The 72089-nt window shown below is 36.6% G+C and overlaps 3 protein-coding genes across 3 annotated transcripts in view; 1 reads left to right on the top strand and 2 right to left on the bottom strand.

The window, feature by feature from the left end:
• Positions 1-25655: 25655 nt before the first annotated feature.
• LOC146159113 (zinc finger CCHC domain-containing protein 24-like) lies at positions 25656-35020 on the bottom strand. Its single transcript, XM_083384278.1, has 5 exons — positions 34585-35020; positions 31318-31433; positions 30131-30266; positions 29202-29366; positions 25656-26739 (listed from the first exon to the last, which is right to left on the bottom strand). Exons 1-5 carry the CDS (start codon positions 34798-34800, stop codon positions 26626-26628), a joined length of 747 nt encoding a protein of 248 aa, XP_083240404.1. The 5' UTR covers positions 34801-35020; the 3' UTR covers positions 25656-26625.
• Positions 35021-42452: 7432 nt separating this feature from the next.
• Positions 42453-50808, top strand: LOC146159114 (galactose-3-O-sulfotransferase 3-like). Its single transcript, XM_083384866.1, has 4 exons — positions 42453-42520; positions 45566-45713; positions 47360-47482; positions 50575-50808. The coding sequence occupies exons 1-4, from the start codon at positions 42453-42455 to the stop codon at positions 50806-50808; spliced, it is 573 nt and encodes a 190-aa protein (XP_083240992.1).
• Positions 50809-63366: 12558 nt separating this feature from the next.
• Positions 63367-72089, bottom strand: part of LOC146159115 (uncharacterized) — a 22795-nt gene continuing 14072 nt past the window's right edge. Inside the window, exon 6 of the mRNA XM_083384867.1 lies at positions 63367-65416. Coding sequence (XP_083240993.1) covers positions 65263-65416 — 154 coding nt within the window. The 3' untranslated portion in view covers positions 63367-65262. The remainder of the gene's footprint in view (positions 65417-72089) is intronic.

Here is a 72089-nt window from a genome sequence, read left to right on the forward strand (position 1 = left end):
AAGTCTTTGACCCATCACCTTCAAGAAAGGTAACGACCTTAAGTATAAAGTGTTGCGTTGCTGCACTGAATATGTGAATAATAGAAATCACCTTGACCCTTGCAAGATAAATGTCGACCTTAATTCCTGATCAGTAACAGCAAAATAATCTAGCAAAGCTAGCAATTCAGGTCAGACACATTAACCAGATCTTAAAAAGATATATATATATTTCGCCAACTAAGGCATCGTCAGTATATCTGAATAAACGCAACAGTATAACAATGAGTCAGAAAACATTAAAGTTTAAATAAAAACGGTGTTTGTGCCGTTATTTTGCGTTGCCGCGTTTCTCTCGACCCGTTCTTATTGCTTCTGTACAGGGGTTGTACAACTTGGATGCCATTACTATTTAACAGCTTTTATATTTTAGTTATTTTACTTTGTTTTATTTAAACTTTAATGTTTTCTGACTCATTCTTATACTGTTGCGTTTGTTTTTATTCAGATATACTGACGATGCCTTAGTTGGCGAAATATATATATATCTTTTTAAGATCTGGTTAATGTGTCTGACCTGAATTGCTAGCTTGGCTAGATTATTTTGCTGTGTTGCGTTGCTGTCAGCATATCTCGTTGTTTTCTAATTTCTAGTTCAATTTGCACAACGGATGGCAATTTTTTGAGGTAACACAGACTATCTTCAAGGTTAATTTATTTACAGGTTAAACCGCCTGATCTGATTGAGTCCGAAAACGAAAACACGGAAAACCCCAGCCGAAAGCAAACTGTAAGTTATTTGTTTTTATTTGCTTTCAAACACCATTATATAAACATTTTGTCTTAGGTTGTGAGAAATGTTTCAAATACGTTGTATGTGTATTGTGATGCACAATTTAGCTTATTATAAATTGGGTTCAGTGTTTGTATGTACATTGTACAAGAATTGCGCAACAACTTCTCTGATTTGAATGTTTTATTTGTTTTCATAAAGATTGAGATCCCCATGTGTGGGACATATACATAATATGTGATCTACTAAAGTTGTTATTAAGCTTTTTAGTGTCATTACCACTAAGAAATTAGTACTATTTTGTTTATTATTTGGTACTATTTTGTCATTTATAAACTGAATCACACCTTTTAGAATAATTGCAATCACATCTTTTCGAATAATTCGGTTCCTATCGTTGTAACTCAGTGTTCATTATTTATAAGTATTCAATTCTGTCGTCGATCATATCATTGTTCATATGGCTTTGATCAAAGTCACTTTTTAGTTCACATTTTTATTTTTTGTTCATTCCTTTTTTGTGTGTTTCAACAGTTTCCCTTGAAGCACGGAAAAGTGATTAAAGTGGCTTCTTCACTACCTGTGATGGTAAATTTTAAACAAATATTTTTCCATAAATTTAGAAATGGCGCACCACGACGCTATATGTATAACCTATTTAAGTTTCAGTGAAAGTGACACTTAGGTAACAATAACCATCAGCCAAAGTAATGGGTATCTTGAAACACCCCTTTGGTTGTAGTGTATATAAGATCCAATCGTTTCATTGATAATCTCAGTTAACAATTGTATTTTTTCTTGTGGAAGAGACATGCCGTACTGCTTTAGTTATTCGATTAAATTTCTCATATTGGTTAGGTATAGGTAAAATCAAAGAACGTATTTTTTTCTTCAACAAGCTTTTAACAAACAATATGCAATTTACTGTACGCCAGTCAATGCAAATGCCTGCGTTAAGTTTATACAAAAGGTTAACACATCCATAAGGTCCTTTCGGGTATTGTAAAGCTTAAACAGTGCGCTTAGCAGCCAAAACAAACATAAATTACAACTATATAAGAATCGTTTATGCCTCTCGACAAGCACGTATGCCATTTTAAGTCCAAAATCAAAGATGGCGCAGGTAAATATAACCCCTTGTTATCGTTTTTGTTTTCAGACAAAGTCTCCGAAAAAATTAAACGCGTCTAGTCAGTCTGCAAAAGGTAGATACACAGAAGGCAACGAGTGGCAATCTGGAGATCCCAAAGAAACGCACGCTTCTGTTGGCAGAAGTAGCTCGTCGTACGATGCAGCTGAGATTAAGTTGGTCGAATCGGTAGACAACCTGATTCTGGAGAAAGAAGCTGAGTTGTCACGGTCCGCTGAGTATGCGTCTAACGTCACATGTGACGTGGTAGAAGCGGGACCTTCCGTCGAAGGCAGAAAGGAGCAATCTCCCATCGGCAAAGAGTGCCTTTCGGTTGTCGAAATTTTAGTTGAACAGGCTGCGACCCAATTGAGTTCGGAATCTATTTCGCAAGTGAAAACCCCTTCTGGCCACGATGGCGTTTTGAATGTTGGAGCTGACGAGGTCCAACCACGAGATAAACCGCTTCGCGAGGATGCTTCGCTTTTGGTCGGAGATCCACAACCGGTCGAGTCCGATGTGGCTGAACTGAACTCGGAACCTGATGGCGAGACCCTTTTCAGCATTGATGGGTTCTCGCAAGTCGGAGTTGAAAGGGTCATGCCAAACGACGGTCCAGTTCATGAAGCGTCGCAACTGGATTCGAACCTGTTCGTACCTAACACAAACGAAGTGAACTCGGATTCCGCTTTTAACGGGGAGACCTTATACGACATTGATGGCTTCAACGAAGTCGGAGCCGATTTGGTTGAACCTCAAAGTGAACCGGTTCATGAAGTTTCGCAGTTGGTTAAGGATCCGGAGTTAGCTGAAACGAATGCAGCCGAATCGAATTTGGAGTCCGGCTTAGAAGTGAAAGCCACGCACGGCATTGATGGCACTTCGAGTGTTGGAGTCGATGTGGTCGGAATCCGAGCCCACCCGGTTCGAGAAAGTTCGCAGACGGACTTGAAGCTAACTGCACCGAAGCGCGCCCAACTGAAGTCGAGATTAATCTCGCATGGGGAGAATCTACTCAGCCTTGATGACGATTCTAATGCCGGAGTCGAAGGGGTTCATCTGCCAGTGGATACGACTCAAGGCAAATTGCAGTCGGTTGACGAAGCCAAGTCTTCCGAAACCAGTTCAACTGAACCGATATCCGAACACAACTCAAACGTCACAGCTCCTGTTAGTAACTACGTCACAGCTCCTGCTAGTAACGACTTCACAGTTCCTGCAAGTAGCGACGTCACAGATCCTGCAGGTAACGACGTCACAGCTCCTGCTAGTAAGGACGTCACTGCTCCTGCAAGTAACGACGCCACAGTTCCTGCTAGTAACTACGTCACAGCTCCTGCTAGTAACGACTTCACAGTTCCTGCAAGTAGCGACGTCACAGATCCTGCAGGTAACGACGTCACAGCTCCTGCTAGTAACGACGTCACTGCTCCTGCAAGTAACGACGCCACAGTTCCTGCTAGTAACTACGTCACAGCTTCTGCTAGTAACGACTTCACAGTTCCTGCAAGTAGCGACGTCACAGATCCCGCAGGTAACGACGTCACACCTCCTGCTATTAACGACGTCACTGCTCCTGCAAGTAACGACGCCACAGTTCCTGCTAGTAACGACGTCACAGTTCCTGCAAGTAACGACGTCACAGCTCCTGCTAGTAACGACGCCACAGCTCCTGCTAGTAACGACGTCACAGCTCCTGCAAGTAACGACGTCACAGCTCCTGCAAGTAACGACGTCACAGATCCTGTAAGTAACGACGTCACAGCTCCTGCAAGTAACGACGTCACAGCTCCTGCAAGTAACGACGCCACAGTTCCTGCAAGTAACGACGTCACAGCTTCTACAAGTAACGACGTCACAGCTCCTGCAATTAACGGCGTCTCAGCTCCTGCAAGTAACGACGCCACAGTTCCTGCTAGTAACGACGTCACCGATCCTGCTAGCAACGACGTCTCAGCTCCTGCTAGTAACGACGTCACAGTTCCTGCAAGCAACGACGTCACAGATCCTGCAAGTAACGACGTCACAGTCCCTGCAAGTAACGACGTCACAACTCCTGCTAGTAACGACGTCACAGCTCATGCAAGTAACGACGTCACAGCTCCTGCTACTAACGACGTCACAGCTCCTGCAAGTAACGACGCCACAGCTTCTGCTAGTAACGACGTCACGGCTCCTGCAAGTAACGACGCCACAGCTTCTGCTAGTAACGACGTCACAACTCCTGCCAGTAACGACGTCACAGCTCCTGCAAGTAACGACGCCACAGCTCCTGCTAGTAACGACTTCACAGCTCCTGCTGATAACGGCGTCACAGCTCCTGCAAGTAACGACGCCACAGCTCCTGATAGAAACGACTTCACAGCTCCTGCAAGTAACGACTTCACAGCTCCTGCTAGTAACGACGCTACAGCTCCTGCTAGTAACGACGTCACAGCTCCTGCAAGTAACGACGTCACAGTTCCTGAAAGTAACGACGTCACGGCTCCTGCAAGTAACGACGTCACAGCCCCTGCTGATAACGACGTCACAGTTCCTCCTAGTAACGACGCTACCTGTTGCCTCACGGCGAATACCGCTCACTCATCAGAGGCAAATTCAGCAGCTATCGGCCTTTCGCAAGAGATGACAAACCCACACCCAGCGGCTGGTTCTAACAGCGACCAATCGCTCCAAGAATCAGAGCTGCCAATCCACAATTCAGCCGAATTCGACGAATTTTCGTGCGGCGAAGCGACAGCCGATAACGCAGAATCTATGGGGTTATCGGTAAGCTGCTGCACTTTTTAAACTTTCAAACGATTTGGTGAAATGCTTACTTAAGGGCCAGTTTATATCTATATGTCAGCTATTAGTTCGGTTCAAGTAGTGTTTTTTAGCAGCTATATGCCAGGGTTGTTGTTTTATTTTAAGAAGCTGTGTAAGCAATTTTCCAGCGAAGTGCTTACTTTTGGCTGAACATATATGTTAACTTTTGTTGCAGTAAAATTTTCCCGACTCTTATAAGTAATGTCTGTCACACAAACCAACTTTAGTTTTCAGGGCTTTTAAACCTCGTGCAGCTTTTTTATGTTAAATAACTATAAATTTGTTCGCAGGACCAAACCGATTTTTTCGACAAACGGAAGAATATCGATGCTGCTTTTAAAAGATTAAACGTAAGTGCATGAATATTAGCGTAACAGTAAATATATGTTGCACGCAAAGCCGCAGCGACCATTAGCACAATAATCTTGCTGTTAAGAAAATCGACAATAAGTTGATTTGATTCAATTTAAATAACGTAAAATATATGTTAAGAAATCTGATTACGGCGTTTTTTTTCAGATGTCCAACTTGTTCAAACAGGTAAGCGAGCAGTTGTTTATTTGCTAATTTGTTTACCATTACTTAACTGCACAACTCAAGACTTTAGGGAACGGCATTACGTTACGTAAAAACATATGCATAACACGTTATCCAGGGTAATTAAAAACAAAGGCAGTGAATTCTTCTCATGATAGAACAGTCGATGTCCTCAACTTAGTATAGCTTTTCTTAAACGAGTCGAACTACAATATTTTCTCGTGATGCGGCATTAAAAATGTTTTGATTTGATTTTACCCGCTTTTGGGGGTATGTCTAATTTTATACCAAGTAAGTCAGGACACAGGGTGGCAATGGTATTTAAGGTCCTTGTAAACTACAACGTGAGGTATTAACTAACACGACAACGCACGTTAAAGTATATGTAGGTATTTTATTGAGTTCCTGTAATAGACCACAAATTTGCAAGCATTAACAACTTGCATCCATATTATTGGCCTGTGTGTTTGTATAACCTCGATTTTTACTTTACAGTGGTATTATTAAAAGCATCACATAGAAGACTTTCGCAAAACTTATATTTTTCCATTAAACATTTCAGGTCACGTTCGATGGTAACCTGCTTGCGGCCATGGGCAGCGAAACTGAAGTGCCGGTAAGTAGATTTATCAATTTGACCTTTAATAACCTTCGACCTGTAGTAACCCTTCAACTTCGATATAGTTAACCTTTGTCTGCCAGCACCAGTAACCATATATTTTTGTGTAGACCCTTCTGAACAGCAACATCACAATTGGAGCTCGACAGCTGCTACTTGACAGACTTGGGGTGAGTTGTTAGTTTTCCTCCTTATGCATAACGTGTTGTGTATTATTGGACAGTGTGAGGTTTAGCGTTAGCCTTTACAACTTTAAGTGTTGCAGTTTGATTGTACAGTGCAATACATAGGATCGAAGTTAGAAACTGCCGCATGTGATTAACGGCAAACATGGTTTTAATTCTAGCTTGTATGTTTGCTGTGGCGATAATTTAAAGTAATAAACCAGTTGAACGAACCATAAGAACACTTAGCTCGCGCCATTTTTGCAGAAGTTTTGTTGCAATTTATGAAAGTATATACTCTTACCTGTTTCGGTTCGGTGTCATTCACCCTGACGAAGGCGACTTGCACAGGTTGCCGAAACGGTAAAGAAATACAATTACCAGAAGAGCTGTTTTTCGATTACTATTAGTATGCCTGATAGCAACAGTTTATATACTCTTACCTGATTTCTAAAATAGGTTATGTTTGCAAAACCTCGTTTAAAAGTATTTTTACTATTGGTTAAAAAAAACTAACAAAAAATTATGTTGTTTGCAGATAGAAGATTGCTACGAGGCAGAGGTTTGACTTTTAACTTTAAAGTTGTTTAAAGAAAAAAATGCATGATTGTTCAAATAATTATAACTAATACATAATTGTTCAAATAATTATAACTGATACATGATTGTTCAAATGCTAATATGCGTTATACTTTGTAAAATGTACATATTATGTTTTAACCCTTGTAAGGTTCATTTGATACGATTAGTTTTCTAAAAGTAACTGTTTTGCAGGTTAAAAAGACGCTAAAGAAAAAGGTAAGTTGGCAACACTTTATTCACACTTATTGTAAAAAAACAGCTTAGCAATAAACCAACCATTTATTTTTAGGGACCACCGAAAGGTAACCTAAGGATCAAGTTCTGTGAGAAAATAACGAAGTGCCTCTTTCAACATGAGTCGTCAATAGAGGTAAGAAGGTTGTGTACAAACATTTAAATAAAAATAATATAAAATGTATATATAAAAAAAAATGTAAAAAGTGTTCAACACAAAACACAAACAGTTCTGAAACGAACGTTCGCCGTTTTTTTCTAAAGAATCTAATAAAGTTCTATGTTTAGTAAATTTCTTTTTAGTTTTTCAATACGGCCTTTAAGGCATTTTATAGGAATATCCGAAATATTTGACAGAAGAGTTTTTCTATATTATGCTTGTTCGTATAAAAGCGAAAAACCTAAACTTGTTTTTAGGACATTCATATTAACGAAATCGTGGAGGAATGTGATTGCTACTTGGAGGACAAAGTCCCAGCGGTAAGCGAAAATAAATTAAACCTAAAATTCTGTTTTATATGTGCTTTTAGGATGCTGCTTTTCGAGATACTTTTGGTTGTTTTAGTTCTTGTGATGTTTTTAGCAGGCTTTTACCTATACGAAAAACGATATTTAAGACTGTGAATTGTTACTTGTAAGGAGTAGATTGGAAAAGCTATTTTTTGCTGTTTTGTAAGGTAAAATCAGGGAGTTTTTGTTGTGTTATGTGGAAACAAGACTACAGAAACACGTGTTTTTAATTTGCTCCACTATATGTTGTTCTATTTCAATTTCCCATGCGTTTTCCACGAAATATGTTTCCCTCAAGGTTGAAAGCGTCTTAAGTTACACCGATTTTATTTTTTGCAGAAATATCAAAATTCCGAACTCGAACGATGCAAACTGTTGGATATGGTAAGATTTGCACTATTTCGTTATTATTGTTCTGTAAGCCCCTTCTGTAAGCAAAATAACAAAGCTGCATTTAACAATTTCTATAAATGAATTATAGTTAACAAATTGATAAGCAAATTCCGACTCCATAAATAGAACCCACATTGTTTACATATTTTACCTTGATCAATTGCGTGTCTTAATTTTGCCTCATGTTTGTCTACGAGTAGTTTTCAACCTTTTATGTATTGCACCCCCCAGAAATAAGAAATAGATTGCTAAGTGGTTTGTTCTAACCTAACTTATTTGAACAAACCTGGCACAACACAAACAACTCATCACATGTGGGTTGAATTAATTCATATATTTTACTCTTGCATAAAGAGTTTTGTCAATCGGCTTACCGATAGAGCAAAAATCAAATTTGTAGAGTTCTTATACCTTTCGGCACCCTTAAGCATTGTAAATGGCACCCCGGCTTTGTACCTGTACTCTAGTATTCCTATAGGTTGTTTTCAGCAGCATATGCAACGCTTATTACCAAACTGGGGTCATGCACTGAGTTTACAGGTCTTGAGAAGGACGCACGAACTTCACACAAAGTCCTACTTTTATACAAATTGTACTTATATTGACTTTCGATTGGCGTATACCTCTACTAATGCAAAACGCATTTCTTCAACTGAGTTGCACACTTTTACACAAAGTTTAATGGAAACCAATATTGCTTTTATTTAGACAAGCGTGTGTTAAATTTGCACTTCACTCAGAGACACGACTTTAGGAAATCGTTATTCACTAATTTTTCTACCCAAACCGTTCGCGCGTTTGCGCTTCGAAAGCCTAAGCTGTGCCGGCCACGTTAAGGACGCAGTTCTATTTTTTTCCTTCGCTCGTTTGTGCTTCTCCTTATACGTGACAAATAGAACTTCTACTTAGTCAACAAGTTCCGATTTACAGAACGACCAAGAGGATGAAAATGAAACAGAGTTTGGCGACGATGACGAGGCAGAAGCCAGAAGGCTCTGGTTGGAAGATTATGACGGGGAAGTCGAAGAGTTTGAAAATAATCGCGGGTACCAAGAGTACAATGAAAACCACGACTACGATGAAACTCATGAGTACGATGAAACTCGCGAGTACGATGAAAATCACGAGTACGATGAAACTCACGAGTACGATGAAAATCACGAGTACGATGAAAATGACGATTACGATGAAAATGACGATTACGAAGACCCAGACGACATTGAGTACCGCGAAGCGATGCAGGCCGCCCTAATTGAAGAAAGGCGCAACAACCTTTTACGGGAAGGATATGACCTCAACAATAATTACGTCAACAATAATTACGTCACCAAGTGTGCGTCACCATCCCAGGGCTGCGAGCCGCATGATAAATCGCCACTCCACGGCGAGACGGTGCTGCAAACCGACACTGAACCAGAAGAGAAATCTTTACCTGAACTTGATCTTTCGTCACAAAATGATGACGTCAAGAAGACAAATGATGACGTCTATGACAATCAACCGAAACCTACCCCGCCCTATGACTTAGTCTCGGCAGACGAAATCAAGGCCGAAAGCGATATTTCTGAAGATGATGACGTCGACAGTGACGTCATGAGCGCTCAGGCTAAACCGGAAGTGAGCAGCGGCCCGTTGGAGATCTCACCGGAAGTGAGAGAGTCGCTGAAACTGGACTTGGAAGGCATTGTGTCGGACGGCGCGTCAGACGAGGATAGAAGTGCGGCCGGGTGCACGCGCGGGTACTTTTCCGCTTTCGCGAGCTCCAGCCACGAGGTTAATTGGCCCGAGGACGCGGGAAAGTCGACTCAGCAGGGACAAGACGGTGCCGAAAAAGTAAGTTAAAATTTCTGTAAAATGTTTTTTAATGTTTTTATTGTTTCACGTTGATAGAAATTTACCAAATACAAACTGTTTCTCGGCTAAAAATATATAAAGTTATCCCAAATATTATTTGCTTCAGCTAGAATTAGTTGTTTTTTGAAAATTAAAGTAAAACTGCGTTGTACAACAAACATTGGCACATACTTAGTGAGTATCAGATTGGCACCAATTTTATACTAGTATCGGGCGAGTTACGATACTATTACCTGACATTATTTATCGGATTTGATCCAACATATCGGTATACTCAGAACTTAATTGCAGTGAAATGATCACGTGGACCTGAACATCGCAAACCGAAAACCAGATAACCAGCAAAAGACAAGTGTCTTTTAGTCAACCGAAAACACAACCCGAATCACGAAAGCCAAAATATGCGTTTTCTTTTTTCAGGCAGCCGAAGAGCTTCGCCCTAAACAAGGCACCAAGCCTAGCAGCAAGTTACGTAAGCTGCACACCGACCTGGCCTGTCGCTTCTACCCGACCAAGCTGATCAGCAGCAGGTCGCAGCCAAGCGTCCGAACTCAGTCGCACGTAACCGGTGACGTAACAGACGTGACGTCATTGCGGAACAGCGCTTCCTGCAGCTACGTGCGCGGCGCGTCGGACCGGTCGGAAGTGGACGCGACGGTTGGCCGCGTGCCAAATCGGGTGAGATTTTTTCCTATATTCTAACTTTGATTTGAAACTTGAACAACAAAAACTTCTGTATAGTTGTTGATTTCTACGAATTAGAGCAGAGAGATTGTAAACAAATTTATAACTATACTTGTGATTAGCTGATGTGCTATAACTTGATTTTTAATTTTATTTCGATTTTTACAACATTTTTGCTAAGCGGAATAATTTTTTTAGTTATATGGCCGTTGGATTGTGAATATTTTTCTATGCTCTTAAAGTTTTAAGATTTTTTTTTAGTCTGATAAGCTTTTTTTGTTGTACTGTTGTAAATCCGCTGCCTATTTATTTGTTCTAAAAAATATTATAATAAGACGTTTTTTCCAGGCCAATGTTGCCGCTTTTGGAGAGAGAAACGCGGCATCCCCCACTCCTCTCACCACGACAAATAAGGTAAAAAAAATCGCCGTAAACATAAAGTCGGTGGTGCGATGTTTGATTTCGAGTTGTTCATCTAACTATATCAGCATCAATACATTCGACAAAATTACACCAAGAGCCATCAGCAAATCAATGCAATAGGTTTTGTGTTTATCCACAATATATAACTAATCTTGTAGCGTCGCTTCTGTGAGCATTTCGATGCAATTCTAAATGACAACAGCTTATATAACTACGACGGTTTTAGCGTGTTTAAGTAAAAATACTTTAAGGTAGGGTAAGGAGCCGAAAAGAAGGATTAAAAAAATTGAACGGGCAAATTTAATAGCGGCCACGATATTCGGGCATTTGCTTTGATTAAAGTTTATTTTTCTTTCTTTTGCAGGTTACAATTATGCTGAATCACCTTTGCAGAAAGAGACGCCGCCATTCAAGCAAGGTAAATCTAGATAGTATAACATATAGTCGTCTGTTTTGCGAATTTCCATAATCCCGTAACCATCTGCGGTTGATTTAAAGTAGACGGGTGACATACAAAGGCCGACAGTGAATTTAAATAAATAACAGCCTATTACCTGGAAATTAAAGCTTTATATAAAACTAAACTGTAACTTTATTTGCAAAGGGGTGCAGCTTAACTGACCTGTTAATAAATCATTGTTTTTAGGCTTTTTTAAATCAACGTTTCTTTTAGCCTAAAATGTGAATAACTAAAATAGGATTTCATAGCTCCACAAATTTTCTTCTATATTTCACATTTTATTTTCTTCTAATTTTAGCATTTTCTTCTTCTAATTTTTAGTAAAGATTGTTGAATAGGATAAACTGGATGAAAGTTAGAAACTATTTGTTGTGAGTTTATGTCAGTAAATCCTTTCTTTTTTAAGGTCGCTCCACTGCTATCTGTACCACGGGCAACACTCATTCAAGTTGTTCCCAATTGCGACGTAAGTCGAGTTTGAATATTACGCACAGTAATGAATAGTTTTGTTACATAGGTAATTGCAAAGTTGACTCGTTGTTTTAACAGATAATCCTTTTAGGTTAATAAATTTGCGAGACTCCATTTAAGTTTTTCAAAATATTTCTGCCTACAGCAGTTGTTAAACTTTGTTAAATCAGTTACATAACCCTTTCAATTCCAAATGACCGACCGCTTATTGTGAAATAATATGACCGACAGCTACTACAATAGAAAAAGAACTTTATTAAACAATAAAAAAATTAAACAATAACATCTATTTTAATCTGGGTTTTGTATTTTACGGAGTATTATTTTTTTAGGAGACTGTCTAAAACTACTCCACATACCTCATTTTTTTAAGGGCTACTGGTAAACATTGCTCAAAATTCCTTTACGAAAGCTGTCTTCCTGCTACAGCTCAGGCTCTTTTTGCTAATGTTAAAAATTTTAAGTCGGTTATGTAATTTATATTTAAAGCTTAAAAGAAGCCCTGGATAATGAAATAATTTTACATATCTAATTTGAAAGCATGTCAGTCGCAACAAAGATTCTGAATCAATATTATTAGGTTGAAAAACACTCTATAGGTAAACTTTAAAGTCTATCGCCACAGCCCGAATTAGTTTTAATTTTACCGCTTTCTCTGCAGACTCAGCAAGCAATGGACAATGACCAGGAAAATGGCAACCTCCCAGTTCAGCGAGGTTTGTTCAATTGGGTCCGAGCAACTGGACGAAGTTTGAAAAACTTCGTTTGCCGCTTGCGGCCCCAAAGGCGATAAAGTGAGTTAGAGTAGTATTTGCGAATTGGATTAATCAATTGTGTCTATATGGCACATTTATTACAAACGTTGCGAAAAGACCAACGTATGGATTTAGAGTCATTCACCCTGACGAAGGCGACTTGCATAGGTTAATGTCGAAACGTTGGTTATGAATTATAATTACAGAAGCTGTTTTTGATTAATATTACTATGCCTAGAAGCAACAGTTTATGTATAGACTTAAAGTTTACCAAAAGAGCTATTTGGATTTTCATTGATATGCCTGTTAGCAATTAGTATGTATGAAGTAGACTTCAAGTAATGAGTTTTTTTTCTTCGGCCTTCAAGCCAAGCAGTAGATAGCCTAGTTCACTGGTTCTCAACCTTTTTTCTTTCGTGGCCCACTTACGTTGCAAAACAATTCTGTGGCCCAATAGAATTTTTATGAAAGAAAAAACTATAAAAAAGTTTTAGAACAAAACACAGCAGAACATATTTCAAAGCAGAATATTTATCCAACCGTGCTGTAGTGAGATATTTGCGGCTGAACAATAAATTTACATTTCTTGTTAATTCCACCCCAAGCCATTATTCCTGTAAAATTAAATATATTGACACGAATGAAACTGAATCTGAGGTTTTTTCAATTGGTCTGTGGCCCACCTCAAAGGTCCTTATGGCCCACCAGTGAGCCATAGCCCGGAACCGCTGGCATAGGTGCTGATCTACTGGATGGCTTAATACGACATCGCCATTTTGCTAGCTAGCGCCACTTAATTGATTAACAAAGCAAATTTTACTAAAGAGTGAACAGAAGTGCAAACTTTAAAGCAGAAGCTAATGTAAAAGAACCATATAAAAAAACCTATAAAAGAATTACCCCAGTTTTGCATTTTGTTTATGATTTATGTCCTTATCAATAAATGTTTGCCACGGCGTTACCATTCACTGAGCGCAGGCCAATAGAACAGTTGGGCATCTACTGCTCGGCTTAATTGCCGAATGAGAAAGACTTTTACATGGTGTTAGTTTGGCAAAAGTTGCTAAATATTGACAGATAAAAGAGTGGGTATAACTGTGTATAGGGCAACTCTAAAAAAATGCTTAGTCAAGTCATTAATTTTAAGTACATTATATTTTTCTAAATGAGCAAACCAAATGTCTAAGTCGGCGTGGTCCAACTTCTTTTCATCGCGGGCCAAAAACAATTTTTGTTTTATCTTGCGGGCCAATGTTTTAAATAGCGATTCTTAGGCTTATTGCTGGCAAATTATGCATAGCATATGGCAGTGGTTTTTAACCTTTTGTTATACCTGTGCAGACCTTTAGGTTGGCTGCAAAAAAGGCGACAATGGGCAGTTTAACTTTGTAAACCAACCGTTTTTAACATTTGTTTTTTCAGAATCGCCAAGAGAGCGAACAACCGAAGAATATATTTTACGAGACGAGGTTGTTCGCTAAATATTTATCGCCCATTTTTTCGTGCAATAAAGTGTCTCGTTTATCGCAATTGGCTGTGTTGTGTCTTGTGGGAATATAGGACTTTACAAATACAGGGAGTTTAACATTTCAGTAAACAAATACATTTGGTTCACCCTATTGTGGAATATAGATTAGTTAGCGTCTTGTTTATATTAATCGTTGTAAATGGCCGTATTTGTTTAAGTCTAAATGGAGGAATCAGGTGGCACTGTATAAAGACAAATTGTAGCCTATTAAATTCCCGATAAGCTTTCGCACAACCGTGCTTTTATGTATAAATTTATACTTTGACCTGATGAAGCACGGTTGTGCGAAAACTCGTCGAGAATTTTATACAATTTGTATTTATGCAGTGCCACCTGATCCCTTTGTTTATATTACAAAGTGATCCGTAAAAAATATAATGTTATTAACGCTTTCTTAGTGTGAAGGAATCAAATGTAAACCTTTTCTGCTTTTAATAGTTGTTTAGAAGGCATAAAACCTGTAGTTTTATGTTTCTATTGAAATACTAAAAAAATTAGTTGTTCCGCGTTTGCAACGAATACGAACATAGCCTATTAAGTTACTTTAAATGTGGTCATATCAGCGTCAACGTATAGATTTGAGTTTCCTTCAAGTACATTAGTAAAATTTGGTGCAGTTTTCTGTTATTATCCACTGAACTATTGTCAAGCATTTAATGCAATGATCTTTATCAGTTTTGAGGAAGGCGAAATAAAAAAGTTTTATCGAAATAGCCTATCGCTTTGTAGACGCAAGCCCTGGTTTGGCATCACAATGTTGCTAAACTAAACTAAGCTACAGTTTAAAGCATGATTTATAGGTAAGCTTCATTTTAAAATCGGCCTTTTTTTACAGATTGAACCCATGTACTAGCCCAGGGGTGTCCAACTCAAACATGCCGGCGTGCCAATTTTTATCTTATAACTTCTTCCCGTGCCAAAATTTCGTAACCGAACCAATTCTTTTTAGTCATAAAAGCGCTTTTTTGCCAAAAATAGAAACGTTTATTTAAACTTGAAAAAAAAATGTGTAGTATAAATGCACATCACTGCATCAAAGTGTCTCTCGGTGAGCTTTTGTTTCTTTACACCAAGCTATATAATTATGTGAATGCTAGCCTCCACAGTCCACACAGTTACTATATTATAAGTAGGGCCATTTTTATTTTAACTTATGGAAAACCACAAACAGATACACCAATAAAGTATGCTACTGTTTATGTATATTTTGCTTCAAATTTATCAAACACCTAAAGGTCCAATGCCAATAACTATCAAGGTAAAAAATCCCTCGCAATCACAAAGAGGTTCACTAAACTCAGACATCACATGGTCCGGGAAAATCCGGCCAATCTATTTATGTGCGTAATATCAGCTTTAACAAACTAACAAATATAGATTAAAAAATTTCTTGTATAAGGAATCTCCCACAGACTATAGTATAAAAGAAACATTTTTTACAAGATGAATAGGCTAATATAAAGATCTCTTCCATTCTGAAGAATACTTATAGACGCTTTAATAACAAACATGAATCATATCTCATTCAAAAACATTCAATACAACATAACTCCTGGTTTATACACATTTTAAATTAAAAAAAAACAAGCCTAATATTAAACCAAATATATGTTTGGTTGGCATTTATAAATCGTAAATATTATCACCCTATTTTCGTGCCATTAATTAATTAACTATAAACTTGAAAAAAAATTTTGACGAATTAAATTTATCAGATAAACATTTTTATTGCCAAAAATTGCTCCTTTACTAAGACACTAAATGTTAAAGTCTTTCAAAGAAATAACAACATATTCAACAATAATTCTTCAATTATAGCAGAGGCTCCGGTTTTATAGTTTTCAAACTATAAACAACCGGCACACTTTCTACAAAACAATAATACTATAACTTAAAAATTACCACTAATACAGGCAAGACAATAAGTCCCATTGTTATATAATCACTTTAATGGATAGTGTGCATTCAGCCTCTATTTCTTGCCTGCAGGCCTATTGGTAACACAAAAAAGACTAAAGTTTTTCGTTTCACTTAAACGCTTCATCAAGATACACTACTATGCCGCGGTACACAGCGGAATACTGCTTTAAGCCTGTTACTTTTAAAGCGTCTTGCAATTTTGATTGATTGGCGGCAAAGAACCTCTTGGGAAAAAATGTGCTTCTTTTCTTAAGAAAACTTGCATTCGAGTCAGCAAGCGTGCAGCTCGGCCAGCTTTGGTTGGAAGTCAAAAAAAAAAAATGAAAATTGACTTTTTGTTGCAAAGATTTTTTAATATTTAGAAAAAAAAGCGTAGCCTGGTTATAGCTGTTTGGTTGGTTTGGAAATCAAGATGACAAAGTGTCGTCTTGAACTTTGCTTTAGTTGCAGTAATTATAGTTCAGGTTATTAGTTATTTATTTAGACTTTTAGCGAAAATTTTGACTGATTGATTGAGTTTACAGCTGTCACTATCGAACGATATCATTATTGTGGTATTAGCAAAAATACCTTTTAAGTTTTACTTTTATGGATTGTTCTGCGTATGGGGCGCGATCAGTTGTGTGTAACATGGAAAATGTTTGTGGCATGTTATAACTTTGTCGCCCCTGTGTAATTTCTGTGGAATATTTCGTCAGCATGTCTGAACGGTTTTTATTTATTGAAGATTGATGGACGGACCTGGAACAGGGAAGGCCTCTGACGACGACAATCGATCAAGAGCCAGTTGGAATCCGGAGGTAAGTTAGCAACAATAATTGCATGCGACTTTTGTGCTGCTTGTACTGCTGGGCTGTGCTATTTATCGCCTTTTCAAGCCTTCAACCAAATAAATGTTTTATTTTAAGCAAATATTGTCGATTAACTGATAAATCGCTTTTGTTGTGGTATAATTATCAATATTGTAGGCCTTTGTGAACCATAGGGGCAACAGTTTGTTTTTACAATAGCTACATATAGTGTGCGCCAGTGGTCGGCAAACTATTTGTAGCTTTTTTGTAGTTCGATTGTTAGTTTCGAATTTTTTTCCTCGAGCGAACTTGCGCGCAAGTAAGTAACAAGCTAAAATTCAGTGTGATTGCGCGAAGCGCGACATATAATGCGTGTGTGTGGTAAATTGGCAAGACTTCAGTTTCAAGAGGACACGTGAAAGCATACGGCAAAAACTGAAATATTGTTCAAAATAATGGCATGGAACAGAAAAAAATTAAAGTCACACGACACAACATGGCGTAGTGTGCCTTTGGGTTGAATAGATTTCATTAAAACGAAAAAAGATAGCGCGAAATAAAATTGTATAAGTTCGGTAAACTTGGCCTATAGTTAAGGGTCATCGCTTGATGACCTTGTGATGCAAAAATGGGCCAAAATGAAAACTTAACCAAGTACACCTTTTGTGGTCCACTGATTAACTAACGCCAAACCTGTAATGGTGTCGCTTGTAAACTGTTAACCCAATTTCTTTCGATTAATTCTTTTCGGTTATGTTTTTAGAAGCCTTAAATTGGGTTGATTTACTTGTTATTGCTGTACAGCATTTTTAAATGTTTCAAAAGAAGTATATTATTTCAATAAGTGTAATCGTTTTTTAGAGGCAAGATAGAAGTCATCGCCATAGATGAGAGAAAGGAAAACTAAACGGACTTCAACCAAAACGGTAAGATTTAGATTATATTTTGAAAATGTTGTCACGATAAAACTCCTTAGCCATAAGGTGCTTTTTGTGCAACTAAATACCTCTTGCAGTTAAGTGCGTTATCTCGAAGAAGAGTAAGCGCAGGTTTCCAGTTATTCAAATCCAATAACTTAGCAAGAGTTAAAAGTTAAAAAATGCTCTTTCGAACTAATGTGCACCTCCCTAGAACATGTAACAGGTGTTGTAATAGACAAAAATAAAATCACTTCCAGAACTACATAGCACCTATAAGTGGACTGAATTTGTCATTATTTTACTTGCAGACGTGGGAATATCAGCGGGTGAACACGCAAGACAAGTCGTCACAAGCTGTGCCTGACATATTCCATAGTGAAAACCAACGATTTGGTGAGTATTGGGAGATTGGGTTAATATATTTTGGCGATGCTGTTTTTAGTCGTTAATAATTCATTTTAAATTAAGATTCATAATTTTAATATTTCATAGTTGACGTTCTGAAATAGTTAATGCGACGCAACTAATTGTTACGTATTTGTGATATTGTTGCATAAATGTTACGTATTGATAGTGCAATCATTTCCCGATCTAAGAAACTGTACCCTCACGTGAAATAGCTTGGCGACCCACGGGTTGGAGCACTGATTTAGGGCTTTTGATGGCAATGTGGTACAGATAATTGAATTCCTAATCTTGGTTGAAAAAACTCAAAACAAGTGGCACTGTTAACAAATTGTATTTTCAAGCTTGCGAGCTTTCGTGCTTCATCAGCTTCAGAGTAGAAAAAATTGAAAACAAGCGAAGCAAAGGGACAGGCACACGAGTAAACACAGAGTATGATTGCGCCTTTACTTCGCTGGTTTTTACAGTTTTTTTTTTTTTGCTTGCTCTGACCTGATGAAGCGCAGTTGTGCGAAAGCTCGCAAGCTTAAAAATGCAATTTGCTAACAGTGAAATTTCCAATGTTACCGACATAGGGCAGTAATTTTTCTGTTGGTTTTCCAACTATAGCAACATTTATTGTCAATGTGTAGACCCCCCGGGTTCAAAAGACCGATTTACTTAAATCTGGTTATGTTAAATCAGGCGAAAAAGATAAACTAAAATAAAATTGCGAAGATATTAGATTACAAGTTGATTTATTATGGCAAAGATCGAATACAACTGCTGGAGACAGCCACGGTGCTATTACACATATGTTAACTCCGCATAAGACCTAGAAACTGTTCGCCTACTATCTGAAAGTTTTTACATATACTTAACTGGTACGCCTACCACCGGTTGATTAGGCCTACTGCCAATTTAGGGAAACGCGATCTCGTTATAGTGAAATTGGTAATCCCGCATTTGATTGAGGGAACTTTTTTCAAGATTGTTAATCCCTGTTACAGAATGCTCTATTTCATTTACCTTAATGTCAATACGATATGGCCATAATTTCCAAGACAGCATAACGATGTTTATGATCATTGTGCACAAGATCTACTTTATCTTTGGGTTGTGACTAAAAAAGCCTCTATGGTTGCAGTTTCATTTTTAAAATGGCAACGTTTAAAAGAAAATTTAGAATAACTGAAAATCCCATTCAAAACAAATAATCCACCCACCCCTATACCTTTTGGGTCACTCTTGCAAAATTAATTTATACCCCGGGGTTCAAGAAATACTGGTGTTTAGTGTGTTCTTCCAAAAATCCTTGGTATATTTTTTTTTTTTCATTTTAAATGAAAATATCGAAGGGTCGTCACTTCATTTATCGGCTTGAAGTGTAACGAAGGGTAAAATTTGAGAAACGGGTTTGCTTTAAGTTTTAATATTGAGCACAAGGACCTTTTGTTATTAATTTGTCTTGTTGCTATAGTCTGTACAACGGTATAAAATTATTGCTAATCAAATCGTATGTTTGAGGTAACATCGCGTTTCTTTCCTCTGTAACAGTTATTTGTGCTTTCCTGTAGACCTCCGCCATCCTTTCTATCAAGCTGTTCCCTCAACGCCAATCACGACGTACCGGACTTCGCTACAATTTCCATCATCATCTAAACCCAAGTGACGTAAAATATGTCTGTATTGGCTGTAGCACGCGTCAACTTCGATTGTCGGATTTCCTAATTGTTTTCCTGTTGCATAATACCTGCTGGCAGCAGAACGCTCGCGTAAAACGTGCAAAACGCATTTGCTTGCTTAACCGTTAATAAACGATTTCGTTAGTTTGGCGTATTCGGCTCGTCAATTCGGCGGACTAAGACAGGAGCACTTTAAGGTAGACGGTAAATTTCGTTTGCAAAATATTACGGACGTTATGCGTATAAAATTTTCGCGCGAATCGCACTGCAAAGCTTACGCGCTTCAACCGAAAAAATGCCCATTTATCCTTCATTAACCGCACAATCGAAGTTGACTATTATTGTATACACGTAATTAATTTAATAGGGCAATTAATTGGGGATCCATATTAATTTAAGCATCTTTTAAAAAATCGTGTAATTTTTTTGGGTACAATTTTTATATTTTTGGGGGGGGGAGGGGATTTAGGCTTTCAATGTTACACAAATCGTGCTACAGCCATTTTATTTTAATCTTAATTACTGTTTTTGGTTCAGGATATGGCTAAAAAAATTGCAGTACCAATATTGGAAGTCCGCAGTGTGTTAATATTTACACTGTATTGTTGATTAATTATTTAAATTTGTAAGTTATGTGTGGTTATGCCTAACCTGGACCAAAAATAATACGAACTCAATGTCAAAGACGAAGATCAAGTTTGTTTATTTTTCGCCCAACGTCGTCGCGCATTCGCTTCCGAACATTCGCCTTTGCGTGACTAAAATTAAACTTGCGCCGTGAGTAAGCAATATAGGGAAGAAGTCAAGACATCAAAGACACCAAACAACCACCGAAGCAAAGAAGAAGAATTTTTCAAGAAGCTTCTTGGATTTATTGTGAGTTGTCACTGCTTTGAGTAAAATAATACGTTTAAAAATATCTTAAGATTTCTTTTTTTCCAGAACGACTACATACTCTCTACAAGCTACTCAACGGATAGATTGGCGCCCCAAAGCCTCGAATCTTAATCTTCTGGTAGATCGGGTACATAATGTATATTACTGCAGTTTGAATTATTGGGTGGTTTTCATTCGAACTAATTTTAAGTCTAATTTAGACCTTTATAAATGCAGATGAAAGCGTTGGGAGGAATGGACACCGCTTCCACGCAGCAAGATAAACTTCCTTAATGGATTTAACTCCAGGTGATTATGATCTATACCTTATATTTTCTTGATCAACGCAGTGCTAACAAACGTTGCGATACAGTCTTGTGCTTTGAACCACCTTTCCCGCTGTATTTAGTATACGGTAAGTTAACGTTGCTTCTTGGATGGAAAATTTAAAAATTGGTTCTTGAAAGGCACGTCTTTGAATCGGTCAGAGTAAGCTTAGGGTCAGGTGTGTAAAGGACAGGTTTTGACAGACGGTGCGGTAGACAGCATTGCTAACATTTAATTTTATTGCAGGCATAACCCATGTGTTCTTCTATTCAGGTTTCATTTTTTTTACAGAATTTAGGATTGTAGGGCTTGTATAGGTGCACGTGCAACATTCACGATATATAGTTGTATTGGTGTTTGGAATGCTGATTCTTCAATCGCAATCGAAATGGAACGATGATGTATGGTAGCCAAGCGTAAGTAAAGTTATTAAAATTTTAAATTAAGTAAATATACTAAGACATGTACTTTTGTTTACAGACACATCGGTACTGGAAGCTGTATGCTCGATGCCAACCTGACCTACTGTGGAATGCTGAGGACGCAAATAAAATAAAACCAAATGCACAGTGTTCGTTTTTTTGCGTGAATAATAATATATTGCTAACAAAGGTTGATTAAATTTCATCACTGTGAAAAGTAGGCTACATGTTGGGTCAACGTAAAGAAAAAATAGCACGAAGGGGAGCATAATGTGAAAAATGCTATTTATATATGTGGAACGTCCACAAATTGCTCTCGACAACAACAAAATTCGAATTTTTTTTTAAATACTGCGGTGGTTATAGAAACGGAAAACTGACCACACCACCAGACTGTTATACAAGAAATCTTTTGCATCTTTTACCCCCGGTAACTCCAGTAAGGTATATAACAGTCATGTTGTAACATACGTAGTTCAAGTATTTTGAAACACAATGCATTTTTTTACTTTATATCTTAAAAAAAGGCTAAAACAAAAGTCCTTGTAATAAGGTTTTAACTGCTAAATTCTTTTTCGCTAAATCTCCAGTTTTAAACAGATGTTGCTTTAGGTCTTCTCATGCAATAGTCTTAGAAGTTAGATAATAAGTTTCGACAAAGTTGTTCCTTTAGAGTTTTTCTACAAGTTGGTAGAAAAATTTTTTTGCTGACGTCATCACCAAATCTATGACGTCACGTTAAAATGTGCACACTCTAACCAAAACGTTATTTCATTTACAATGTTGACGTTATTAGTCTATAGCTGTAACGTTACAAAACCGATTGTCGCCGTGATGTCACAAACCTATTTTTATCTATTTTCTAGATAAAGTTGAACATTTAAACTAAAAGGTATTTTTTAAACATTAAAATAAACAAAAAAAAATCAAAAATTGAAACAACCAAAGGCAACGTCAAAATTTAAATAACCAAAGCCACGACAAGCCCGTAACGCACAAACGGCCTCTGAGTAGCCTTTGGAACCTACTCATGCGCAAAAAAAACAAAAAAATTGAAAGAAAGTAAAACATATATTTTATATACAAAACAATTTTTTCAAATGCAAATTTTTTTAGGTCAAAAAAGCATAAATACATCTTCTGTCAAAACAAGCCCAACGGGAAAAAATTACACTAATAAACTTTTTATGGCATTAAGAATGGCTGGGGCCACTTATGGGCCCGCCGCAGTTAAAGGGTTAAACATTTGTGCCAAACCTTATTACACAAACGCTGACATATGACACCAGGCATTTGGTCTTTCGATTAGAAAGACTTTATCGCATGTGTGATTAACGTTCGGGAAAAATAATAAACCAGAAAGAATATGAAGTTTATAATTTTTCTCACAAGTGGCAAACGCTGAACAGATAATCATTTCTACCAAGCCGGTACATTAGAAAAAGATGCATCTATCGTCCATGTTGAAGTTTTGTTACGTTAAAACTAAACAAAGATGTAAGAGGTGCTAAACTTTACAGTTTACGTAATATTTTGTTTGAAGCACACCATTTCCAACCGGTACGCAATATAAGCCACTATCAATTCTAGATATAAGTTTTACATAAATGGTACATTTTATATTTAATATCAAGTTTCTAGATCCTCTAGTTTAGAATACGCTAAACCAGTGCTTCTTAAAACTTTTTTAGTTTTGTTCACCCCTAGCATCGATCTCCAGATTTCATTTACCCTTGTCTAATGATCTAATAAAACTATCTCGTCTATATATAACAGCAGGGCTACCATATTTTCAGCACCCAAAAAGAGGACATTTTTTGCCGGAAAATGAAACGAAAGTAGAACTGTTACTTTTGAGTTAAATGATGTTTTATGCTGATTTTCGGGATGTTTGGTTGTTTTGGGATTCTCTGGTTAATTTTCGATAGGAAATTTGGTGTTACTGGCCGACTCGATCGCAAATATTAATCTATTTGTAGTGAATTTTGCTGTTGGTGGCCACGAAGAGAGTTTTAAGCGACGAATGAAAAGCCTACGTTTTAAAGTGAATGATCAAACATCTTTGCTTTATTAATGGGCGTTTTTACATGTGAGGTTTGGTTCCAATTTTTCTGGCACAATGTTTGCAATAACAACCAAAAACAGGGGTCGGGCGATTATTTTTAACCGCGGGCCGCATGAGAAACTTAAAATGTTGGGTTGGGCAAAAATAAGGATCTCAAATATAAAAAAAATAGGATCTCGGCCCAAAATAGGATCTCAAATACACGTAATATGACGTCATACTCTGACGCTATGAAACAAATAAGCTAACGAACAATGAGCAATTTAAGTCAAAATTAAAGAAAGCCACAAGTTGTCGCGCGAAGCGCAAAAAAAGTAGGACTATATTGGTTTTAAACTGTAAAGGTTAATTTTGAGTTAGAGGGAGGCATGACACATTTGACACAGATAGAAAATATACATTGGCGTTTATCAAGTTGTGGGGCGCGTTGACCCAACGTTTAATATTAAAAAAGCCTACGTAAAAATTTCGCACAAAAGCTTAAAATGTTTTGTTTTTTTGCATTTTAAGGCTTTAAGTTACCGATGTGTTACTTGCGGTACAACGACCATATTGCAAAGACGATATAAATCGGGAGAAACACAAAACATATGGCATGAACTAAATTAGGTCGAAAAAATGTGAATCGGTATAATGTTTCACAGTTTCGAAAACGGTCGGTATTTCGTTCATACTTTAAAGACATAATACTTTCGACAGAACCGTGAATAATATATAAATATTAGACTAAGTTTGTTAAACTTTCGTTGGAGATAGTGCCAGTGCATTCGACGCTATTTGTCTGTAAATATGCCGAAAAATCGCGTAGAACAAACGAGAAAGACAGAAGAGATTCGCGCAAATCGCGAAAACAGTTTCCGTTTTAGCATTTAAAACAGGCTTAAAATAGAGGTGACTGGATTTGTTCCTAGAAAAAGTATTTACGATACAACCAAAAATGTATAAATTTCGCCCTTTTATAAATTTCGAAAACAAGCCACTTTTCTTGAGAAAAGAGGACAAATCCTACTAAAAGACTACTTATGGTAGGCCTATATAACAGCACAAAATGATTTAGGTTGTTTCGATTTTTGTTAAGGTCAACTCACCTCGAGCTAAGTTTTACTATTTGAGTTCAGAAATATAAAGCTACAAAAGCACAAGACACAGTCACCAAATTTTTGTACTTAAACACTCAGTGCAATACAATAAGCAAAAAAACACCAGTTCAGTAGTAGATCTACTGCAGAGCTATCATACATTTCTGACGCCCTCCTGATTGGTTCACCCCTGCAAAAATTTTGTTAACCATGGGGTGATCTGAAGAATTCACCATAGAAACACTGCGCTAAACCAATGTTGCCAAACGTGGGCGGTAACGCCGAATTAGTGTTACACATAGGGTCTTTGTTGGTAATTTCTTGAATCGGGGGGTTCCAGTTAACATCCTGTTACAATTGGTTATATGCTGTGACCTTCGATGAAGCTTCAAAGACTTTTGTAATGTACTACTGTAGTTACCGAGAGATAATTTAGTTTACGCTCGTTCATGATTTTGTAACATTGTTTAAACGCTTTAAAGCAGGCGTTCAAAACCTTCTTTACACCGTGGCCCCTTGAATATTTCACGAAATAAATGGCCCCCCTATTTTTTTCAAAAATTAGGAAACATCATTTTAATGAAAAAAAAAACGGTTTATACAGTATCCGGTAGATAAAATTGGCAAAATGAGGTAAATACAACATACAATAAACATGATAGTACATTAATTAGCTGTCAAATATTCGGTTAATATGATGGCTGAGCCTTTTTTTGCTCTGACAATGTCTTAATTGCTGGTTTAAGATAACTTTCGTACTTATTTCTTTTTTGGCAAAAAATATTATTTTTCCAATTATTACATGCCCCCCCTTGAAAAAGGCTCCTGGCTTAAAAGTAAAGTGTCGCCTTGAACAAGGCCAACATTTAAAAATAAAGGTGCATTGAATGCAAAATATATTTTGTCGTGCGTCTCGGTTTGCTCGTTACGTCAACGAGATACATTTTTTAAATGTCCGGTATTATTACGCGACATCCGGTAAATTTACCATTCCGCTTATTTTTCAACCCGTACTGACCTATAGAAGTAATTAAAAATAATTCAGATAGTTTTCGGCAATATTTCTTAAACTTTCATATTTATAAATATGTGTAAGTTGTTTTCTATAGTTTTAACATTTCAACTTCATGTTTAGTAGAAAAACATTCTTGAATGAGCAAGTTGTTGTATCGTAATGACGACTTTGTTCACATCGCCAACAATAAAGGCAATAAACACAAAAAAACGTTTATTATATGCGATAGATATGAATACTGGCAAGAAATACACGTAGAAACAAAACAAAAAACAAAAATTCTTGCAGAGGCGCGAAGTAATATAATCTTGGTCGAATCTGTTTAAATTTCTCTCAAATAAACCAATAATATATACATATAGTTCTCACTTGGGTGAAAAGGGTTCTCAAAGTAGGACACTGATATAGGCCTATCTCAATGAAGACTAAAAGTTTTTAAAGGCATTAACTGTTAGCGGGGGCAAGCTAAGCATACCACAGGCATATATACAAGAGTAACGACAAAAGCAGATGAAATGCATTTGCTCACAGGCACGCACGCGTGACTAAAAATACGAACGGTGTTTTAAGTAAATTTGCAGGTAATGGTAAAAATCTAAAAAAGAACAGCACGTGAATAAAATCCACTTGAAGAAATGCGGGGTAGGCGATGAAAACAAAACTAATTTACAATGGATACATAATGGAGGCAGACAAACTTTAAGTGAAGGCTAGTAGCGTTTTAATGAAATCAAACGAGGTACTATGACAAAGCAGCGCGAACTATGTGTTACGTATCGCATTTGTGTATTCAGAAACTTTGACGCAACGGTGAAAACAAAACAGTATGAATAAAAATAAGTTCTTCTGGTATATGTTTGTTAAACCAACATTTCGGCTTACTATTCGGAAAGCCTTCATCATGGAATGACACACAAGCCAACAGGAAGCAAAATGAAATGACAAAAGAAAACAACGTTCTATATCGCTGTGTATTTTAGAACGTTGGCTCGCACGTTTTGTCTCCTTTGTTCTTTGTGTCATTTTGCGTCCTGTTAGCCATGTGTGTCATTCCCTGATAAAGGCTTTCTGAATAGTAAGCCGCAACGTCGGTTTAACAAATATATACCAGAAGACCTTACTTTTATTATACTATGCCTGGTAGCAACAGCATAGTTAATAAAACAGTATGAACTAGAGCGATTCCGTTTAATGTCGAGCAGGTAGCGTATCACAAGCTTATACAATTCGCCTGCAGTAGTAGCCGAGCGATTTACACTTTTCGCACAAATGCTGTGGATGCTCCTTGCTTTGATCTGACACATCCAGTCCGTCTGGCTTCTCCAGAGGTCTCTACAAAATAAAAACATTGGTTTAAAGCAGTTTTTCGCGATAATTTTGGCTTGCGGCAACCTACAGAGATTATTAATAGTTTCCGGCACCCTTGCTCGTATTTTGTTGAGTGCCACTTTTATCGAACACAAAAAATTGAAGCTTACCAATGGACCAAAAAATGGAATCCTAAACAATTCGAAATATCTCTCGGTACCATTGATTAAAAATGGCACAGTGCCGCGTAACCCCGGTCGATAACCATTGGTTTAAAGTGTCAGAACTTGCACTTTTCTACACTTTTATATTTTATCTTTCGTTGTTAGCCTGTTTCATTGTACGGCATATGGATTTAGATCTAAATTAGTACTTTTTACAAATATTTATGTGTAGTTAGGGAAAGCATACTAGGCTATGTGTGGTAAGGGGGCAACCTTTTTAAAGAAAGTCGACTAGTCGTCCTTCAAATTCTTTTTTGACGAAATTGTAAATGCTAATAACGCGGAGGTAAAATTAGAATAATTGTCTTACTGGATGGTGGACATTTTTACCTGAACGCATTGAAATTTGACATGACGACACAAAGTTACGTAATACCTTGACGTCTAATAATGGTAACCTTCAAATCATATAGTTATCGTTCGATGTAGTGCACAAATATGCAGCTAAAATCTTAGTTTTAGTATATTTTAAGAAGATATCGGGATATAGCCTGGTGAAAATGGGTCCCTGGCCTGGTAAAACAAATCCGGTACGGCGTAGCTGCAAAATGTCTTCTATCTATACCAGGGGTGTCCAACACAACCATGCCGGCGTGCCAATTTTTATCTTATAACTTCTTCCCGTGCCAAAGTTTCGTAACCGAACCAATTCTTTTTAATCATAAAAAGCGCTTTTTACCAGAAATAAGAACGTTTATTTAAACTTGGAAAAAAAACGGTGAGCTGACTTTTGTTTCTTCACACCAAGCTATATATAATATTATGTGAATGCTAGCCTCCACACAGTATAAATGTTACTGTATCAAAATTAATTGTTGGTTGTCGTGATTGCCGCGATTGTTTTATATTGTGAAGAAACAATGGCAATTGGCTGAATAACAAACTGAGCTTTTTTGACAATTGGCTGAATAACAATTTTAGTATTTTGGGGGGGAAGGCTTGCGTGCCATTTTTTATTAGGTCGCGTGCCACATTTAGCACGCGTGCCGCTTGTTGGACACCCCTGATCTATACCGAATAGCCATTTCGGGCTTACCACTGAATTCAACATCGTGCCCGGTCTAAGTCGGCTCTACTAAGATCTTTTGCGAAACGAAAATAGTTTTACCTTCAGCCCAGGTTTCAAGTTATTCCATGTATTAAATTGCTTTGGCATTTATCTCTATACTTGACTAATTCATCGTCAACTCCCAGGAGGTAGATGCATATTTTCGGCAAAAAAACAGCTAAGCCGACCATGTCAAATTATATTCCCAACAGAGTTCACATGCTATAAAAGTCAGTTTTATTGCAAAATAAAGTGAAACAGCGTGTTTTTTTAATGTAACAGGTTGTTATATATGGTTAGCTTTTTTCCTGTCAAACTATGACTATGTTTAACCAGTATGTTTTATGTAAGATAGACAGCAATTTTTCAACGTGATATTTATAATGCTTAAGAGTGACGCTTGATCTGTTTAATGATACAAATGTTTTTACGAAGAAGTGCAATAAACCGAGAGCATTTCCCTACATTGTATATAGTTAGAGTATATAGTTAGAGAAACATTTAGCGAAATTATTTAGAGTGTCGCACAATTCATCATATCTGTAACATTTTTTATGTGATTTACATATATAATATTGTACTTTCAAGTGGGTTATAACGTACTTTATACAATGCTTGCAGTTATATTGAATTAAAAATTTTACTATGTTGTAATTGGTTGTTTTTAAAAACTCTTTTGGTTGTGCTATGAATGAAATTATAAACTGTATGTTCAAACATGCCAACTTATAATATTTAAACTGTAGCGATTACAGTTTTTAATGCGTTTATATTAACACAAACTATAAGATTTAGTAAATTCTTGCAACTTTGTTTTTTATTGTTCAATATAAACTATAGTGTTCTTTTGAAAGTGATGGAAGTAGCCTTTAATAAAATGTTATTTTATTCGGTGATTTATAAGTTTTATTAAAACCATATAAATCATTAAATTTATGATTTGAATCCTCATTAAAATATACAAAATGTTTTATTATTGTCGAATTATGTAAAACCTAATTAACGTTCTATTCTTTTGTATTAAATTTTTTTTTATCATATCCGTACAGACGGTAGTGTCACGTAAGGCAAGATATTGTCAACCGCTACCTTAAGACCTTCAATTGATCAACCACGTTTATTTGTGAAGCAAGAAAAAAAAGACAATATATCAACAGTACATCAGAAAACACTTCACATATAACATAGATATGTAAGATAAACACTTGACAAACCTGCTTATGAGGATACACGTTGATCCTGCATTTGTTGCAATCCTGTCCCATGTTCGCCCAGCTGTTGCTGCTCATCCACTTGCGCTTGCACTTGGAGCATTTGTAGACGCCGAAGCAGCGCTTCTTTCCCTGGTAAGGCGTCGTCCCTTCGCCTTTGGGTCTCGCCTAAAGAAAGAAAGACAGCATTGGTTTACTTTTTGCTCAAAATTTTGCTCAAAATTTTTGCTTTCGTAAAGCATTCCTATAACATTTACCAGGGTTGTAAACGAAATGGCTTAAACGAAATGTCCAAGTCAAGTCAGTTTTAGAAATGATTTAAGACCCAATCATGTCATTTATTTCGAAATAAATCAAGTCCCAGTCAAGTTATTTTCAACAAGTATCAAGTCAAGTCGCAGACCAAGACATTAGTCATTTAAGTCAAAGTCTCATCTTTGCTAGATAGAATACTAAAGTTACATTCTGATCCACATTTTTTACCAAACAAACCCACAAAAACAAAATAAAAATCAGATCAACATTTGTTATTGCCTAACATGACCAACTTTACTGAAGTGTATTTAATTAAAGCTCTTTAACATATGTCAAGTCATTTGTGAGAATGAATTACCACGAGGGCCTATAATTATGCATATTACGGTTAAACTGGCATTTGGCAGTGTTGTAATGACTTCAGTGCACTTAAGTTGACTTAAGTTACTGTTTTTAAATGACTCCACTTAAGTCGATTTGGCCATTGAGTCAAATGACAAGGTGTTTTGTTTAACATGTTATTAATAAAATTGCGCTCGCTATGTCAAGTTTTTTTGTTTTGTTATTCGTTAGTGAAGTTTCTGTGGAACAAGTGAACAACAAACCTAACCAGTTTAAGAAGCCTTCAAATGAATTTTTAAAACACTATACAGAAAATTCAATATAATCAAACATACGTGCGGGCAATCTTTGATGTAGTGACCTTTCATAAAGCAGAGATGGCATAGGTAGTTGGAAGGGGGTGGTCTGCTGGGGAAAGTCCCTTGAAGCTCCAGTGATAATCCAGCGAAGCTGTCCACCAGGTCACCCACGCTGCCGAAAGGAGACGCCGACGGGCTAATGAAGTGTCATTTTGATGACGTCACACCACAAACGGGGTTGGATGCAGAGGCGGGGCCGAAGGTGGACAAACCATGCGGGAAGGCAAAAACACGAGGCGAAATGCAACGGTTAGTTGTTAACCCAAGCTAAATTGAGTTGTTATATTTATGGTAAACAAAAATAACGAATCAGGCGTGAGTTATTTTTTTCGGATGAAAAGAACACAAAATGTTATCAAAATGCACGCATAAACTGCAAGAATCGTGTGTAGTCACAAAAAAATTATTTAAAAAATGTTAAACTCACACTTATGGGCTGACATGCAAGTGACATTAAAATGTATACAAACGTTAGCAATGTCTGACAGTTCTTATATCTCATTTGCGATACCCCCACATCACAGCCCTGTCAAGTTTATAGTAGTATTGGTACTTATATGATCCAAGTTTGACACTAACCGAGATATTTAACATTAAAAAGTGTTGTTGTTGTAGTTTGAAAATAGTACTTCAACCATAAACACAAAGACGTTTTCCAGCTCGAAGGCATTTTTGTTCAACTTGAAAAACATTACATTTCTAGGAATGAATTTTCACATCACTTTTGGTATTTTCGTCACGGTTATGAAGTCAACTGGGGTCGGTAGGGATCGGCTGTACTTTCAGCAAAAACTCCGTAAAACGTTTCGAAAAAACCCCCAAAGAATCGTACATTCCAGTGCAGTGGTTCTTAACCTTAGGTAACCTGTCGAACCCATATGTTATTTTGCAAGCGTTCATCGAACCCTCGTTACTTCTTCCTAGCAGCTGAAACTGGGCATATTCAAACTATAAACTTGCATTGATATAGGTTAAATTCGCCATAGTTTTAATTTATAACGTTACATGACACTTTGGCACAAGAGATTCAAATTTAGCTTAAAATAACGGCTTTCATGTTTCAGAGGACGTTCTCGCCGAACCCTTGAAACAGCTGTGTCGAACCAAAGAGTTCGATCGAACCCTGGTTAAGAACCACTGCCACAGTGGCTAGTAACATTTACCTTGGGGTTACAGCCGTAAACGTTTCGGCGTTGGTGACTTGGCCTGCTGGGAGATCGGAAGGGGCGAGAAGGTACTCTGGCACCCAAAAGACTGGGGGGTAAAGGGGTGATGCCTCCTATAAACAAACAATACATTTACTGATTCGCTCTAGTTAGACATTATGTTTTCCACTACCTCATGGTTGCGCCACTTTGGTAGGAAAAATAGCAAAGAAATAGGCTAGTGATTGACAAACTTGTATAATTTCAGTGTTTCATTGATGTTGTTAATGGGATATTAGTTATTATTTGCTTGTTGACGAGTTCCGCAAAACCAAAATAATCAACTTTAAGATTCCATAAGACGATAGCTGGTTCTGGGCTTATTTCCGGCTTGATGGGAATATAAATAATTTTATTAATCTCGCCATTTCATGTTGTCTTGTTTTAAAGTGGAAGTGGAGGTTGTTTTTTTTAACTAATGCGCCTTGGCAGAAAAATAAGAAGAGAAGTAGGGATTGAGAAACTTATAATAATTTCAGTGTGTCATTGATATTGTTAATCGCACATGAGTTATTATTTGCTTGTTTCAATGTAGCTTTGACGACATGCGTAAAAACAAAATAATTAGGTATAAAATTCCATATGGCGATAGCTGGTTCTGAGCTTATGAATGCATTATAAATAAATATATTAATCTTACCATTTTATGATGTCTTGTTTTTAGTAAAACATAAGTTACCATTGATCTGTGAAAAGTGTTGTTTCATACATTTGGTGTAAATTATCAATTCAATAACATATAAAAGTTAGCTGAATAAGCATTTTTCAAAATAGTTTACCCTAGTTCTTTAGGGAAACTGCTATAAAACACAAGTTACAGTAGCTGGCACTCCTCCGTTCAAACAAAAAAGCAACTCGACTGAACTTTGTCTGGACCTAAGCCATAAGAAAACGACATCTGTTAAACAGCAGAGTGTTCTCCCAATGGTAAAGCAAAGAGGCCTGGAATATCAAAGGACAGCGAATAAGGGGAGCTAACTAGCAGACTGCTGGCGGACGGGCCTGATACGAAAGGCCAATGCGGCTTATCTCAGCCGAAGCGGATGTTTCCTTTTTGAGCAGACGTGTTGCCTAAACAGGCGTGGGCTTAATTTAAATAAACGCTGTGTCGGGCAGACATTTTTTGCTGGAATGCCACGCAATACGGATTTCCAATTATTTTTCTGTTCCCCAAAGAAGGTTCGTTAAATGTAGTTCTATATCAAAAAACAGGCAAATTAAATATTGTTTTAAGCGATCGCTATCTCTTTTTTCTGAATATTAGCTTACAATACGCCACATTTAAAATGATGATCATTTTCACACACACTAAGGTTCTGCTGTAGTGTTATCTTTGTCTTTTTATTAAATTTTGAACATAGGCTATACCTCATTTTTACTTAAACACATTTCTTAGGAATTTCTATGAAATAATAATCAAAAACTGCTCTTCTTAAAATGTAATTGTTAACCAACATTTCGCCAACCTATTCAAATCGCCTATACGTCGCCCGGTAAGAGCATTCTGAAAAGTAAGATCAGGTGGTTTGCGAATTAGCGCATTCAATAAACTAAGAATTATTAGTGATCAACAGTAATCGAATACCATATGTTTTTTTTAACCATTGAAAGGCATACTAACAGTTAACGCATCCGCGATTAATAACCTTTCGAACGGTTAATACGTAGGTACCCCTGGGGAACGAATCATTTCAGTGCACTGCATAAAGATTGGACGGATTTTACACGTACCCCCTTTGAGAATTCGCTGCTGACTGTAAGACACATAATTGTAATATTCTCTCTCTGCAAAACGGCATCTGTTACCGTTCGGAACACATGGTAAAGCGACTAGAGCTCGAATTAAAGTTACACTCAAACGAAGATAACAAATCTAAATTTTAATATTGCTTGCATGATATCAAGCTTTATTATTAATCTAGACTGGTATTACCTTACATACGAAAGCGAGTTTTGAATGACATGTCGGGAACCAGACCAGTTCCTCAATTTCAATTGTTGGATTTATTTAAAGGGAGAATGTTCTAAATATATATAAGACACACATAGTTTTGTTTGTGTAATACCATTGCACGTTCTAGCGATCCCTGATTAAAACAAAACAAGTCTAAATTCGAATTAACAAGTGAAGTATAAACAACAAACAGGGTTTCCTAACAAGCGCCGTCTTAGTGGCGTTATTTAAATATTAACAAAACATGTTTAAATTATTAGTTTTTCACCTCAACTAATCATCTTCAAAGCACACTTATTTATTTAGCTTTTAAATATATATTTTTTTTCAGGTAGTGGCAGAGCGCAACGTGCAGTTTGGATATAAGCCAAGACTCTTTGGTTGGGAGAAGTAGGTCACTATTTATGTAACGCCTTTATAAATTTAAAAACGTTATTTGAGTGTTTGGAAAAATTAAATTCAAATGTTTCATTTTAAAAGTTTTACATTAAGGTTTCAAGTAGTGTTTTTTAATATCAAATTTAAATATTTTAATTTAATATTTAAACAAAATAAATAATATTCTTCAACTTGATCATAATGGCTAGAGGTTGTACTTGAAGTAAAATATATTCCAAATCTAATACAAGAGTAGGTAGCATAAATTAAACGTTTGGAATAAATCCTTGTTCGCGTACAAGATTGAACATCAAGGGGTACACGAATAATCGAATATCCTTGGGCCACAAAGCAGCTTTTCAAACAAATTTAACAGTACAGTTTTAATTTCGAATTGTATATCATATAATGCCAGTATAATCTTTGCTTGAAAAACAATTTTCTACATATAATTGTTGCTATTTAGTAAGAAACCTCGTTGTCCAATTATAGCACTGCGGTTTTTAACTGCAGATGATTTACATGTTGCCTGGAGTATAATCGAACCATCGTTTGAGCGAATTTAATCAATGAAGCAGCAACAAATATCTCACTGACATTTAATTTCTTTCCGATTTTTGCATTTTTTGGTAAAATACCGGTTTAACTTTAATTGCATTGAAGTTCGCAATATATATCTGAAAAATTCCATCATAGTGTGAAACACCCTGACCTGACAAAGGGGCACGAGCAGCAAAAAAGTTTGGGAACCCCTGAATTAAGCGTTAAACTTAACGCGACCAACGGAGTACTGATAACAACTGACAAGCCCAGGGTTCATTTTGCTAACTGCAGCCAAACCCAAATTAACAAGGACACAAAAATAATTAGGCAATAATTAATCAGTCACTTACGTCCTTTGCCATGCCGGCGCCACCAACGAAGGCATCCTGTCCGGCGATTCGATACTGGCCAGCTGACACGCCTGATGACGTCATTAACGCCTGCTGCTGCTGCTGCTGCTGGTGACCCTGGGGCGTCGGGCCCTGCAGGGTCAGGTAGACCCAGTTGAGCAGCTGGGCTGGCTGCTGCACAGAGGCGCTGGTGTCGATTTGAGAGAGCAGCGACATTTTATTTTATCGGGCGAATTGAAGTCCAGTCGCGGTGTGTTGTTGCCTTGATCGTTGATCCAGTTTTTTGGGGGCGATTTACGAGTTTGCACGACACCTTACAATGAGTACGTTTGCGCTCAATCAAGCTAGAAGGTTTATGTTTCCATCTCTGCGACAATGCACAATGTAAATTTGAGTGTTATCCATGTTTTAAAAACTCGGGTTACGTGACACGATATAAACGAACAAATATGTCGATAGAATATTAGTTCCCAACTTGGGGATAGCGACCGCCAATGTGGTAACAAGGGGTTGTCTGGGGGAGTCGCCATTTAGTAGCCTACATAATTAAAGATAAATTATAGCTAGATAAAATAAAAGTTTTGAAGTAAAGTGCGAAAGCAACCGCCGGTCCAAAATTTTTGTTAATGTGGCTTGTCTAATAAAAATTAGTATGCGACAAAATAGGGATAAAACTGTAACTTGGCTTTAATTCTTTTCAAAATAATCCCTATAAAAATGGGAAATGAACTCTTTCCCAATTTGTATGTCACTCTTGGTTACCCTGGTTTATTTATCATTTTACCGATTTTTAAGACAATTGGGTGGTTTGTAAAAACTAAAAAGAAGGTCCCGGAAACAAAACGTTTGGACCTATAGCTATAATAGAACTTCTTTCTTTTTAACAATGTACATTTTTTTAAAAGAAACAAATATTTCTAGACCTAATCTGTTTGTAATTTTTTTCATTTTTATCGAACGCACAACGTTCTTTGCATGTTTTACAAACCATTTTGCAGCGCGACGCCAAATACTGTACTACGCAGCAGATGTGCCTATGACAGTTTTAACTTTAACCCATAAAGTGTTTCTATAGCAATAGGCATATGCACAAGGTTGTTTAAGTTAAACAAAACACGTTGATAAAAAACAGTCAGAGACCAAATAATTTTTACTATCTTGACATCAAACAAATGTTCCAACCAACAACAAGTTAAGTTTAGTTTTTTGAAACTCTTCGACATTGTACATCACTTTGGTTAAACATTTTTTTAATAGAATACGGTACCAGATTCGTGTTAATAGGCTTTAAGTAAGTTGAATTTCGGTAAATAGTGCTAAACAATTACCTTATCCTATTAACCACTTAAACCATGTAAAACCAGACGTAAACCAAAAGCAACCATAACAAACGTCGACTATGATCGCAGAAAAACTGCTGTAGAATAAAACTTAGTAGGCCTACCTTTATTCTGTCGTAATATTTAAATAATTTTGCCATTTTGTTTTGTTGTACACCAAATAGTTACACCATTCCTTAATTTTCTCAAACCGTCTATATCTATCGGTTGAATAAAAAACAAAACACACAAATGCTCGTATTACTTCAACGACTTTCAAGTTAATTATCAATAATAAGGTGTTCACTAACTCTGGTTAAATGTATAGAATTTTGCAGACATTGTTTCGAGGGCCCCAATTACAGCTGCCTGCACAATACATTACGTCACTTTGCCTCGCACGTCTTTTATCCAGAGCATAAACAGGCCGGCCGACGGTAAACTAATAAAAGTCAAATCCTGAGCAGCTAAGTCGATAAACGGCATCTCCTTATATTGTCGACGCCCCCCTGAGCACAACCTTTTTTCCTTGCGCCAGATGTGTCGGGTGTTTGGACAACCAGCAGTCAGAGCAGCAGCAGCAGGCTACTGCTGGGATAAGACGGTGATTGAAATCCGTTTTTGTCTTACCAAGCTGGCCATGTTCGCCAAAGTTTGTATTATAGTGCCCACAATATCTGCGTAATATTGGAGATATATAGACGAATTAATTCGAATTTCACGACAAACAGGTTGTCCTTCAGCAATGCCACGTGTTGTATCTTTGGACAAAAAATAACTTTAAAATTACAAAATCACAATCAGAGAGTTGCTGGATATTCGAACAAGTCTTTAGAATCCATGTTTGGAAAGCTCCAATATTTTGTTCGAACATGTTGTTACGATATATTTTTACATAGGTTTTTGTGGTATTTGATTTGCATGACATCCCGTTTAAAACTGGCAAGCACCGCCATTTACTCGAAGCACAATTGAACTCACGCAGAAAAGAGAACCCCAGAGGCAAAACAGCAAATCTAACAGAATAGGAGACAAACCTAGCGGCCCACCTCAGCTTAGCGGCGCCTGGCACGGGTCTAAACCGGTGTACCGGGCGCCGCGGGACGGTTTTGGCCCCGGCCAGGAGAGGAACGACCCCCCGTAGGTCTAGAGGCGTCGAATTCGCAGCGGGATGACGGGAATCGGTCTCTGTTGAGTTGCAGAGACAGGATTTAACTTGACGCCCTTTGCGTTACTTGTTTCGCTAAGCAGCTCCTTTGTAACTGACAGCAAAACTTGAAATAAAACGCCTTTGGTTTGCTTTTACCGACTGCTGGCAACAAAAGTAAAATTCGTTAACGCTGTTTAGGCTATAGACAGCGACAAAAATACAAACTTTTTAATTCCTGATGTTTAATAAAATTATTATTGTTAGTTTTATTTGTTTGCCTGCAAATGGTAGCACAACCTGGAAAACCTTTTTCCTTTCTTTGGTCAATGGTTTTAAAACTAAACAAATGGTGATTTATTTGTTAAAAAATATGTTAGTTTCAATTTTATGTTTGGCAATGAACCTAACAACACATTTGTTCTCTTCTACGAGGGATAGCACCGAATGCATTTGCTCGCTACAAAGTTGATATACTGTCTTTTCACCCGATCCGTTAGAAATCAGTGCATTTCTAAGCAAAAAGGTCTACGACAATGAGGGCATCCAATGGCAGAAAAGTCTAGACTTTTAGACCTTGAGGTCCTGGCAATGCACTGATTTGGACCTTTAGGTAAACTCCCGGCGAAGATAAATTAAAAATATTCATTAAAAGTTCAGAAAAGATAACAAAAAATATGAGATAGGATTGATAACACTTGACCCACCTAAACCCTAACGCTAACCCGAATTCTAACCCAAATAATGTACGTTATTTTAATAATTCTTTAAATTTCTGGGGAAAAAGGCCCAAACTCGGATGGTCATAAGATGGTTTCTCGTCCATTGTAATTAAGATTATTACGTCACAAATTGAGGTATTGGGGCCTCAAGCGTTATAATTATTAAATTATCGCACATTATTTGGGTTAGGGCGCTGGTTAGCGTTTGGGTTTGGTTGGGTCAAGTATTGTTAAACTTAATCTTCTTATGCACATTTGTTAATGCAAATTAGTGCATTGTCCAAGACCTCAAAGTCTAAAAGTCGGACTTTTTGATCCTTTGAATGCACTGATTGTCGTAGACCTTTTTGCTTAGAACTACACTGATTTCTGACGGATGGGGTGGTCTTTTATAGGACCAAGTCTTTACAAAAATTGATAAATCCTCTATTATAAACAGCATGACTTTTTTTTAAGACCATAGTGTTATTGGTTATTGTGTCCCTGGCTTTCCTTCGGCATGTTTAACACACCATTTTTATCAGGATAACTCATTTCGGTAATAGCCTTTCCCATTGCATCCAGTAATCTGAAATTCGACAATACCTAATTTTATAGTGCCTTTAATCCGTGTTTCTTAATCAAGTAAATGATTCACCCTAGGGTGAATAAAATGTTTGCAAGGGTGGACCAACTAAAAAGGGTGAATAAGGGTAAACCGTCAGAAATGGGTGGTAGCTTGCGAGCAGGGTGGATATTCCGGGTGTGCTGTTCTATATAGTCGATACAGTTTTATCATATGATAAGACAACGGTATATGAAATCTGAAGATAGATGCTAGGGTTGAACAAAACTAAAAAAGCGTAAGAAGCACTGCCTTAAATGTGTACTATTGTTGTGCAATTGCGCTATTGTTCTACCAAAAGCCGGTGTACAGAAACGCATTAAAGGATTAGCGACTGTTTTCCTGTCTCACAATGAGATGCTATATAGATGTGTCAGCGACGAGGCATTAAAAGAAGGAGTGGAAGAAACAGCTTTAAACACAGTTAGTTTTGCGTCGATAAAGTCTGGTTAGTCTCATTATATTGGTGATTTTTTGCTTAATTTATTATTGCCTTATGTTTTTTTTTTTAATATTACCGAAATGAAGAATATAGTTACACGCTGAGTTCAAGTTGCTTTTTTACTGTCTCAGTCAATCATTGTTGGTTATAACAAAATAATTAGCAAATGTACTTTTCAGCCGTCTTTAAGTAGCCAGATATAAACATTACAGAACAGGGCAAATTCGTGTAAAGGGAAATATGCGAGATTTGGCATTGTACGATTAAGTGCGAATGGATTATAGGCTGCTGCTGTTATAGTTGCTACATTCAGGGTATCCATGATACAAATATATACATGAATATTATGCGGCGCTTATAAAAAGAGGAACATATATAAATCTTGAGAACCGCACTGCTTCGAATGAATATCAGACAGATAATGTGTTAAAACTTAGAATATAGAATAAACATTTCGCCAACTGAATTATTTTTTTGTAAGTTTCAACGCAGCGGTGCATTTCTCTAACTATTAAAATTTTAAAACGTGTATCGTCGACATTATGTGTTATGTTGGACGGCACGACAATGTTGTTGAAATACATACTAAGCTTCTTGCATTTTGTTATAGGTTTAAAAAGGGCTCATACACATGAAATATCTCAAATTAAAAGTAGTCTATCGATTTGTTCTTTATGCTACTATTGTAGTGTGTAGCATCTACACAGTGAGTTATGTCGAATTTCCGAAGGCAGTAATGGTGACTATAAAAGATGCCACCGTTAATAAGCTGAAGAAGGTACCCATATCAAAGCATGCTGCAACCAGCGCTACAGAATTGTCTCGCAATCTCGTTTTTGTGAAGACCCACAAAACTGGATCAAGTTACGTTAATTATTTGTTTGAGAGAATCCACCATAATTGGGTGAGTTATCGCGTAAATGTTAAGATTCTGTAGGTACCGACGAGTGCTGTAAAAAGAACCGGCCAAGTTCCTGATCGGGGGACTTTACTGTACGCAAATTATAATTTTACGGGTTTTGCGCGAAATAATGTTGGCTTTTACTATGTCTTTGTCGCTTTAAAAAATCCCTTAGGCACAAAGGTGTACAACTAATAAACTGTACAAAGTCCAATTTCCGTTAAGTTAGACCAGGGCTACTCAACTGGCGGGCCGCGGTCCGAATGCAGACCTTTTCAGTGATTAATCCGGATCTTATCTGTCTCAGTATTAACATAGCAATGCGATTTGATGAATTTTTTATTGCTAAACAATTGCTGCTTTTGATTCAAACCCCTCTTCTATTAACGGACATTACATAATTATCAGTTGAAGCGAAGGACATATGTAATTTATACCGTATTACATTTTGTATAACTTTAAATTATTTCATAAGAGTCATAACGGACTCCAAATTTTAAACTTTTGTAACTGGACCTTTGCTAAAAATAGTTAAAAACCCTGAGTTAATCTATTATCAAGGTCGTTATTTTAGGCGAAATGCGGATCTCAATTCTCTCCGCACGTGTCCATGCTCCCCCCAAAAGCGTTATTTTTGCCTATTTTCACTACATAAATGAAATATTTCAAGTTTCTAGTATATATTAGGGCTTAGGCTACATCATTTTCATCAAAACAGGTTTCTGTCTTAGGGCATCGTGCGCTTCATTGCACCATCGAAAATGAAAGTTTTTTTATGAAAGTTTTGGCTAAACAATATAAAAGCGTGTTTTCGTAGTACGCGAATCGATAACATCTTTGTAATATAGCTTTCATATTCAAAGTAACACCTCTCCAACTCAAAACTTTAGCGAAATAAACAAAATCCTAAATCTGCTCTGTGAATTTATACTAAAAACCAAAACAATTACCCGCATTGCAGATGGCCTCTTTAGACGATTTAAAAAAATATCCTGGTCGACTTGTTTTCAATTTTGCTGAGTTGTTTTGGCAAAAAACACTAACAATAAACAGTGTCATACTTTGCCTGACTTAATATTACTTTCAAAACTACTTTTTTTCCAATAGGAAAAGCATTTGACAGTGCAGGTAACGTGAACAGTTGGCTGTAAAAAAGTACGCGTAACATTATCGGGTTTAGTTCTTTGACTATTATTAGGCTACAAAGAAAGTGACACTTAGTGATAGGTTTACTAAGCACTATAACTTGTTGTTGAGCATAACACTTGTGAGGCATTTCGAGCATTTATTGATATATTAAGGCAGAATGAATGGTCAAACTACAGACCCGCCCCTTATATTGCCCCTCGATTTTTATTGACCAGTAATGAAATGAAAAAAAAGCGAATTTTCTTTTATTTTGTACTATGTTATGTTTTATGGCATTCCATAGGTTTACCATGGGCTCTTTTCTTTAACATATGGGCACTTTTTTTTCTTTATTTGTCAAGGTATTTTTTTTCTTTTGTTAACAGCCTAACGCCGTGTGGATCAGACTTTCTACAAAAATCCAATTATTTAGTAAATATATAGCTTTCTATGTAGCTTTGCAATATGAGTAACATCTATTCCACTTTTAAAACAAGATAAACGCAATGTATGCTTAATTGCGCGAACTTTTCACATTATTTTTGAGCAGGCGTTTAGGTATAGATAGTATAATGCCTATTTTTTATGCGACCAATGCGTCAAGTATATTCCTTAGGGTTAAGGTTTAGCCTAATTACCAAAATATACAGAATTTTATTTACTTCTTTACGTGATTGCTTAGCTTTAACTTTCACGAACAGCATGTTTCTCAAGAAGAAATTGAATTTTGACGTCACGTTATAAGTTAACTAGTGACGTCATATGTGAGATTTTTTATTCCGCCGAACTTAAATCTAAGATCTGAGCGATTCAACACTGGCCCGCCGAATGAAACAAAATGCTTCCGATGACCCGCGACGCTGCATTAATCCATATTATGCGTCTATTTTCAACATTGTGGACGCGATAACTAATAATTGTCTATCTGCTAAACAGTAAAATAAAGTTTGGTCGTTTGAGTAACACATGTTTGTTTTTTAGAGTACAGAAGCAAAATTCCTTCCGAGACCCTACATCGGAGGTTACCCGGGGCACATTCGTTTCAAGTATCTCAAGTCTTCAAAACATGAGATCGACGCGATTATTGGACATATGCGTTTCGATGCTGACGAACTTCATCGCCACATGCCAAAAAAAACAAGGCAAGAAATCTCTGAAATTCTATTAAGTTTTGATCTTCGGCAGATAACAGAGAAATTATGGCGAACTATTGGGTTATGTGTGAGGGAATTGGGATTGCGTTCTGACTTTCTACTTTGAAACGTCGATAGGTCCAGCAGTTTTGAAGGTTGCCCGTTCGGGATGGTTTGTGTTTAGTCTGTGACATTTTTTTCACCTACTGTTCCGCAATATACCTATACGTACTTCGCAGGTATTTATGAAAGAAATCAAGTTGCTATATTATTTCACCACATTTTTACTTGAATTTCGACTCTTATGCTATTATAGTTTCAACTGTTTCCGCTTTTTAGGTACTTCAGCATTATACGAGAACCTTGGAGTCAATTTCAGTCGGCGTTTAACTATTATGGCCACCATTTTCGACGGAAATCAAACGCCAATTGCTTTCACATGCCAATCGCATTCGTCCTAAACAACAGAAATATGGACGCAGTGCGCTTCATGCATGAGTGCGCGCAAACGCTGAACAAGTCGGTGCCGTGGTATTTCAGGTAAAACTGACTTTATCATAAAGGTATTTACAAACTTTACTGGTAATTCAATTTTTTTCTGAAACTGATAAGTTGTGATAACTTTTAACCAAAAGGTTTATTTGAGGTTGATATCTTGCAAAACGCTGTTGGCTTATTTCGTGAATTCCAGCTTTACGTGCTCCTGGCACATAAAAGGCTGTTCATTTCTTTCCCAGGGAAACCTTTTTATGTTTATTGATACAAATTTCTCTGCCCTCGCCTGTAACCCTTTCACATAGCTTTACCCACCTTTAGTAAAAATAAAATCATATAGCCCTAGTGGTATTGTTATTATAGTTTTATTCATTATTTTGCTTTACCCTTCATGGATTTTTGCAATTTTCCATACAGCTAAACCTTTTTTAATTAGAGTAACCAGCATTAAATCACTAGTTTCTTTTTTTAGGTCACTAAGTTTTATAACGTCACTAGTTTCTTGACTTCATTGTTGGATGTCTGACTATCAACAGATATTACAACTTATTTTATTGGTCGAAAAAAAAACGAAATTAACCAAAAGATGAAAACAACTGGTAAATTCTGCTTCCAAGCATAAATGTTAACATTGGGGGTAAATCTTGTTCCGCAAAACTGCGAGTAAGAGCGATAGCAACCGAAGAAAATTGCTCAAATACACCTGAGGAATACTAAAAAGACACACACCATGCACCTATTAGAATTCCTTCCTCATCAGAAACGATTTCTATCATGTCTTTGACAAAATAAACACCTTCTTGTGACAAAACCCTGAGAGATGAAATCGCGACCACAATGCCATAATTTTTTTTTGTTCATCTTTTAACTTGTACAGTGAGAATTTTTATCCACTTACCAACTACAGGACACCCAAAGAATCTTCAACATTATAAACTACCTGGCCGAAAAAACATAACCCAAAAGCAGTATCTTCCCACTTCAATCGTCCGACAGCAACACTATACCGTCGCCGATTATTAAAACCAAAACCCCCGCCTCCATCGGATACGTGATAAAATGTGTCTTCTTCGCCACAGTGTAACAGAAGATGAAAAATATCACATGAACGAAATCTAAAAAGGTAAACATGACCCTTCCTCCTTCTTTGAACTCCTCCGAGGTGGGTTAGAAAACCACAACAAAATCAATAAAGAAGATGCGAATGACTCCGAAAAGAATTCTCCTATAAACGAAATTTTCTGACTATAGTCCAGGACAAGCGGGAAAATCATATGAAGGATTCCACACACCCTCGAAACCTGAAAAAGTCCCGCCCTGCCTAAACACAGAAAAAAACATATCAAAACCGAGAACCAACGGGTTATTGCAACTGAATGAAGTGCAGTAATTGATATGGGTTGACCCTAAAGCATCTTCTTCCCTTTTCTTCTACTCTTCGGTCCTCATGACATAGACTCGGAAAAGAGATTCGAATACTGCTCGAAATAATGGCATTTGTAGTATCATTTAGTAGAAACCTATAGGGCAGCACTTTTCAACCGGGTGTATAGTACACCCCAGGGTGAATTGTTAAAGGGTTTACCACTGTGATAGGGTGTACTGGGGTGCATAAGATTCCGCATGACAATAAGCCCATGACCAGGTATCATAATAAATAAACAGGTTTATTACCAGACTGACTGGAGTGTACGTACAATACACGGCATAACATGTATTTAAGAGTACGTATAGCTTGTAAGATACATCATATTTATGTCATCATAATCAAATATGTTTCTTAATAATCGTTATTGTGAGCTGCTAACTAGTTCTTCATGGCGGTTAATAGTTCTTTTTGCAGCACAACAGGGTGTATGCTCCTATAAGTTTAGTGTATGTCGTGAACTGGGGTGTACAAAGTCTTCAGTAAACGTAAAAGGGTGTACTGTTCGAAAAAAGGTTGACAAGTACTGCTATAGGGTTTGTGAGTTAAACAACGCGAGAAACCATAGAATGCATATCGCTTTGGGCTGAATAGACTTAAACAAAACGGATAAAAGTTTGCAGAAAACCTTCAACCACTCCAACTTTTTAATGACAGTACAATGAATGCACGGCTATCGCGCGGCCCCCAACGACATCATAAAACTATACACTTTAAAAATTAGCTCGCGGCCCACTAAAAATGGCGAAAGATCTTAATTCGGTCGCGGCCCACAGTTTGCCCACCGCTGGTGTAAATTTGAACAGGCAGGTTCTGCAACGTTACACAGGGTGGTGCAACACACAAAGCAATTAGAAGACAAAACTTAATGACTTTGGTTAAAATATGAACATTCTTGCTCGTCTTCCGTGTTTATAAATGAAAAAATTTATTTTAGACACAACATTGCTTCTTGTAGTTATACATTCATTGTGCATTGCACATTGTGTTAACAAAACAGAGAGCTAGAAAGTTGTCTTTACTTTTTCAAGATTGAAAAAAACAGCGTAAAAAGCCTTTTTTACAATTAATAGCTGCGGTCACGCAGACCCTCGCGATAATTTACACAGCCCCTGTCAATTAAATGCCACTTTGACACAGGCTGTATAGGTTCGGTATTACTTTTATTGCGAGGAAGCATTTAGACCCATTTCAAACACAATCATCGGCAAACAGAGCGACCAGATCGTTTGCTGTTTTGCAATGTGGGCTACGCGTTTTATGATTACCGAGAAATGAACGGAATTATAATATCACATGTAATGACATTACTATTTGCCGAACATGCAGCGCCAAGTAGTGCAACGTTTAGGCACAAGTAAAAATCTTAAGCCTTTTTAAAAGAAGAACTTCCTGTTTTTTAGCCCTCTGACGAAGTTGTTACAGTTTTCTTTCATTATTTTTTAAAAACATGTTAACTGCCATCACCGAAATATTGCCTGCGCGCATTGACAAGTTAGAAAACTGCAAATAACTTGTTTATAGCCTGGGAAAATCAGGGTCTAGGTCTAATGCGGTAATGATAATTAGTAATTTTGCGTAATTAATATTTTTCATTAGAAAGGTGTTTGATAGCAAAAAATCACTTTACCGGCTATTAAAACATATTTTATTTTTTCTACAAGGTTCAAAAATTACCAATCCCATGATCTGGGTTTCGATCCAATGTTAGAAGATCAAGATGAGATTAAGCGACAAATTAAAGCTTTGGATGAGAATATGGACTTGGTTATGATCAACGAATACTTGAACGAGTCACTTGTTTTGCTGAAGGTTGCTATAATTTCGCTTTGAATTTTATTCATTTACTTATTTCACACTTAACTCTTTTAGGACTAAATATTACAATTGGCATATAAAGTGTATGAAACAAAAAACGTATAGAAAATATACATATAGTTTTTTAATTATTATGAGTTACACAAAAGCAATAGAAAAGTTATTGCACCTTCTGTTTAGTGGACAACAAACAGGCATAAATAAACAGCAAAAGATCTCAAAATCACAAATTATAGACAAATTCTCTTGGTAATTTTTTAATTTCACATAGCTGTTATAGCTTCGCTTTATGAAGTAACAACTAATTTCATCAAAAGCTACTGTAAATACAAGCTATGTGACACAACAATAGGGCTAGTCGGAGTACACTATGTTAAGGCAATGTGACTAACCTTGGTTTAATGCTTTAAGGGCTTAAGTCAATGACTCGACTTAAGTGGACTCAAGTTACTGTTTTCAAATGATTTGACTTGACTTATTTCATTTGGGAATAATAACTTGACTTGACTTAAGTCTTTTGGGCAAATGACTTGACTTTTTAAATGAGGTGTTCTCCTGAATCATTTTTTATAAAATTCGGTTGAATATATTAACTTTTCTGCAAAAAACAATTTGCTTGCTATATGTTGCGTTTTTTGTTTTATTTTCGTTGTTTATTGCTCGTAATCGAGCAAGTTTACCAATTTTAGTAGTTTTACGTTTACTTGTTATGACAAGGACTTGACTTGAGATTGACTTTCTATTATTATGACTTGACTGGGACTTGACTTGTGATTTATTGAAAAAAACTTGGACTTAATAAGTCGTTTTAAAAAGACTTGTTTACAAAATTGCCATTGTCATTCTTATATTTCTATTAGTATCATTGGTGTCACCGAAAGTGCGAAGGTAAAACATTAATATACTAATCCTTTAATAACACGTTAGATCTATTTGACAATAGTACTACTTGACAAAGGATGCGTGGGTCCAAAAAATAGGGGTCGTGTGCCGTATGTTACACACCTCTGGCTAAGATATAATTATTAGGATGATTTTTTTAACTTACAAAATGATAAATTTTTACCTGTAAATTTTAAATTTTGATCCCCAAATTTTATTTGTAATCTTTTTTTGTAAACCATTTTTGTACGAAGTTCTACATTATTATCTTGGCAGCATCAGTCGTTTTTTTTTCCTGACGTTTACTGAAGAGCACAGTTCAGTTATTTTGTTTAGTTAAGTTCGAGCTGAACCCAATGCGATAAACCAGGCTGGTGTGATTGAATCAGCTGGTTCTCGTATGCTTGCTCTTATAAAGATATAACACAGTTCAAATGTTGTTTGAATGTAATTCACAACTAAATTTGAAAAAATATTGAACTCAATGACAATTTGAGAAAGCTCACCACAGTTTTGGAAAGTTTTGTAAACGAGTTTTGTGCATTTTGCAAACAATTATGACTTGAAAGAATATGAGTTTTTTAGCTAACGTGTAAATTTTGACAAAGTTTTTAATTGATTTGCATAATTAATCTTGCCTTGCCAATTAAAAATCACACACAGCAATCCAATGGGGTGTGAACAATAAAATCACAATAAGGTTTAATAAAGGCAAGGATGTTCTGTATTATTATCATAAAAGTTTCCGTAAATTGTAGGACATCCTTCAACTCGACTGGTCCACTTTACACTTCTGGGCGTTCGTTAGGAAAGGAGGCTACGAAAAAATGAAGTTGGACACAATAAAGGACAAGCAAACATTTTCAAAGCTCAATAACATAGTAAGTATGGAAATGCCGTAATATTTTAAAAAGAAAAACAATTGTTATTACACTGTTGCTTTTTCAAATGTTTAATAAGAAACTTTTAAGAGTGCATTAATTCAACTGGTGTTACACATGTATTACGACACCATAATTAAGTCGTCATAGAATTGGAACAGTGTTGTAAGTGAGTGACTTGGCTCAAGTGCAGTTATTTTTTATTTGGCTTTAGATTTTTGGTCAAAATACCTTAACTTGGTACAATGTTTCGGTGTGGCACTATAGGAAAGGGCAGAATTAGTACGGCGCACGGTCCTTTGTGGGACTACCCCTATAAAAAAAAAATGCTTCGCGTGGACTAGTGCAGTGTTTCTTAAAGTGGTGAATGGTTCACCCCAGGGTGAATAAAATTATTGCAGGGGTGAACCAACCAAAAGGGGTGAATAAGGGTGAACGAAAGTTCAGGAGCATCCTATAGTCACTAGTAAACAATTTTCTGTAAATTGACTACTGAACTGTTGTTTTTTGGTGATTTTTGCTTACTGTAATAGTTAAGTTGGTTTGCACTGAGTGTATAAGTTAAACCTACCATATGTCCTCTTTTAGGAGGATTTGTCCTCTGTTCTTAAGAAAATTGAATGCCTCTCCGAGGACGCTCAAAAATGTCCAAACGTCCTCTTTTTTCGCATTTCGAGTTAGTTGCTAATACTTTCAACAAGACTTTTAGGCGAGGCGTTGTATTTATTTTCAAAACAATACTTTAGCCATGAAAGATGCTGAATTGCTGGTTTAAAAAGGTTTCTAGGGAGGCTCCAAGCAATTTGTAGGGGGGAAGCAAGCTCTAAGTTAATATCTAAATTTTGTGCTATGATTCTAATGGTATCGTTATGGTATCGTTTTGGTTGTACACCACTCCTACAGCGCTGTACAAACTTTGTTTTTGCCATCTTTAACATTGAAACTGCCAAAAAAAATTTGCGAATCTTCTGTTATCTAATTTTGTTTACTTTGTTGAGCACAAAGTCTCTTTGAGTGCCATTGCATGTTTTTATATCATCGAAGGTATAACGGCTCTATTTAATTATAATTTTGCTAACTTATATTTAAACGATATATGTCATCCACCGTTTGAACTATTTTTTAGCCATATTTTATATAATTGGATAATAGGCTAGAAACAGGGGGACGCAATGTTTTGCGAAAATCCTCCTGATTTTACAGTTTAGCGCCAATTCAACCACTTAAATCCAATTTTTTTCGCGCTTCACGCGGCCGATAGCAAACATCACTATTTTCAAGTTGTCTCAGTTATATTTAACTGAAAATGCCGAATTGCTTTTCGTAGGGGCGCAAGTCACAGGAAAATTACTAAAGGTGCCGCTGCTGAAAAAAGGTGTGCATATGGCACGTATTTCTCAAACGTAACAATTCTAGTTTCGTTTTACTTGCAGGCAAAAAATGTCCTCTTTTTGGGTGCTAAAAATATGGTAGCTCTAGTATAAGTACAAAAATTTGCTGACTTTGTTTTGTTGTTTTGTTGCTTTCACACAAAAAAATTCTGGACTCGAGAAATTGTAGATTTGCAATGGTAAAACTTAACAAAAATGGAAACAATCTAATTATTTTGTGCTGTTATATACAGACGAGATAGTTTTATAATATCATGTGACAGGGGTGAATAAAATCTGGAGATAGATGCTAGTGGTGAACAAAACTAAAAAAGTTTAAGAAGCACTGGACTAGTGTATGCAAGGAATTTTAGATATGACGTCATAAACTGATGTCGTCATACAAATATTTTTCAAAAATCTGCTGATTTCGGTCCTAAAAATGTGGAAGCGCAATGGAGTCTAAATATTGGCTACATTCAGTACAAAAACGTTTTATCTTTAATTGAACACCTTTCTTTGAGAAAATAATTATTTTTCGAAACTAGTTGACGTACCCCCAAGGGGTGCGTGGACCCCAGTTGAAGAACCCCGGGACTAAAGTATGATCTACACTTTTATCAGATGTAAGACTTGTGACAAATGTGACTCCAAAGAAGCGGGCCACTAATAAAATTTCCCACAGAGGACAGCCGAACTCCAGCCATACGAGCAAGATAAGAACAACACCAACGTCAGAATAAAACACAATTCGAAATAAGGCCAAAATAGGACTAATACCTATTCGTCCAAATCGGAATAAGACCTAAAAGCTCAACATCAGGCTTAAACAACACTTTAACTAACCCCAAACCCCACCCCTACGTACATCACTAACTCCCCTAATAACTTCAACACTAGCCCATTTTCTAACCCCACCCATTACCCACCAATAATCCCAAACAGGACAAAAATTCAGTACCGACTAAGGCAGGGGTGGGCAACTTTTTCCAGTCGCGGGCCAAAACCAAACTAAAAAAGGTTTCCGCGGGCCGTTATATGTTAGCTGTGTATACTTTACGCATCTTATTGTCACCGCAACGTCATTTAATCAGGGACAAGACTAGGGTGTTTTGCAATTTACACTCGATGGAGGAACAAGATTAACGCAAAGCGCAAAAAAATATTTGCTTTTTCGTAATTGAAATAGCAAGAAAAATATGAGATATCACTCCGTGCCCAGTTTGTAAAATAAGTCGCGGCCTGATGATATGCGTTGGCGGGCCGGATCTGGCCCGCGGGCCGTAAGTTGCCCACCCCTGGACTGGGGCGTCCAAACCTAGTCACCAAAACGGCTAATGCCAGACCGATGGCCCCCGATCGTCCCATACACTCTACCCACAGGTTGGGGCGTTATTTTGCCCATTTAGGCCTTCTTCCGATGAATTTAGGCCTTATTCCGTTGAATTTAGGCCTTATTCCGATGGATTTAGAACTAATTCTGACGAATTTAGGCCTTATTCCGACAGATCTGGGTCTTATTCAGACGATTTGATCTTATGCTGTAGTGAATATTACTGCGTATTTGGCTTTATTATGTCGTTTGTCTTAATACTATGGTTTTATAGATTTTTAGGCTTTAGGTATTGTTGCTTTTTAGGTCTTATTGTTTGTTCCCAGGACAGCCATAAATAAATTTATTTTTCCGCTTTTAAGTTTAAACGGATGATTGCTCTACTTCAGGATATTGCTCTCTACGATCATTTCAACGCGACTTTTTGGCGGAAAGTGGAATCGTACGGTCGCAAGAAAATGGAAGGGGATCTACTAAAGCTCAAGGAAATTAGAAGTAAAGACCGACGAAAAAGAGAAACAGACGAAGAGTATTTTGACCCTATTGAACAACCCAGGATACCGAAAGAGATAACGGACTACATGCTGGAAAACTCTGGAGGCTGCTTGTTCTCTCACGATTAAAGTTTGTATTTCGTAAACTTATGAGTATCCTGACTCGTGACTCGATTCCTAAACCTCGTAAGTCGTACAATTAGACAAGCGATTATTCATCTCGCAGAAATAAATTACGACAATGATTTATAACACTGTAATTTTTTTAATGTAAGAATTTTATCAATTGCATTTAGGATACCGTAGAAGACAAACAGAGAGAATGTACATACAAGAATATACTCCAGGGTTCGGCACCTTTTTCTAGTCGCGGGCCAAAATCAAACTCAGAAAGATCTCTGCGGGCCGCACAAATTAATAACTATGAATTGTGTTATTTTCATGTTAGAACAACTGTGAATCAGGCGGGCGTCGGATTGTTTTGCACCTGAAAAACGTGTTTACTTATATTTAAGGAGGCAGTAAAGTGTTGGCGCAAAGTGCGAAAAAACGCGTTTGTTTGGTATAAACTTCAAGTTCACATGTCGTCATCCATACTACTAACGAAAAGTGTGATAAAATACTTTGAGGGAACGCAATAACATTTAAAGTTAATGCAAGGCACAACTGGCGAGCTAAGCGAGCGCAATTTATTTTGTACACCGGCATTTCTTTTAAATTTCTGCAAATTTTTATTACATTGCCGACAATAAAATAATGTTAAAAAGTATATGTACAATATTTTTTAATACGATTGCGTTTGTCCGCGACGCACTTGGCAGCCTTCCACGACGCAACGGTAAAGAAGCGCTGATCTGTTCAAAACGCAGCATCAAAACGTAAACAAACCGAACGTAGAATGATGATTCGCGTGAAGCGCGAACATTTTTGTGCACTTACGTAGTTAAAATAAAATACTAAAAATTATGTAAAATGGACACGTGTCTAATTTGTTAAAGAGGCGGCGGGTTGGATAAATTACATCGGCCGGCCGGATCCGGCCCACGGGCCGTAGGTTGCCGACCCCTGCTATACACTTATTGGTGTTTTCAAGTGGAGAATGCGCATCAAATTAAATTTAAGAATTTTCAACTTTCGCACCACTCCGCCTTATCGACAGATTAGGACTAACCACGTCTGTCGATCATTGATGCAAGCAAGGCAGACTAAAAAAGCAACTAGCCTGCACTGGAGTTTGAAATCACGACCTCAAGCCATACCGGGATCATCGCTCTACAAAATGAGCTAACCCGGCCCAATTGACAAACCTCACATTTAAATAAAGGCAAAGTTTATTTTACAAGTTGTTTGTTATATTGACATTTGGGTTTAAAATTATTGTGTGTCAAACCTTTGGTGGAAATTTAATTTTTTTTTTCGGGTCAATACTTTTAGAAATAGTTTGGAATAAATTACCCATTCCATTGAACAATGGGCTAATATCTCTTCCCTAAAACATCAAGTGATGGACATCAGGGACATGACTTTATGAAGTTAGTTGCAAATGCGCAATTAAACGCCGGAATTTGTCTCAAGTCAACCAACTTGATCGATAGTAGGAAGCTTATAACATGATTGAAACTTCTCTCGGAATGTTTTTGGGTTTTCATAAAACAGATAGATGTCATTATTGGAACATGTTATAGGGAAATCCTTATTTGTATAGCGTTAAGTCAAGAAAACATGAGCAGGTTGTTGATTAGTTTGAAAAAAATCAAGAATGTATGAAACAGCTTTCACTAAATGAACTTGCATATTTGTTCTGTTATGTCGGTCGTTCGTATCAACAACTTGGCATATTTGAAAATGCTGAGAAATCGAACTTATTTCGACACCGGAACCCGATAAAGAAGTAGCGACGTGTATTGCAGATTGTCACTTGTGTATCGGTCAATGTTCTTTGCAGATAAAGATACATGACAAATCAATGCAGAGTTCGAAAACGAACAATCAAGTTGTGGACAAAAATCGACCATCCTTCGGCGTGTGAGATAATTAAGGAAAGCGAAAAAATAATAGAACTTCCACAACATGCCTTGAAACCCAAATAATATTAATTATTGTTCGTAGTCCGTTTGAATGAATAGGCCAAATTGTCTTGAAGTGGTCTTTGAGTGAATTTACATTCTATTGACATATTTAGCTTATGAAACAAAATATTAAATTTTCTGTGTAAACTTTGAAGGTTTTCTATTGGTAAATCGTTATCAGGCGTCAAATATTGATTTAAGGAGCTTTAATATGAAGTAAATAAATTGTATAAATATAACTGTTGTTGAATTAAAATTGAGCGCAAATTAAAGTTTATCTTATTTTATCTACCTCGATTTAGTTAAACTACGCGAAACTAAATAAAGGACCCATCGATTTAAGCACAATATCGGTGACGTCACGTTCTAAAACTCTAGCCATTGTTTGGCAACACACATCACAATTCAGCTTTGCGCTCTGCATTGTTACGTAACACCTCCCTTTAGTTGACTCTAGTCTCGAGTCTGTAGAACGAGAGAGGACAGAATCAAATTTAACAGAATTGGCGAAAATGAGTCGAACAAAAATAATCAATTATTTTAATTTTTAAGTTGTAACTCGGTGCAAAAATTTTTGGAAATTATTTTGAATAGTTTTGCAACAGATTAAGTCACCCGGTGAAACTAGAACACGTGCAAGAAAAAAACAGCTACCTCCAGAAAAGTAGTGAAGACTTTGGGGGGGTCATGCGTAAAATTTAGCTACTGCGATGCGATCCACCGGTGGGTCATACGAAAAAATTACTGTGTTTCTTCACGTTCACGGCGATGCGATGTTAATTGCGCCTCAAATAGTTTCAAGGGTTTATAATCTGATACTCATAAAGTTAAACTTTAAAACTTAACATATTCGGCATTTTTCTTTAAAATTTATGTTTGCTATGTTAATTGGGTTCAGTGGTTTAAAATTATGAGCGGGTCTTATTTTTTCGCCATAAAATAGTGTGCCGTTAAGTTATTTGAAGCTCTCTACGCCTACTTAGCGACAGTAATATCTAGCAATATATCTCTCTTTTGTAATGTTCGTCAAGCTATTGATGTAAACCAAATCAATAGTAAACCATAAAAATAATATTACGAATCCCTTGTTTATTTTTAGGGGTGAACAACCCAACAATCGGGTGGTTTTATGGCGGATTAATACAAAAAGCTAATTTATTATAATACTGTTGGTTGTACTTATTAGAATTTAGATAAAAAATGATCAAGAAGGTTGTATATTTTTGCGGTTTGGGCCCAAGTGTTGGGGGTGCATTTTTTTGGTGGGGGTTTGAAAAAAATAAATTTAAAAATATTAAAAGCCCGAAAACAAATAAACCAAAGTGGAATATATAATATTGAAAAAAATAACCTGGGGCGGCATTATGAACAGTTTCCTCGCTCGCTAAGTTAACGAGCTCGTTTTAGCGAGGGATGAGCGAGCGAGAAACTCGCAAACGCATTTGGTATTACGAACGGTCCTCGCCAACACCTCGCTACAACGAGACGCACGCGCGAAGAGAATGCGTCAAAATCACAAGAAAAAGGACGACTGACTCAGCAAAATTGCCGCAGAAACGCAGCTAACGCTTTGTTTTGGAAATCGTAAGCTGCTTTTGAATGTTAAATTTATTATGAAACAATTTTCATGGTGAACCGCATGAATTTATTTCCTAATTAGTCCTGTAGATTATAGAAAAAGGTTTTGGGAAACAACGTTTTGCGCTAATCTATAATCCTACCACAACGCATAATATTTGGTTAGGGGTGCGAGTTAGCGTTTGGGTTAGGGTGGGGCAAGTATTGTTATTAAATAATGAATGTAATAAGCTTGACACACCCAAACGCTAACTCACACCCTATTTTATAATTGTGGTGGGATTCTAGACCAGCGCCCAACGTTTGTTATATACGTCTAAAAATGTAAAATAATTATTTTAAAACTCTTTATTCATTTGTATTTATATTTAGTTAGCTATCTTGCTTCTGTAAACATTTTGATAATAATTCCCCGGGATGCAACAATTACAGCACTAACATTGGCATTTTAAAACTGTAGTTACAACATTCTGCTTGTGTGTTGCACCCTTCTGACTTTCACCAGTAAATTGCGCATGGAAATGAATTCACAGGCTCTGTGTAAAGTTCATATTCACTTCAAAAGAAGAAAGACATTCATATTTACTTAAAAGTGTTGAAAACCCATATGTTACTACTTTACCGAAAAAATAATAAAACTTCGGAGAAACTGAAAAAAAAACAGTCTAATTTTCACATTCGTGAACCACTGAAAGCACCGAGAAGTCTTGTAGCAGTAGGACAGCAGCATGAGAAGAACCAACAATATTGTGTAGATCAATTCAAGGTGAAAAGACACAAATTAGTCCTAAATCATCTCACTTTCAAAGAGCAAGACAATGGAATCATAGTTGGTGTGCAGTGCACAAATATTGTTTTCTTTAAGTTCTCCAAAATAGCTATCATACAATGTCAGCTGTGAACTTTGATAAAAGCAAATTTCTTTGTAAAAAAAGAAATGGATTGTGCTGCAATTTAACCTTTTATATTCGATAACATAATTTACAATTGTCTTGCCTCAATATTTTGCTGTGTGAAATTTTTGTGCTTCCTAAAATCATGGTTTAGTATAACTTATTTCTTTTAATTAAAATTATATTATTTTATTACAATAGTGAATCGTGTTTGTAATTCTAATGGCACTTCTGGAAGGGTTTCTTAGGATGATTGTATACAAAACTATTTTGTTCCTAAAATAACAAAAGTTTTATAAAGTCTATCTTCACTTTTGAAGCTTTTGTTTATTGTATAATGAATAAATCATGGCAGACCTGGGCCACTGGTACAGCATGGTATTATAATACCCCAAGTGTAACAGTTATTCATACAAAAATACTATTTTGATGCAAAATATACATGCATGGACATTGCTGAAATTTACTTTTATGTTATAAAAAATGTTCATATTTTTGCATTAGTTGTTTAGTACTGAATATGTGTGCTTAATAAATTGAATCAAAAGCACCAATAAAATGAGTCATGGCATAAATTTGTGGCTTTTGTAAATTCTTTAATTGGTTAAAAAAAAATAAAACGTTTAAAAGTAAAGTTGGTTTTAAATCAGTGTGTAGAGCGTCGCCGACTTTTTTTGACAGGAGGGGGGTTGGTGGGGGTAATCACCCCAAGTTTTCACTGGGAATGCTCTTGGCAACGTAAGCACCCCTAACTCCATGTTGTGTAGGTAGGAGATCGCCTAAATCCATATATCACGCCATTTTGGTAATAAATTTTAAAATTAATTATGAATCTTTGTTATGACATCCATTAGTGTCGGCATAAAACGTTTATTGATTAAAAAAATTATTAACAGCAATTAGGTTTTCAGAACACAAATTAGGCGTTACCGAGTGGTCTGAGCCGCTCGTTAGTTAGCGAGGAGTTTAGCGAGATTTGGCTAACGAGAAGTGGGTTCGTAATACCAAAAGTCGACTTAACGAGCTCGCGCGTCGTTAGCGAGCTCGCTTAACTTAGCGAGGTGTGTTCATAATGCCGCCCCTGGTAAAATAACCCTCTATATAATAACCCAATTATTGAACCACCCATAAAAATAAGACCCTGAAAAATACCCCCTGTAAAAATATATGACAACCGCAACCCCATAAAATGATACAGGATTCATTTTGCAACAATTAAAACAGAAATTACTCACAATATATTACCTACGATCTATCACACAAGCAAATAGTTAAGCTTTACTCTATAAGTTGCTTAAAATTATGCGACCCACCGGTGGGTCAAATCGCACTGGCTACAATATAGTTTGTGTTTAATGCGATTTGACCCACCGGTGTCCAAACGATTAAACTGTCTGAATGAACTCCTTAAAGCGAAGAAAACATGTCGACGAAATTTGGCGGAAAAGCTCTGGCGGCAGCTAGCGGCACAGAAAGTAAAATGTAATCGCAACACAAGAAAACAACGAAACTTTGGAATCGCAGCGAACGTGTTAATCAATTAAAAACCCAAATAAAATAATAAAATCATAGATTTTACCTTGATCAAATATAACACGATAGAATAACCAATTCAGAAAGAGTCAAAATTAAACCAGACATTTAATTGACTTCAATTTTCAACCACTAGTTGCGCTATCCAGGTTTCATAGAGATCAGTGCTAACAACGAATTCAGCAGGATCGATTGCATATTGTAAAATTTAGGAAGAAAAATACATTTTGTCAGGTTGAAACTAATTTTTTTGGTGTTTAGTATTTTTGTTTTATGCGTTTCGAAAAGTTATTATGAAAATTATCTTTACTTAGTATACAAAGTAGGGAAAGTACTCTGTCAGATAAGCCAGTGTTTTACAAACTTAAAAGCTTTTATAAACGTTTTTTTTTTGCCAAGCCAGTCAACATTAGTGGTGCGGAACCGATGAGACAATAAAAACAGGGACCTTTGAGCCACTGGTCTGTTGGTAACTGCGGCCAATGTAACACCTATAATTATTAATATTTACAGTTGAAACACATAATAGAAAATGTCTGTTAAAACAAGATTGCAGAAATGCTATGTGGCACCTTTGTAGCAGGTTTTATGAAGCTTGCTGTCAAATATGCTAAAGATAAATTTTAATCAATAAGATTGTAAGCAGAAGCTCACTCTGTTGACCAACGAACCCTGTCAATATATGTTAAAGACACGAGCCTAAAGGAATAACATCAAGTTGCTTTTAAAATGTCACAATGAAGGTAAGAAAATGTAAAAAGTACCATAATATGGACTTATTAAGTTTATTATTAAAATGGCATTTTTGGTCTACATTGCTTTTGGAATAAGTTTAGCTGTTTGGTTTGTTTATTAGTCTAGTTTTTACCCATTATTTTCTTTTTGAGCTGTTGATAGTTTGGGTTTTGTCATATAACTTTATTTAATACATTTTACAGGCATTTACAAACATTGAGATAAAATCTCTTGCAAATGACAACTATTTGCACCATAAGATGTTTCCAAATGTCTAATTGGCAAGTTGGATTTCAAGAGCCTGATTTTTAGTTTGCTGTTTCAAGCCTAAAATTTCCCCCCTCTTTAAATGAAAAATATGTGTTTAAAGGCTTTATTTATCTACTACTATGCCTGTTAACCAATAGTCTGATACAAAAAAGATTGCAGCAAAATAGTAAAGTTAAGGATAATAACAGTTTTTTCAACTGCAAAAATTAATAGTTATGTTGTTGTGTATAAGTATAAAGATAAAAAATGTGTGCATTAGGTGATGCAACTTTCTGAGTACCAATGCTGCTTCCAAAAGATAACTTGTATTGTTATTTGAAATGTTGTTTTTCGTCTAATAAATATACCATTTTTAAGCAATGTGCTGTTTGACTTGTTTTTTGAAGAAGAATTAACCTTTAAATAGCGTGTCTCAAGGGTCCCTACATCGTGGTTCAACGGACCCGACTATGAGGTTCCCTTGAGCCATTTTAAAGACCCCGTCGTTCCAGTTTCTCAATTAAAGGGTTTAAACGTAAACCATTTAAAACTTCAACACAGTCAACCTAAAGCTCTAAAGCACCATTTGTACAATTATTAGCCATAATGGGTTAGAAACGCAAACGTTACGGGCGAAAGTTCAAAAAGTGGTTCACAGGTCCCAGTTTTCCCCTAATCTCTACAGTTGATGGACATCCGGGACATGACTTTATGCGGTTCGTGGCAAACGCGCAATTAAACGCTGGAATTTGTCTCAATCAACTTGAGCGATACATGGAAGCTTGGAACATGATTATATCTGCTCTGAGAATGTATTTGGGTTTTCATAAAACTGTAGCGAGATATGTCATTATTGGAAGATGTTATAAGGAACTCATCACTTTTAGCATTAAATTAAACAAACATGAGCTGGTTGTTGCGTGTTTCGAAAAAGAGAAAGAATAAATTGAAAAGGTTCCACTAGAAGAACGAATTTTTTTGTTTTATTATGTCGGTCGTTTGTATCAAGAGCTTGACAAGTTTAAAAATGCAGAAAAATGTTTTGAACAAGAAATCGAACTTCATTCGATGTCGGATCTCGATAAAGAAGTAGCAGCGTATATTGTAGATTGTCACAAGCGAATTGGTGAATGTTATTTGCAGATGAAGTTAGTGGTATAAACAGCAGTGTTGTAAACAAGTCATTTTGAAATAACTTAAGTCCCAGTCAAGTCATTCGTAAAATAACTTAAGTCCAAGTCAAGTCTTTTTGAATAAATAGCAAGTCAAGTCCCAGTCCAAGTCATCGGTTGCCCAAGTCAAGTCCCAGTTAAGTCATAATTAGAGCAAGTCAATTTCAAGTCCAGCCCTTGTCAAAAAAATAAAACTTTAAACTATGAAAACCGATAAACTCCTCCGATTATTATGAGCAACTCAAGTAAAAAATAACACAAAAGCAACATATTACAAGCAAATTATTTTATGTGCAAAGATTGGGATAAATAACGCAATTTTATAAATAATTGCCTAATTAAAACAATTTATTTTAACCCAAATCATTTGTCCAGATGACTTAAGTCAAGTCAAGTCATTTGCCCAAAAGACTTAAGTCAAGTCAAGTCATTTTGCCCAAAAGACTTAAATCAAGTCAAGTCATTTAAAAACAGTGACTTAAATGCACTCTAGTCAAGTCATTGACTTAAGTCATTACAACACTGGTAAACAGCATTGGGATTGGGACGACCAGTGCATGTGCTGTTTTAAAATGTAGACTAAGGCTCTAAAACGTTTTTCGAACTACTTTCGATTAGGGATGTTCTAAGAAGAATCGAAAATGCGATTAAGGATGTTGAAATCCAAAATGTTTTCGTATCGCGGCGTCAGCGTTTTTCGGGCGACCAATCACGTGCTCGCCATAACCTTCGCCCAACTGTCAAACACGTGTTTTTGGACGAGCGTGTAGCGTGTAATGTAATGCCATTTGCAGCTGCAATTTCCCTAAATACGTTAAGTTGCAAAAGTTTGCATCGCTGGCCCGCGCTACGTTACTCAAGGTCAGCATTAGGTCATATTCAGCGAGGTTACGCACAGCATAATTGTCAAGTATTAGATGCGCATTGTTGGCAATACTAACTTTAAATTTTTTCCAGTGCATTATTTGTATTTGTTTAATGCAGTGGTTCCCAACCGTTTTGTTGTCACGGACCCCTTTAGACAAATTATTAATTCTGCGGACCCCTACCTAAATTTATCCTGAAACTCAATTAACGTACTATTGACTATTGTAATAATTATGCTACTCAACTACTGTACTTGGTCAAATTGTTGTTGTTGTTAAAGAAATAAAGAACGAACAAAAGAAAGAAAAGCCTTGTTTCAACGCCTGTTGTTTGCAACAACATCTATCCCAATCCCTACTATACTTGAAGACACAATCGGCATATCTGGTTCTAGAAGGAACACAATCGATACACATCTTTCAATGCTTATCCGTATTGCCTTCTTGTAAAACAATAGTACAATAAGACAACAATAACGCAATTTAGGTTCAGGTGTGGCCCAACACGCGTCTCGAGAGTTAACGGCTTTTCATTCATGTTGTATTTCGTATTGCTTCTAGATTGTAAGTCGACTTTAAGTTTAGTCATTGCCAACACATTTTAAAATGAATTGCTTAGTGCCAACAACGTAATATAAGGCAGATTTAAAGAGACTTGCATAAGACAAGGATATATTTGTAATTCCGCCTAAGTCAGGAGTTCTTAACCTTTTTTGTTCCCCTTTAACAAAGATGAATATCAGATTTACCCCCATTATATAAAATAGTTCTCATCTATTAGAAAAAGGAAAGTAACAAATTACATTAGGTGTAATCAATGCGACGGGTTCCCTTGCTTTTGGCAAGAGTTGTTGTCAAAACATTCCAGGTTGGTCTATTTTTTTTCATTTCAGACTGCACAGTTTTGACTAAAAAACGCCAGTTTTTGCTCATCATAATTGGATGAGAATTTTCTAGGAGCCTGTTTCATGGTACTGTTTAAAAATGTTTCCACGCTCCAGACACACTGAAGAACTTAAAGACCATTCTCAATAAAATATGTAAATCTAAAATTAAAATCATTTTTCTGGTACTTTCTCTTCTTTTGGGACATGCCATTTTTAAGATTACATTTTTTGTTACTTTTCCAGACTATAATAATCAGTCTATGAGCTGTTTAAAGCCTTAATCATTGGACTAAAAGATCAACAATAAACTAACTTGGCCAGTTAAGCCGTAACCAGTGACAAAATTAGGCAATCACATGTATAACCAGCACTGAAATTTCAAAAAGTGTATCGGAACTTTCAAAGCTGCTCGCAGACACGTTACCTTAATCCAGTGGTCTCCAATCTTTGAAATAAGCGACCCCAATTTAAATAAAATGTAATCAGAATTTACATTGCGACCCCAGTTTGGAGACAATTATAGGCAATATTAAAACAAGTGCTAGAATGCAGCAGAACGGACACCTACTTCGCCGGGAAATGTATTCATAATCACAAGTAAAAAATGTTTTTAGCGATAAGCCTCTTCGCCTGTTTGTGTTTCTAAGTGGATATGCTTTCTAATTTGGCCTGTTGAATGCAACCTCAGAAAACGCGGATGTTTTACTAGAAATCAACAGCATTTGTTATGATGTTACAAATAAGGGACGATTTTAATCATCTCCGTCTACTGTCTACGACACACTTGTACATGTAACTTGGTGTGGTTTTAGAAAAAGTGCGACATTTGCTGCGCTAAATCAAAAACCACAAATTTTGTCAAATGTACGTTAACTGATATAGCAGCTCTTAAGAGCTAAAAACAGCAATTTTTATGTAGAAAATGCACTCAGTCACGTTTATTAGTGGGACCTTATTGTAAAGAAAGCTAAATACATAAATCGTCATAAAACATTACGAATATGGTGAGTTATGGCGATCCCACAAAAATTTTAGGCGACCTCACTTGGGGTCGCGACCCACAGGTTCGAGACCACTGCCTTAATCTATGCCGTGACTGCCGAAAAACCCAAATTATTCAAACAGTAAATGACGTATTAATGAAGTAACTGAGAGATAGGATATTGCCAAGAAACTAAAAAAATGATTAATTAGCGAAGCATAACGTCATCGATACAAGGCGATAAAAAATCAATAGGGTACTAGGCTAGCTTCAAAAAAGCAGTTCTATGAAACTATGCTACCAATACCTACAGCTGGCAATATTTTTCTGTCTCGTCAGGTGATGTGGATATTTTGATTGATAGCTAATTTGCCCCCTAAAGTGAGGAAATTTACCCCAGGTTAAGAAAGGCTGGCCTAAGTACTGCAACACATAAGACACTAGATGCCTTGTAATTATTGTATTTTCAAGTACAGGTGTGTGACATTTTAAATTAAGTTTGGTTTACCAAGGTACAATAACAAAAATGTAAAGAATGGACTCGGTCTGACAGTGATTTTGCAATTTAATTGACTGTGACTTAACTCATTTCAAAAAGCACTTATTAACAATAATGGTAAATGATGTAAAATTATTTGTGGTATGGTATGAATATATTGGATATATAGGACCTAAAATATGGGCAACCTTACGTCAAGAACAAAAAAATCTCACCTTTAAACACTTCCAAGACCGTGTGAAATCGCAACTGTTGCAATCGTATTGAATTCAGCTTTATATCATCTTCTATTGATTTTGTTTACTTTCTCACCATGACAACTAAATGTAAACAACGGAGCAGACTCTGCCCGAGGTTTACAAATTGGTCAACAATCATTTTACTTATCATCTACCACTAATTTTATTACTATTACTAATAATTGCCAGCCGTAGGCGCAGTCGCACAGACACGTGCGAAGGCACAGATTTAAAATAAATCCTGCAGTACGTAACCGTTGTGTAGCACTTTCTGACCTTATCGTTGTTTTGCTAGTTTTACATTGCGTTTTCGTATCTATCGCTTATTTCTAAAATTTATTTAAGACCGTTAAAATCTACATGTTTTTCATCTACGCACTTTTTGTTTCCAATTATTGTAACTTTCAGTATTGCCACTAAATTTATTTATTTTTGATGGGCAGCTCGACTCGATGACCGAATGGTCCTTTCGCTGTCCTTGTGTTATTATTTATGTTATTTTGTTTTTTCGATGTTTGCAAACATGCACAAAAATAAATTGAATCTGAATCTGAATCTATGAATGTTAATATTCTACCACAGGGGTGTCCAACTCAAACATGCCTACGTGCCAATTTTTATCTTAAAACTTCTTCCCGTGCCCAAAGTTTTTTTTTCTAATATTAAAAGCGCTTTTATACAAAAAATAAAAACAGTACAATGTTATAAAATAAGAAGTAATTGTTTGTTTTAGTAATTGCTGGGAATGTTTTGTATGGTGAATAAACGATGACAATTGGCTGTATAACAAATTTAGCTTTTTTGACAATTGGCTGTATTTTTGGGGGGCTTGCGTGCCATTTTTTATTAGGTCGCGTGCCACATTTGGCACGTGTGCCTCATGTTGGATACCCCTGTTCTACCCCCCTTAAACTCACGTGCTTCCAATAAACATTTCTTGTTATTTACTTTCAAACAACCACAACCGCGGTCGAAACTTCGGCAGAAGTTTTTTTTAATATTGTTTTACCACAGACACAGAGAAAAACCGATGCATGAGGAATTTTCGAAAAACGACAAAAAAGAAAAGCAGTGCAATTCTGGTGCGGCATGAGCGGCGCTCAAATCAAAAGCGTGTTGGCGATTGAAAGTGCAAAGTTGAGACAACTGAAATAAACAAGTAAACTGTCTGGACTTTGGCCGAAAATTTCCGCAGTCGATAGAAAGCAGAGAGATAAAGCGAATGGCAACAACAAAATTGTTATAAAGAACTCGAAAAAACAAAAGGGACAGGAAACGCAAGGTAAGTCGAAACTCTTAAAACAAAACAATGATTGATCCTATATATGCATGATGGAAAAATTGGCATTCGGCACAACAAAAAGAAAGTGGATTCAGCCATTTGTGATATAAAAAAATCATAAAAAAACAATCAGCACAATAACAATTCTATATAAGCTCTGGCAAGTATTGGAACGAACGATTTCAGTTATCGTTGCCCGCACCAGCAATCGAGTAGTAATGAAATGAACGTTAAGACAAAAAATCCAAATAAGCAACACGGTGTACAATAATTTCCAGTTCGTGATAAAAACAAATAAAAAACGGATTGGTGCTAGGTAGAATTATTAAGGATTGGTTTAATGTTTCCTTTTCAATAACGGAAGCCCTTGGAAAGTCTATCGGAAATCATTCGGATTTCAAGAAAACAAGTAATATAGAACCTGATTTCAGTAATGTACCGGTATATGAAGTTTAATGTTAAAACTAACATTATACACGGACATTATTTTATTCACAGCTATATGGTGATTAAATTCAAAAGAGCTTACTCTTCTAACCATTGAAAACGTAGGTGTGTACGACTACTAAATGCATTTTAGGATTAGAATGCTAGAGGAAAATAGGAAAATCGGCTGTGAATATAAATGTGACTTGTGCATGGAGAACACGGACAAATACAAGAACAAAATGTAAATCCTGTGATTGTTGTTAACCAGCTGCGGTCCACGCAAAAGTTAACCTATTTTGGTCAGGTTGTTCGTTTTCAATATATCTCAAACTTTATTTTTTTTAATTTTTATTATATTACAACATAGCATCTTTAAAGGCCAGCGCTCCGCAACCTTTTTTTCAGTTGGGTCACACTAAAAGCGGTTAAAAAATTCGGTGGCTTACCTACGAAATAGATGTCAAGTGTTAATAATTTACCATAAAGGTGACCGGTAGAGGCAACCAAGAGGAAAGAAAGCGTTTCACATTTTGCAATCTTTGACGCTAAAACCTTGGTATAGTTATAGTTTATTAAAAAAAAAACTGTTTCCTGCGATCGAACGTCACATTGGTTTTAAAAAAGTTTTAAATTTTAAGAAAAGTCATGACCAACTATTGTCTGGATAAGCCTAACGAAGCCTTTTTTGACGTAACAAATTTACCTATATCGCTGGCTTGGAATGCAACTAACGCTCAAAGTATTTAATAATAATTGTTCTTGTGACTTTTTTACCGAACCAGTCGATCGAGAATATTTCAGTCGATCGTAATCAAACATAAGTTGGCTACACCTGCTATATAGAAAAAAAAATACCGTCATCTTAATGCCGTTTCTTAATTCCCATTTCCAAATTTACAAATCAGGTGTGGTCATAATAAACAAAGACCATTTCAACTGGGTTAAATTGGCTTAATTTGCCTTTACAGTTAGTAAATTTACCCTAAGTTGTTAGCTTGTTATGTTCTCATAAATAAATATTTCAAGTCGAAAACGGCGCCGTTCAAACACCAACCATGACTATGCCACGTCCAAATTCCGCCGCCTTTCAAATAATGCCGATAGCAACACATTGGTCATCGGATTACAAAAAATTCCAACTCCAATGCAAAAAACGCACGAAATGTCGGATCAGGTCGAACTTGTCTTGGCCGCTGACTTGCTCAGCCAAGCGTGTCCCAGCACGTTGCTAAGCGACGGTCGGTCGTTGGGGTTCTTTTGCAGCAGAGCTCCGATTATTTCCCGGGCACCTCGGGACACGTCGCTAGGAAATTTGGTAAGCTCCCTGAAAAAATCGACAAAAGTGCAATTATACTTGGTTGTCTGATACTGGTGTGCGATAACTCGGGCGACAGTTCCTTGAAAAAATCTACAAGAGTTAGTGCTATTATTTGTATTAGGTTGTTCTATACTTGTGTGTGATAACTCGGGAGCTTGTTTTTGATTTAAAAATGAGAAATTTGGACTTGAAAATAAGATTTTGACCCATTTTAACCAAACAATATTTCTTGTGACAAAATTTAGACATTGTATAAGTATAACTTGATTTAAAAAACGATTTGTGGTATAAAGGGCTGCGTCAGTGTGTCTTGGCGTCAGAAATCATTGTTAACAGAGTTTTTGGTGTATTGACGACCGTTTAAACATATACCAATTGTTTTTCGAGCACATGCGAACACTATTAGTTAGTATTTTTAGTAACAGCGTTTAAAACAAAAAAAAAAGCTCAATGCAGTTTTTCTTAAATAAATGTTTATGTTTGTTAAGATTTACATTTTGGCTTTAAAAATAGATAGTTTAAACTATAGTGGCAACAATGCGAACACATACGATACAACGCACCTTCTTTAATACCACAAACTGCATTTTGTAAACGATTTCGATTCGAAATGATTTTGACCGTGAGTTTGAAAAAAATTGACTTAAAAAATAATCACCCTATAGATATAATCATTACCATTGTGTATATTTGTAGTTCTGCCATTGTGGTTTTGTTCAATGTTTCGCATTGTAGTTTAGCGGCAGAAGTAGAATTTTTGTTCATCCACTACACTTTTAATTACATTGCAACAATATCAAAACAAACCATAAACGAGCCTTTTAACATCTTTGTGGCGTTTAGGTATCGGTCAGAGCCCTCGAACTCAAAATAATTTTTTTGAACATACAGATGTTTTCAGTAAAAATAACATATTCTGTAGGGTGAAAAAGATTTTTTTCAATATACTTCACTCGGTCGAGTATAGCCAGTATCGTGCAATTTGTTTAGCATTGTTATAAGCTATTTCTCGGTAGAGGTATAGTACTGTTTAGTCTTCATCAATTTAATACGTAATTTAGTGATAATTATAATAGAAAAATATGTATCTATACTAGGTTTCTATTTAATATAACGATACTACAAGCAAATCTTTTTTTAAACAACGTTTTTTCAAAGGTGGCTCAAAACAGCAACCGGCACCTTTGATTTACCAATATTTTCGATCTGCAAAATACATCAAATAAGTTAACTAAGTGCGATTTTTGTTTGACACTTACATAATAAAAGTCGACAAAAAATATAGTTTATGCATGCGCCCCTGGTATGACTGTTACAAGAATCTTAAGAACCAACTGAAGATTTTAATTGTGCATATGCCAGTTACGTCACATGGCTGTTTCTATATATAAAAAAACAAATTAAACACTTCTTGGTATCCGTCTTCGTGACGCAGCGCGCTGCCTTAATGGGAAATCAAGGTACCCGGGTTTCGGATAACCTTCAACGCTACTTATCGCAAGCTCTATATCGGATCTAAGACGTTCGTCCTGTATCGTTTCTGACGACGTGATTCTACAGTTGTGCACCCCGGGCGCCAAGAAACGAAATAGACTTATTGCAAGTCCTGAGAGAATCCTAGCTGTAGCACGGCTGACATTTATGATTCCAAATAACTGGGAATATGGCTATATCAGCAACAAGCATTTTTATGTTCTTGCCTGCCATACTTGTACGTTATCACTATATGATCACTCTTTGTTTTAAACTTTTTATTCAACAATAAAGGGGTATTTCTTGGTGTCGTGAAAATCGATTGAAAAACTGTCCGTCCGATAATATATAAATGAATGCCAAGTTTTGTTGGGTCGTTTTGTGATGCCGCGTCTCTCCGCCTGTGTTTGTTGTTTTTGGACAGGAGTTTGGCACGCGGGGTGTTTTAATAATTTCGTTTTACTTTAATTGATATTTTTAATTATCCTGTCCATACCATTTATACTGTTACATTGTTTATTCAGACAAACTGACGAAACCTTTGCCGGTGACATATATATATTTTAACCTATACAATGTGTCTGACCCGAATTACTACCTTTGCTATAGGCTATTCTGCTTATACTGATCGATCAGGAATTCGACATTAATCTTGAAAGATTCAAAGGTTTCGACATAAAACATAGAGTACATAAAACATAGAGCAACGACATAAAACATAGAGCAACTTTCAACATAAAACATAGAGTACAACATTAAATGCCCAGTAAAAGTTCTAGTCGTCCTATACTAGGGTTAATCGGAACTGACTTGTGCTTTGTACAGCCATGTTTAAGGGTCCAACATATTTTTTCTACCTTACAAGGCGTTTTATGTCAGAAGATAATAAAAGCAAATTTGCGATATTTTCCGCCTAAAATATGCGGTGAAGCATTGTTTTGATCGTTATAATGCATGGTCAACTTTAGGTTGAATGCATGGTAATTTAACGCGCATAGCCCAATTGCGAAGAAATATCTGATGGCGTATATTAAAGTTTGATATTTCAACGTTGTATGTGACACCGCAGGTCAGCGAAAGGCCGTAAAGCAGGCAATCTATTAACATTCACTCTAACCCAATCGCATCTATTGCAATCGACAAAGTCGCAAATGTATTTGGCGACCCACGAATACCCAAGTATAAGTGGGCCAAGCGTCGTGTTGAAATCTGAGGCGGAAGGCATGAATCGCAGATTGGCCGAAATCTCCTGGGTGTCGTGTTTTGACAGGGCAACGATGCGATAAGAAAACCAGAAAAACCACCGGTCGGCCAGCTCTTTACACGGGGCCTGGCTGGTTGCGTTACGGCCGATTACCGACAATTTTACTATCGGCTTACCGTCGGAGTTCATTTTCGTAAGGCCAACTATGCCAGAAAAGGTTCACCTGAACTGACTGGACAAATTCCTCCAAACTCGACGAATTTTAAACCAATCTAAATAACTATCCTATTCAGTACTCGGCGTAGAATAAATCAAGCAATAACTCTGCTCCAGATTTCGTTCTTATATCTTAAGTTTTTAAACCACTTTTTCATCTATATTTTAATCGTGGATAACTAATTCCAATTTTTGTCATCAGATTGAGCAGTTTAAATTGATCTTCGTTTTTTTTATTGTTTGCCAATTTTATGCAAATGCCACTTATTAAACCCAATTTTTCTGTTTCAAGTAATCTTTAGCACTTTAACCACACAGTGGCTCATTTAAAATTCATTTTTAACGAGTTTAATTAAGTTCAAGCGAATAATCTAAATTGCGAATTTTTCAACAAACATTCTCGCCTTTCACTCGATATTTTGCTGCCCTCTGATTTTTAAAATTTAATTTAGCAAAATAGTCAATTATTTACTTTTTAAGGAGCGCCGTTTAATAGGCACGTTAGTTGCCTATTGCTTTTGGGCCTTTGGGGCGTTGCCAAAAAACTGTCAAACAGCGGAATGGAAGTATGTCGGTTCCGCGACGTCCCAATTATGACGTAGCGACATTTTATATGACACGCCTCACGTTTTCGTAGAAATGATCCTTATGTTGCATTCCAACTAACTTAGCAATACAAGGTTAAATTTCGAAATAGGAACAGACCCGAAAAAAAAGATCCAGGGTCTTACAAAACTCAACCATTTTGTTCTAACTGATTTACCTGAATCGTATTTTACTTTCCGACTATTTTTAGTTAGCGTTGTTTTTGCTTTTCAGGTGTAGCCAACTTGCATTTAAATCCGATCGACGGAAATATTTTTAGATATTCTCGATCGACTGGTTCGGTAAAAAAGTCACAGGAACAAGTATTGAACATTTTGAGCGGAATTTGCACTCGAATTCAGCGATGGAGGTTAATTTGTTACGTCAAAGAACGCTTTATAAGGCTTTTCCAGACAACAATTGGTCATTTTAATGTTCGTCTCGTGTGCGACAACTACTGTAATGAAGTAACACATATTCGACGCGATCGACCAGGTGAAATGTGGCGATCGACCGGTTATTCGCGATCGACGTGTTGGCTACCTCTGCTATATGTTATCATTGTTTTGCTATATAGTCAACAATGTCTCGGAAATGGTCAAATACTACTTACTCTCGATCTTGGCAATAGAGTTTTAACACTTTGGTGTGCTTCGCATTTCTAGTAGCAGACCATATTCGTATATCTTTTTATTCAAATGCGCCACTTTTTATTCTGGCAAAAGTACGAAAAAAACAGCCGCAGGTGATTTTACGTCATTGACATTATCGAATATGCTTTTCGACATCTAATTCAGGGGTAAAAACCTAGCAATAACTAGTTATCTTTCCCGTAGGTGGCGTATTCGCTTTTCTAGTGTGAAATCGGCTCATCGACGTCCTATATGGTGTTTTAAAACGAGCGTCGGGTTCGGTGATTCAACGGCCGATGTTTCTCGTCGCCTGTCGCATTACGTCGGAGCGTGGAAAATCGATTTCTATTTTTACACGTCGACGTTGGATGCCTGCCCTTTGACAGTTGTTTAATTATTCAGGGCGACGAGCCGACGAGGCTACCTAGAGAAAAAGTTCGCCAAGCCAAAAGACGCGAAAGTCAGGCCTGTGTTGGTTTCTGCCTTTAGATCTATCACAAAGTGAATAATCACGAGAAAGGTCTCACAGAACGCCTGTACAACTCAAAATGGTTCAAGGACAGCCAAACTATTTTGCATATTAGCACTGTAATATCTAAATCACCAGTTAAATAAAAATATAGCGAAATTTAAAAAAGAGGCTCAAAAAACACCTTTGAGGCAACACACTATTAAAGTATCCCTGCACTATAATTTTAGTCAAAGTATTAAAACGAAAAATCGTATGATACATCGGCAAAACTATTTCTATCTTTTAATTCGCAGCGGTCTGGATAACCTAGAATACGACTGTAAATAACAACATTCAACTTGTTTTCAATTTCACTATTTTTCACTATTCTTAAATAAAAAGAACGAAAATCGAGGCGAAAATTATCTTAAAAAAAGAGAAAGAATCGCTACAAAAACAAACAGTTGCTCCAATTGTAATGCACCGTGTCAAAAGTTTTAGGGCGGTGTAGTTTTCAGGACTGATTTTCCAGATAACCGAAAGAATGAATCTCATGGGCCGCATAACTAGCACCTTATTCAGTTCAGTGATCCCGAATTGTTAGCCAAACTGCAGCAGTGGGCTAGTAAAGGTTTTTTTTTTTATGTCACACACAACTGTATAAAATGCATATTAGGCAGACAAAGCTCGGTTTTTCCGGATACAATTATTTTGCGTTTTTACACAGTTTTCTGACCAATAATGTCTGATGTAAACATTACTTATCCAAAAAATAAGTTTTAGTCTTATCCAAAAATAAGCGTTTCAACTTATAGTTTTCTGATCAACATTGACTGCTGTTAGCATATTACCCTGATACGAAAAATATGACGTCAGGTTGGCCTATTTAACTTTTCCGAAGAAAGGTTAATCACCTGTAGAAATGTTTCGCCTTGTAAATTCACATTTCAGGCTGGGTTCGGTTTCGTAGTTTTGCTGAACAACGTTAATTGCTGTTTCCACGACACTTTGCTGCAACAGAAAAGCGACCTTACCGGAAGAAAACGCTCTCCGCCGCCGCACTTCGTTTTCAAAGGAGCAGCGCGAAAAGCTATAAAATGTTTCGCATGTAGTTCGCCGTGTTCGGCTAAAGCTTTTTAAGCAAATATAAGAGCCCGCGGGGCGCGCATAGCGCTAGATAGGGATCGCAGATCAATGGCAGCCAGTCGAGCCTCATTATTCCCACTTAGCTTCCTCAAAATGAAGCTATAGCCTTGTTTAAAGCATGAGTAAACTCGATAGCTGGCGAAACAGTGTTAGGACGAAGAAAGTTTGAAAAACGAACCAGCCCGCGCGTTTTAGGACGGTTCGTTGTCATACTGATAGATCTTTTTATATCATCGAACAAAATTCAACAACGTGCTACCGAAGACAAGCTAAAAATTTTATTTGCGTAACGAAATAATTTCTGTTAAAAGAACAAAGTTCGAAACCGGGCCAAGATTAAAACACAAATTACAAACCATGACGAAAAACACACCATCTCCAGCGATACAGCTTTAATTTATCTTATTTAACCTAAATAAAAGTTGGACCTAGTCGTGTTTGTTCGATTTCCAAATGTGCTTTTCGCAACTTTGTCAAATATTTTTGCCGTTTTGTTTTTCTTTATATTAAGCAACAAAACTGAAGTCAAGCTTATCAATAGACCCGAAATTTACAAAAGTTTAGGCATTATGCAAATATAAAGGGCTCTTTTGCTTAATTTATTTTTAAATTATAATACATAATTTCAAAGATATCGATCCTAAGCCAATAAAACTAAAATAAATAAAAATCGCCGTTTTTTTAACTCAATGGCAAAAAGGTAATTTACTCTTTTTCAACTTGGATTTCTGCAGATTTTTTTTCAATTTTGCATTGCAATGTAAATTTGAGCGAGTGTTCAAACGTTGAACGAACGAAAAAGCTAGAAAGTTCGGCAGTTCGGCAAGAAAAACGCATCTATACGTAATCGCGCGTCGCCGCTGTTTATTTTCGTTTGGGGCGAGTCACGACCTTGAGAGGTGATGTAGGGATTCCTACACGTGGCAAGGGTAAACGGAGGCGCGAGACCACTGGACCTTTTGTACAGTACAA

The sequence above is a fragment of the Ascidiella aspersa genome, chromosome 3 (genome assembly GCF_963924565.1).
Source record: "Ascidiella aspersa chromosome 3, kaAscAspe10.2, whole genome shotgun sequence".
NCBI classification, from domain to species: Eukaryota; Metazoa; Chordata; class Ascidiacea; order Phlebobranchia; family Ascidiidae; genus Ascidiella; species Ascidiella aspersa.

What these genes read in the sequence shown, in the direction of transcription:
- LOC146159113 (XM_083384278.1), bottom strand. Translation starts at nt 34,800, where the DNA reads ATGTCGCTGCTCTCTCAAATCGACACCAGCGCCTCTGTGCAGCAGCCA. An exon ending in GCGCCGGCATGGCAAAGGAC is followed by an intron (nt 31,434 to 34,584) that starts GTAAGTGACTGA and finishes GTTTGTTTATAG; the next exon opens with GAGGCATCACCCCTTTACCC. An exon ending in TTTACGGCTGTAACCCCAAG is followed by an intron (nt 30,267 to 31,317) that starts GTAAATGTTACT and finishes TCCTTTCGGCAG; the next exon opens with CGTGGGTGACCTGGTGGACA.
- LOC146159114 (XM_083384866.1), top strand. Translation starts at nt 42,453, where the DNA reads ATGGACGCAGTGCGCTTCATGCATGAGTGCGCGCAAACGCTGAACAAG. An exon ending in TCGGTGCCGTGGTATTTCAG is followed by an intron (nt 42,521 to 45,565) that starts GTAAAACTGACT and finishes TTTTTCTACAAG; the next exon opens with GTTCAAAAATTACCAATCCC. An exon ending in AGTCACTTGTTTTGCTGAAG is followed by an intron (nt 45,714 to 47,359) that starts GTTGCTATAATT and finishes CGTAAATTGTAG; the next exon opens with GACATCCTTCAACTCGACTG.